At 46.4% G+C, this 60,948-nt stretch overlaps 2 protein-coding genes across 4 annotated transcripts; both read left to right on the forward strand.

Moving 5' to 3' along the window:
* Positions 1–31,811: 31,811 nt before the first annotated feature.
* fut9a (fucosyltransferase 9a) lies at positions 31,812–39,590 on the forward strand. Of its 3 annotated transcripts, XM_048986394.1 has the most exons (4): positions 31,812–32,307; positions 32,575–32,636; positions 36,006–36,277; positions 36,807–39,590. In XM_048986394.1, the coding sequence occupies exon 4, from the start codon at positions 36,815–36,817 to the stop codon at positions 37,889–37,891; it is 1,077 nt and encodes a 358-aa protein (XP_048842351.1). In that variant the 5' UTR covers positions 31,812–32,307; positions 32,575–32,636; positions 36,006–36,277; positions 36,807–36,814; the 3' UTR covers positions 37,892–39,590. The 3 variants fall into 3 exon arrangements, with proteins under 3 accessions (XP_048842351.1, XP_048842348.1, XP_048842349.1); XM_048986391.1 differs by lacking the exon at positions 32,575–32,636; XM_048986392.1 differs by lacking the exon at positions 31,812–32,307 and having other exon boundaries at positions 32,483–32,636.
* A 3,519-nt stretch (positions 39,591–43,109) lies between these two features.
* Positions 43,110–59,544, forward strand: ufl1 (UFM1-specific ligase 1). The gene is given in 20 exon segments (XM_048986379.1): positions 43,110–43,310; positions 46,380–46,525; positions 46,825–46,853; positions 47,146–47,243; positions 48,014–48,128; positions 48,990–49,120; positions 49,590–49,648; positions 51,707–51,853; positions 52,798–52,973; positions 53,119–53,298; positions 53,642–53,765; positions 54,081–54,203; positions 54,416–54,536; positions 54,645–54,678; positions 54,680–54,812; positions 55,617–55,747; positions 55,838–55,918; positions 56,706–56,791; positions 57,145–57,325; positions 57,579–59,544. Coding segments are annotated over 20 exon segments (2,385 nt in total). The 5' UTR covers positions 43,110–43,233; the 3' UTR covers positions 57,792–59,544.
* Positions 59,545–60,948: the final 1,404 nt, after the last annotated feature.

Consider the following 60,948-nt stretch of genomic DNA (forward strand, 5'->3'; position numbering starts at 1 on the left):
AAGCACTTCGATGACAAATGGAGAAGGATTGTTCCAGACTCCAGATGGAGCAGAAAATAGCAAATAATAAAAGTGAAGGCGGTCTACGTGTGACTGGCTCGACTCACTTTCTCAGCTAGGATGACTTATATAAGGACGAGGACCTTATACATCCATATGAGGTTTTCACTGGGTCAAGAGAAATACGTTTTTTGTTTTTTTTTTCCTGGGGGTCTGAAGCTGAAATGTATGCTGATTACATTTCCAGGGCACAGCACTCTGGTGTGTTGAAAAATGTAATTTAGTGCTGAATATTGTTATATTAAGTCCGTAGTTTAATAATAGTAAGGGGTGGGGGATTTATAATCGAAGCCCCCCCCCCCCTGAATATTAATCTCCCCTGATCCCACATAAAAGCCTGTGACAAATGACATAAGCCAGTGATGTGCAAGGACGCTCCTGGTCTGTTTATCACTCTGCTCATGTCGTGACATCACAGCTGGTAGGTGTGAGCAGGGCTGATGGGAACTGAGGGAGGGGTCACACGGGGCAGCCGTAAGGGGCGCGTCTTAACGGGGCAGACACCACCGGCAGCGGCGCTAATGCAGGAAGTGTGTTAGTGAGAAGGCCTGGTGGTCACACTGGGAAGGAGGGTTCCCACTCCCCCGCCTTCATCATGCGGACAGCACAGCTCACACAAGAGGCCGCTCAGTATTGTGTGTACACCAAGCTAACACAGTTACATGCAGTGGGGAAATAATCATAAAGCGACTGATTTTCCTCATTCTGGTAAGTGAAACTTCTCCATTTGGAACAGCTTACGACACGATTTTCAACGTCGGTAAATGTGCAAAATAGAAAAAATTTATATTTATCAAACATTAAATATCACTCGCGCTCTTTACCACAGTATTCGTAAAAGTTCTGAAATGCACGTAGCGGTTGTCGGCAAAACTAGGCCGTAGGATTGCATTACTGCAAAATAAACAAAGACAAAGTGTTCGCATGCGAACTTACCTGGCTACAGACAGTCTCAAGTGGAAATATGCTGTATCCACTCCTATACATATACATCATCTCCCTCCTGATGGTCCTTCACAAATCCCCCTGGAGGCCTTCCAGAAGGCTGCATCGACATGGAGACGACAGGCCTCAGTGGCTCTCCAACCTCTGACAGTTACACCACCCACAGTGGCAACAAGTCTACCTTCAGGCGATGATGCAGGGGAAAATGTTGCCTGGCACTTTCACATCAAGAAAGGGCAACACATTTCTACGTGGATAATTATGATCTCAGTGGGCAACTTTTTCAGATCTTCCAATCAGAATGCTAGCAGCCGATCATGTGACCGACTTGAAGCTTCAGCGTCCATGTTGATTTGCTCTTCTCTGATTGGTTGTTGCCAACTGTCCATTGCCTTGATTAGCTGCCTTGTGTCTCGCCTGGTTGCCCGTTGCCTGCAACCGAAAAAGTTGCCCTATGTATCACCTTTATTCCCCAATTAGGCCCTGCTGACTGCAAGGCCCCGATTCTGTTCATTTGCTGCCGAAAGGCATTTTCCAGGATGGGAGTAAGCAAGTAGGACAATGGACTTGCCGTCTCCGGAAGGACTGAAGAGTGCAGGGCTCTTTGAACGTGAACTTTTGACTGGAAGAGGGGATTGGCATTTCATGAGATGTTAAATATTTCAATTTCAAATGTGCTTCTCTGCCAAGCCGGTCTTCAGGCCTCCCACGAATACCTTTTATGTTTATCGCTGGCTGATAGTTTTCAAAGTGCTCCCAGGACACACGCAGGGTAGGCTAGAGAAGGGGCATCACTCGTTTTTTTCTCTCTCTACACCACCCTCTCCCTATTTTTTGAAATACTCCCTCATTTCTTCCACTTTCACAGGCAATCCGAGGTGGGGCAGGGGGGGGGGGGGGGGGGGCTGCCTTGTGGAGGGAAAAAAATAAGAACTCTGACGGAAAATAAAACGGGTCTATCTGATGGCCCGGTGTACTGGAAACCCAGCAGGATCTGCGGAGTAATCACAGAGAGGAGGAGCGAAGATCTGTCATAGCGGGCATGAGAAGAGGCGGGTGGGGGCGGGTTGGGGGTTGGGGCCGTGCGTCCCAATCTTTGGTGGAGTGGAGCTGCTCAGGAGCTGAGTGGAAGCCTTTCGACCGAGAAGGGACACCCAGGCCCCCCAGAAAGGAGCGATGGAAGTGAAACTATTTACCTCCCAAAGAGAGAGAAATAAACCCTGAAATACACCTTTCACAGCCTCTCGCTTCCTCATTTAGCGTGATTTACATTTCAGCGCTAAGGCATGACCAAATAAGAACTGAAATAATGTGCTTTATTGCAACTGAATTTAATCTCAAATTATCGAAATGACATTTTCTTCTTATTTGGGGAAATGAGAGGAGACAATATATGAAACACTGGAGAAGTGTAGAAATATATAACTTGTTTTATTCGTTGTGGTTTTGAAGAAACAACAGTTCAGATGTTATTATAAGAATGTTTCCCAAGCCGGTCCTCGGGGACCCGCAGCGGTCCACGTTTTTGCTCCCTCCCAAACACTCCACATTTTTTGCTCCTCCTGGGAGCTGAGAGGGAGCAAATACATGGACTGTATGCAGGTCCCTGAGGACCAGATTGGGACACACTTTATTATAACATCATGGTTATTTCAATTTTAAATGTTAATGTACAATTAGTCTCCAGCCTCCAATGTCTTTTCGCTTCCTCTGGGGTGCCTGAGCCACCACATTGTTAGTTTGACACACAAAGTGTCCTAAATATCTACTGCTTTATTTGCCCCTCAATTGAGGCGACATATCTACATAATAGTGGCCACACAGCATACTGTACAAAGCTACTGATTAATACGTATTCAGCCAGCTTGGTTATACATGATTTGGGTCATTCGAAAGATGTGCTCTTCAAAACACCTAGGCTGTGTGATTTTTTTCCCCCTCGTTGACATGGGGGTCAGATAAGAAAATATTCCCTGCCCACTGCATAACTGAAATGTGTCACGAGAGCAGCTGATCGATACTGTTTGTTTCTGTTTCCTGCATGTCAAGCTCATAGAGGCCTGCGAAGTTCATTCCGGTTTTGTCGTTAGAATTCGGACATTCCTTTCTGCCTGCCTTATGTTCATTAGACCCCAGCTTTCAAAGTGAAGAGCGGGGAGTGTTTCTCAGCTGGGACGTGCTTGATTAGTCCTGTCCCAGGTACAAAAGAAAAGGCAGGTGCTGTTCAGCGATTATTATAATGGCCCATGTCAGATGTGCCAAGAAAAGTTCAGCTTGTCTCCTTCAAAATGATGTCTTCATGCCGTTTTCGCATATCAGCAGAAATATATGCACGGTCGCTTTTAAGATTTTCATATAGCTGGCAAATAGTGTGTGCGTGTTTGCAGGGATAGCCAAGATACATGTCAGGCAGTTTCTCCCCTATAATGAGGCTGCGTCAGTGGCAATCTGCGCGTCCTGTCACAAAGGAATGTGTCTACCGAGCACTTTTTTCACTAGAAATGTTGCTGTCAAAAGTACTTGTCTGACAAAAATGTATTTATTTACAAGATTTCAAGATTTATCTTCATTATTATTTAGACTAGCATTTGTAGGTTCATTTGTTATATTAAAAATATAAATCCTTTTCCCACCCCCTGTATCGCATGCCACATCTATTTAGGTGACATTACCTTGATAAATTCCTAGCTATATTTCTTAGATATTCATGTCACATTCCATAAACAAACAAACAGTGAACAATGTAATGCCAAGTATTTCGGTACTCATGGTGTCTTTTTATAAAGATAAACTGCCCTGAACTTTTTTCTTTTTTCCCCCATACTGAACTGGAGAACGTTTCAAACATTTAAAATGACCGAAAGAACTATACTATGTCACACTTTTGCAGAATGGAAACATAGAATTAAATACATAATTGTTACAAAGAGACGCTTCTAATATCCCATCCAAATGATGGGAAGGTCTGGTGTATTTGCTGCGATTTCCACGCAGCGTTCATTTCACCTCAGCCGTGTTTTCGTGGTCGTTCTGCGGTGCAGGCACCTGTTACCTTTGCCGCTTGGCAGCCAGGACGGAGCAGACCCTAGTGCTTGGCAGCCGGCATCATTCCGGATAAACGGGGCCACAGGCTCATACACTGGGCATTTTCACGCCGATGTGGGAGATTCAACGGGAGGACAAGACAATCCGCTTCAGCAGCGCTGACGATGGCTGTGCCGGCGTAGTTAATATATATTTTGACCATGATCGAAGGACAGAGACAGGGTGGGTAGAGCACAAACATGTAAAATATTACTGCCGTAGCGTTGTGGTCATCAGCAGTGCTGTAATGTGCCGCTGATTTGCCAGATGCAAGCTTCCCCAGTGATAAAAAGCTGTGCTATATTTAACATGTAGATCTAATTTAATATAAAAGTACAGCCAAATGCACAATCAAAGGATGCTGCAGCTATTCATATTCCCCTGGTGAAGCTGACAAAAAAATCACTGTATATGTTAAAAACGTAACTTTTGTATTGTCCTTTTCCCAGGTATACATTTTTCCTGACAAAAAACTATATACATCGAATCGTGAGTTTTACACACACATATATATATATATACACACACACACACAGAAATGGACTAAGGCACCAGCCACACGTTTGATGTGTGTATCGCGTCTCTTACCCCCATTAAGGCTGAGCTCCCTGCTTGTAGACCCAAGTAGCTTCCATGTTTTTGATAACAAATTAATAGCCACAGTCAGTACTCTTGCCATTGCAAGTGATCTTTCTGTTTGTAAAATGACCCACATAAAATACATGCCAGTAACCTCCTTCGCAAATATTAAAAATTATAAGATATCTATAACTAAAAAGTTACATAGTTTTTACATAGATTTTATTCATTTACTTTCACATTTATGACATATTTATGCAACATAAGTGGGCATTTAATGTAACCTTTGTGAGAGACTGTTGAGCATAAATCTTGTGTCATTGCTCCCCCTGCTGCTCATTCTACGCAACGTACATCATCGTTAAAGAACGATTTCTTTTATCTTACTGCCCTCTACTGAAAGCAAGCTGCAAATAAATGCTATGGAAATATTTTAGGGTTTTTTTTTGACAGTTGCTTGGGGTGTTTACTAAATTGTGAACTAATAACACAAAAATCCACAGCACTTGAATTTGTGTGAAATCCTGTGGAATGTGCAAAATTGAGTGCCTTACAGCCAAATCGTGTAAAGAAATCACACAAACGGCAAGATGAAAAAGTCAAATAGCATTACTATTGTATTACTAATAACACCTCAAGATATATAGGAATTACACTGAATCTGAATCTAAAATAATAAACATGTTTTGCTGTAAACTTTAAAAAAAAACATTGAGTAAATGTAATAAATGTATTTTAGCCTCTTCTACACAAGGCCACAGGTTTTAGTTTATAGCTAAATACTACACAAGAAGGACATCAATTAAGAACGATATATTGTGACAGCCTGCAATGTGGACGTCACGCGGTTTGGGACGGTCTGTGTCTATCTTAGTCTGTCTGGGGAAGATCAGATATGCACCATACTGTATGTTGTCATGTGGCACTGGTCAAGTCAGGCAGTTATCAGAATGGCTTTCTGTCACCTCCCAGCTCCGGAGCGGACCTGTCTGCGTGGCCTGAGCCTTAGGCAGCAGTTCCTGCAGGACACAGCCTCACTGGCAGTGCTGACTTGGCGAGCATCATTACCCAGCCATCAGCCTGGCTGCAGGGAAAACGATGCAGTGGGTAAGAAAAAGAAAGAAAGAAAGATTTCATGAAAACAGCACCTAAAAAAAAAGGTGGGGATTTAAACTATCTGTGGTGAGGGTGGCTGATGACTCAGGTCCCCATTTTCCTTGGGGGGGGGGGGGGGGGGGGGGGGTTAGCGAGCTTGAGACACTTATGATTACCGTGACCAGAGTCTGGAAAGACGTGCAAGTTCTACCCAAATAATAATCTCACGATTCACTGACTGTGCCACTGAGCACGAGAAGATAAGCCTGCTCAAACGAACCTTTTTACACATGTTGTTCTTCATACCACTGTGTAACTTACAAGGAGGTTGCTTAACCTTGGTCCTTAGGCATCTAAAGGCATGCAAATGCTCTATCCAAGCATCTTTTTGTGTAGCATATAGCAGGGTGACGACGCCCTTTAACCGGAAGCTTCCAGAATGAAAGCAGGGAGTTCTTGACATACTGTAGGTACTAGAAATGCTACAAAGAGTCTGACACACAGCTTGCATGGCCTCCCAGTAACAGTACATGTAATGATATGCATATATATGTGATTCTGGTGTTGATAATAATGAAGTCCATCTCGGGGGGGGGAGTTGTTGATATGATATTCATTTCTGTTCCACAACCCCTCCCCCCCACCGTCTGCAGTTACCCATGCCACACAGTTTGCGAGCCGCTGATTAGCAATAGCGTTGCCATACAATTATTGCATATCTCATTCCTGATGATTCCCCTGACTAGCCGCAATGGCACTGCGTGCCACTGTACACTGCACAGCAGACAGACGCTCGTCTGCAGACCTGCACTGGAATCTGCTAGGTGAGTCATCTGCAAGAGTCAGCACACCTGTGCATGCATATAGATACAACATTCAATCTAGAATCTCTTGTTTTTTCTATAGAGGATGTAACTGGAAAGGTCATATGTGGGCCTCTTAGGCTGCACATAAAATCACAATATAGAAATGATTTAAACAGCAGAAGTGCAACATGGTTATATCGGAACTTTTTTTGAGATTAATGTTTAGTTGTAGTGCAACTAAATATCAACAGGGCAGCAAGATTCACACGCCTTAGTCCTTTAAATAATCAGATTAATCATGTTTTGCAATTAATGGTCCAAATATCTTTGAAAATGCTTACAATTAAAATGAGTAGATTACCTCTCCCACTTAAATTGGAACAGTTTGTTATCTTAAATTTATTAGCTCATTAGTTTACAAAGCATTTGACAGTAATATCTATAAAAGTGGTATTTTGCCTTGTAATCCACCTGTTTTAACTTCACACAATGGGATCTTCCTGTGTTTAAATGTAACAAAAGCCCTTCTTCTAATTCCTGGTCAGCCTTGTGCAACATAATGGAAAAATTGTGACCCATTTCCTGATACAGAATCGCTTCAGTGCACTTGGTTCGTCTCAGGCTGTGTCAGAGCACAGCAGAGGAATTTAAGTGGAGACTTGTGGCCAGTCTACGTTTCTTTTATCGGTGCGTTTCAGGTCGCCGCCTTGCCGCACGACCCAGATATGCAGATGGACGGCCCAATTTTCGAAGCGGAATCCATCCTTGTCCTGGTGCAGTGACGTGGCCCTGAATCCTGAACCCTAACCCCACTCTCGACCATTTTTGCAGAATGTGCCCAGGTGGTTTTCCATCAATATGGACGGGGCTCCCACCTTCTACTCATCTTTCTCTTTAAGAGGTAATTGTTGACTTTTTATTTTTTTCAGATATTGTGGGTCCCACCTCGCCGCCCCACCACTTCGTCACCTCGCCGTCCCGCCGCCTCACTGTCTTGCCACCTCGCCGTCCTGCCGCCCCGCCACCTCGCCGTCCCGCCGTCCCGCTGCCTCTCCGTCTTGCCACCCCGCCGCCTCGCCATCCCGCCGCCTCGCCGTCCAGCCGCCTCACCACCTCGCCGTCCCGCTGCCTCGCCACCTCGCCGTCCAGCCGCCTCACCACCTCGCCGTCCCGCCACCCCGCTGTCCTGCCGCCCCGCCACCTCGCCGTCCCGCTGCCTCTCCGTCTTGCCACCCCGCCGCCTCGCCGTCCCGCCGCCTCGCCGCCTCGCCGCCCCGCCGCCTCGCCGTCCCGCCGCCCCGCCGCCTCGCCGTCCAGCCGCCTCACCACCTCGCCATCCCGCTGCCTCACCACCTCGCCGTCCAGCCGCCTCACCACCTCGCCGTCCCGCCACCTCTCCGTCTTGCCATCCCGCCGCCTCGCCGTCCCGCCGCCTCGCCGTCCCGCTGCCTCGCCACCTCGCCGTCTTGCCGCCCCGCCACCTCGCCGCCTCTCCGTCTTGCCACCTCGCCGTCCAGCCGCCTCACCACCTCGCCACCTCGCCGTCTTGCCGCCTCGCCGCCTCGCCGCCCCGCCATCCCGCCGTCCCGCTGCCCCGCCACCTCGCCGCCCCGCCGTCCCGCTGCCCCGCCACCTCGCCGTCCCGCTGCCTCGCCACCTCGCCGTCCCGCCGCCTCGCCGTCCCGCCGCCTCGCCGTCCCGCTGCCCCGCCACCTCGCCGTCCCGCCGCCTCGCCACCTCGCCGCCCCCGCCGTCCCGCCGCCCCGCCACCTCGCCGTCCCGCTGCCTCGCCACCTCGCCGTCCCGCCGCCTCGCCGTCCCGCCGCCCCGCCACCTCGCCGTCCCGCCGCCCCGCCACCTCGCCGTCCCGCCGCCTCGCCACCTCGCCGTCCCGCCGCCTCGCCACCTCGCCGTCCCGCCGCCTCGCCGTCCCGCCGCCCCGCCGTCCCGCTGCCCCGCCACCTCGCCGTCCCGCTGCCTCGCCACCTCGCCGTCCCGCCGCCTCGCCGTCCCGCCGCCCCGCCGTCCCGCTGCCCCGCCACCTCGCCACCCCCGCCGTTTTACCTCAGCACAGAAAATATTGTATGTGCACAAACATTTTATTCAGCATCTCACTGAGCAACTTCTTCCAGAGCAAATAATCGGATTAGGCCACAGTTGACATGTTTGTTTCTCTGCTCCCAATCACCCGTATCGGTTCATTTTTCCACAAAGGCGTCAAAAAGGAAATCAATACATATTGCTGCTGCAGAAAAAGATGCAGGGTTGGGCTATTCAGGCTAGTCTCATATTGGATGCAGTGCTGCAGTATATTCAACTCCTCTCATTCTTCCAACCTCAATAGTTTTGATTGCATTTGATTATACTTTTTCCAATTTGATGTATAACCACAAATAACTACAAGCTGCAGTGCAGTAAGTGGTGCTTGTGTACCTCAGTAGAGCTACAGAGGACAAGGACAGGGTGTTTTCTTCTATCACTATTGACAAAAATGGAATGATTTGAAATGGGGGGGGGGGGGCGTTTGCACAAGCAGAATTAGACTCAGAGCCACGAGCAGAGAACTTTCATTAGAATATTTTTGCATGTTAAATCAATCGGAAACCATTTTCTGGTGGACAAAAAAATAAAATAAAAATCCTACACATAGACAATGGAGATGTCCATTCATCCAGTTCAGGGGTGCAGAGAGGCTGAAGGGTGTCCAGGAAGCCCAGGCCACGAAGTGGGGGGCACCCCGAGCAGTGGCAAGTCTTTGGACTGTGGGAGGAACCCAGAGTACTTCTAGGAAACCCAAAAAAGTCATTTTACTTAGAAAAAGCAAACGGGCGTAGATCTAATTGAGCAGAATCCTGGCCACCAGTCATTTCGAATGGGGTTTTGTTCATACGCCACTTTCATACAGGTTTAACGGCCTGTTATTCGCAGTCAATGTAGGCAAGTTATTGGTTCACTGAATAATTAATGTACATGTTACATTTTTACGAAATATCGAGTAGGCATGTGCTGACCTAAAGTGATTGGCACAAGTCTTCTGTAGGTACAGTAACTGAGAATTCCTTAAACTGTTTAACACTGGATTTGCAATACAAAACTCCCTCTAAGTGTGACCCTACTGTGAACTGAATTTCATTAGTATAGGCTACATGTGGTACAGGAGGCGCAATGGTGCAAATAATGAAAATAGAGCTTAAATAAGCATTTTTTAAATGCTTAACGTCAAACGTGACCTTTGACTTGTAGTCCAGTTCAGCCATGCCGCATGTGAACTGCTTCACTGGAGCTTTCAGTGTGTTCTCTGTGTGCTCAGATCCTGCTCCTGACAACACAACACAATTCCAGTGCCACCACAATAAATCTGTTTACAGATTGCAAACTCTGCCAAAAAATAAATAAAAAAAAAATGAATGAAAGAGTGCTCACCTATACAAAGCTGTCACATTTATAAAATACGCAAAAATCACAAAGAGGATGAGGTGTTACTATAGGGAAATGGAAATGGCAAAGTTATTAGCATTATTAAGTGCTGCGGCAACATGCAAACATGAATCAGACACATGGGACTGAGCTCTGTCCATTCTAATCAACACACTGCGTCAGCAAGCATTGCTAAAGATGCTCTCCTTCCCCAGCAATCTTAAACCTTTCCGGCCAGTCAATTCACACATCGAGACCTTTGAGGAGCGGATCCTGAAACACGCGGGACAGCCCTGGTCACAGCCCACCTGGACCCCGTGCAGGTTTTTTATCAGTCTGACATAGGTGCTGGCAGTGTTGGGGAGTAACTAGTTACATGTAACCGCATTACACAATTAAATTACAAAAGAAATGTTATTTAAATCCATTACAGTTATCAAGATAAAATATGCAATTAAATTTCAGTTACAAGGGGGTTACATTCAAATATTATCTTTTAGTTATATGTAGAATATAACATTCATTTTGTTGCTTTGCATCTTTTCGCCATGCATAAATTCCTTCTTTCCGCATATTTCCAGATGATGCAGGTAAAAAAATTTGTTAGAAAAGTAATTAAATAGTAATCAACTGTAATAAGTTACGTTACTTTGATGAAGTAATCAAAACAGTTGCATTACTTATTATATTTTTAACAGAGTAATTAGTAATCTGTAACCTAAAAGTTACTTTTCCAACACTGGGTGTTGATGGTGTTTTAATCTACGTGCTCCACATAAATGTCTCTCATTGGCCAAAGCTGGCAGTGCAGTCAGGATCATGTTCTTTGACTTTGCCGGTGCTTTTAACACTGTCCAGCCTCTCTAATGGGGGACCAAGCCCAGGGTGATGCAGCTTAATACCCTAACAGTCTCCTCCATGTGAACTATGTAGCAGAGGTGGTGGTGAGCAACACTGCAGTGTCTCAGGGACCATCTTCTCTCCTGTTCTGCTCGAGCACCAGCTGAAGTTCTCCTTTGCAGGGCAATGAGTCATAGTATAACAGGCCAGTGGAGGCTTTTGTCTTGTGGTGTAGGGAGAACAATGGAGTTAGTGGTGGAGGAAGTGGAGGTGGTGCGGCTACCTGGGGTCCACTTGAACACGGTGGAGCTGTGTAAGAAAAGCCAGAGCAGACCCTATTTTCTGAAAAGGCTATTTGAGGTGTGTAGGAAGACATGTCAGGATTGGTCCCTGTCTTGTCCAGTTCAATCTGTCATCTCTCCATTTGGCCAGCAGGTGTCGCTGGTCATCCTGTTTTCTCAATGTTTACCTGGTTTGTTCTGTTCCTAGTGTGTTCCCTAGCTCGCTGGGTTGCTGTGTGGCTAAATGAGTTAAGTGAATGGCTCTGACCCAAGCAGCTCCTTCATCATAGGTATAAGGCTGGCTATAGAAATTTGCCTTAGCTGGTTGGATATTTTGTGCTCTGGTTTTTGCTCTGCATATTAATTGTTTTCTTGCATCTCAATTTACTCCCTTGTTTTGTACCTTAGTTATCCCTGATTGGTGTATCTAGTCTTGTAGTATGTTCTGTTCCCACATTTTTGTATTTCTTAATTTTTATGCCTTTATTACACTTATCTGTTTCTCATTGCCCCTAGTCTCTTGTGTTTGTGGTTGGTTAGTACCGCTCACATCTGTCCCTTGTTTAAGCCCTCATTACCTGCTTATATGATTGCTTCCCCTGTGCTTCATTGTGTTTGTTCCCTTATTTTGTCCCTGCTTGGTTGATCTATGTCTTACTTGCCTGTGTTTCCTCCAAACATGTTTAGTGTTAGTTTTCCCTTGGATTAGTCATAGTCTAGTTCATGGGTGGCCGATCTTACCCAGAAAGGGCCACTGTGTGTCCAGGTTTTCACTGTGACTCCCTAATTAGAGAACTGATTGGCTGAAGAGTTCTCACACCTAGCTGACCTAAAGGTTATCCCAAAAACCCGCACACACACTGGCTCTTTGCGGATAAGATTGGCCACCCCTGGCCCAGTTAGTTCTTGTTCTATACTTGCCTTGGTTTGACCCCTTGTAATATTTCTTGTTTCTCGTAAGCCGTAATATAGATTGTTTGTCCCTCCATCATGCCTCACCCTAATGTGACACTGAAGATCTACTACCAGTCCATAGCGATTGTTGTACTTTTTGATTTGTCGCAGAAGGAGAATTAACTTTGAAATCCTCATGAAGAGATTTCAGTCATAAGAAAAGCTGGCGTCTTCGTGGAACTAAACCCGGACCTCCTGAAGGCACCGCCGAGGAAGAGAACGCTGGCAAAACAGTCTGTCTGTCTGTCTATCTATCTATCTGAACTGGTTCTCACTTATGATCAGTAAGGCTCTCCGCAGATGATTTCACACAGAAATCAGGAACATTAAGCAAAGACAAATAAAACAATATCAAACGCTAAGATAAACTAAAATAAAATCAGCACGAATTAACCAAGAGGTGAGATTGGCCTCTGGCCAGCCTCAAACTCATGACCAGAGGGATGATAGTCGGAACCACACACTGAGCTATGAGGTGGTTTGGGTCACAGGGAAACACAACATGGATTAGGCACCCTGAGGCTGAAGAACAAGAGACAGGGAGGAGGGTAAGGTCCTAGGACTAAGGGTAAGGTCAGACGGGCGCTGACCCTGACATCCATCCATCCATTTTCCAAACCGCTTATCCTACTGGGTTGCGGGGGGTCCAGAGCCTATCCCAGAAGCAATGGGCACAAGGCAGGGAACAACCCAGGATGGGGGGCCAGCCCATCGCAGGGCACACTCACACACCATGCACTCACACATGCACACCTACGGGCAATTTAGCAACTCCAGTTAGCCTCTGCATGTTTTTGGACTGCGGGGGGAAACCGGAGTACCCGGAGGAAACCCCACGACGACATGGGGAGAACATGCAAACTCCACACACATGTGACCCAGGCGGAGACTCGAACCCGGGTCCCAGAGGTGTGAGGCAACAGTACTAAGCACTGCACCACCATGCCGCCCCTCCTGACGGACAAGTCATAATTCAACGCTAGCCTTTCTGCTTGAAAAAAGATCAATCAGTGATTATGCAAAGTGAAGTTGTTTTTTGATGTACCTTTCTGCAAACTGATGCTGCCTTGACTGAAATGCTGTACAAAGCTGCGAATGAAAGACGGCAGGGAGGACTTCAGCTACGAGAGCTAGTGACAGATTTAGGTCTCTGAGTCAATGGGCTTCAGACAAAACCCTAGTCTAACACAGGGCTTCCCAATTCTGCTCCCAGAGGGCAGGAACCCAATAATGTTTGCAGATTTCCTTGCTTACACACACCTACTAGACCTGGTAATTAGCTGATTAAGATCTGTTCAAACTGTGTTGGATTCTGGACAACCAGAATTGGGCAACCCTGGTATAGCAAACCAAGTACCAATGCTGCTGAAGTCATTTGGCGACAAAGAAAATACCTAGTAATACTAGAGATGTCAGCCCAAGTATTCAGCAGATGCTGGCAGCTCACAGCAGCAGGCCTTAGTGTTGTATTAAAACTGGTGTTGTTGGTAGCCGTTGAAGCTGGTAGATAGAACATGAGCAAAGAGGCCTGCAGACGTATCACGCTGACCGAAGTGAAACTCGTTAGCACTCCTAGCGGTGGGAACACGCTGGGTGTATATCTTAAGGGCTCTGAAAGGAGGTGGGAACATCACTCTCCCTCCGCAAACAAGGAGTTACTCTATTAGCTGCTGTAGCATTTATATGTGTAATTACTGTTCACCTTACTGTTACGCTGATCACAGACCTGAGCCCTCTGACCTTTGAAAGGTAACAGTGACAAAACATAGCGTAAGATTATGAACCGGGGTGAACAGCCACTATGAGCACGCTATTTCCTTGTTACCTTAAAGCTGAGAGCATAATCTGTATTTTATTGCAGAGCTAGTACTCTAGTAACTCTGTGTGCACTTGATCTTGGGCGTCCACTGGAAGCTCAGCCTAGCTCAGCACGTCGACTCCTTCGAAAGCTGTACGTTGGCAACGTGCTATTTGTGTCACTTGTATGTCAGTTTGGTCAAACGCGTCTGCTAATTAAATTAATGTCAAGGTAATGAGAACAAAGAGCAAGTAAGCAGGTTACAGCTGATCATATTCGTGAACCTCTGAGCCCTCAATACCAATACTTTCCATACTGAAATACTGTCACCAGGTGAAATGGGGAATTTGAAAAGTGTTTTTCAATGTCTCCGGGACAGCATGAAATCATGTTCCCCTTCATGAGTACTCCAGTTAATCCAGCCATCCAATCAGACCGTCAATGAGATAAATAAAACTCCACATAATTTATTCACTGTTTTTAATTATACTGACAATCTAGCCTGACAATGCCTTTGTCTGCTTCCCTTTTTATCAGCACGCTGTTAGTGAAACTCTGGCACTGATTACAAAAAAGCGTTTTCTTCTGCCTGCCTAATTGCTTCATATGGAAGGGCTACAGCCAAAGTCAGTATGTTTTATTTTGAGCTTGAGAAAACCACAACTACACCCCAAAACCCTTGTTTGTGCCACCCTCCCTTGGCAGTTTTTCAGAATTCCAGATGTTGAGATGTTGTCGTTCAGATCACTCCTTCGCCAGGGCGTTTGGATGTCTAGTCCAGAGTATGTTTTGTGGAAGAGAAATTCACCTTTGGTGACACCCATGCATGATGTGTCATAAAAGCTTCAGTTTCAGTGATGACATAATGCTGCAGGTGGAGTACGGTAAGTCAACGGGGATGCAGGTGTGTCCCAATACCACTTTTTGTTCACACTACCTTACGCTTTCCTTCCCTCATCTGCTTCATAGACGTTCAACTTTAGACAGCGAGTCATTGAGGGAGGGAGGGAGGGAGCCATCAAAAAAACAGTTTTGGGATGTAGCCCAGGGTTAGGGTCATGAAGGTGTCATGCCCGGCTCATCCGCTCCTCGTGTGTGCCACGCCCCCTGCCTTCCCACGTGTATCTCCCTGATTGTACCCCGCTGTATCTGATTACTTTGATTAGTCTTGTCTGGTTTTAAGTCCTGGTCTTACCTGTTAGCATTGTCTGTCATTGATGTTAGTCGGCGTGCCATGTTCCCGAGTCCTCGTCCTTCCAATAAATCCCCGTTTGCCCTAAGTCTGCCTGCTTGCTTGCCTCTCCGCTCATCACCTTACCCGTGCGCCTCTACCGCCGACGTATATCGTGACAGAATGACAGACCTCGCAAAGAAGCGGAGCAAGCAAATTCCGGAAGAACCGGTACTCCGTCTGGGAGCCTGCGCGTTGGCCAGGCTTTGGCCCTTGAGCGAGGAGGAGGTGGATGAATCCCTGCTACTGTGGCCATCCGAACCGGACGCCACGGAGTTGCCACCGCCGCTCGAGCGGAATTGCTTCCGGCCTGAGCGGGTGGCGAACAAAGGGGCCGCCACTGTAAGAGATGCCATCCCGCGAATCCCGCGGCGTCTTAAAGGGACCAAGCCCGTCTCATCTGTGCCGGCTCAGCTCGTCCCACCGCTTACGGCAGAGACACTCCGGCCAGAGGTAATCGCTCCAACCCCGACTCACATTACCCAGTTCTTCACCCTCCAGGGGTTATACTGGAGGGTGAGGGATGAACTGGCCGGGCAGATGTCGCCCGAAGCGGACCAGCTCGTGATGCAGCTAGAGGAGGGGTTCGCTGCGTTCACTCCTGCTTCCCCCCCGGAAGTCCTGGAGCAGCTCGCAGCGGATCTCCGAGGGCTGCTACTGCTCCGGAGAGCGGTGGATCCCGCTCCAGAACGGCCGTCGCTGTCCTCGAACCCTGCTCCAGAGCAGCCGCTCGCGCGGCCGCCGCTGCCCGCGGACCCCGCTCCAGTACAGCCGCCTTCGCTGCCGCCGCCGCCTGTGCAGCCGCCATTGCCGGCGGACCCCGCTCCCGTGCAGCCGCCATTGCCGGCGGACCCCGCTCCCGTGCAGCCGCCTGCGCAGCCGCCTTCGCTGCCTGCTGCAGCTCCCGGGCAGGCGCCCCCACTGCAGCAACCTGCAGCTCCCGGGCAGGCGCCCCCACTGCAGCAACCTGCAGCTCCCGGGCAGGCGCCCCCACTGCAGCAACCTGCAGCTCCCGGGCAGGCGCCCCCACTGCAGCAACCTGCAGCTCCCGGGCAGGTGCCCCCTCTGCAGCAACCTGCAGCTTCCGGGCAGGCGCCCCCACTGCAGCCAGCTCCAGTTCCTGACCGCGCTCCAGTTCCTGACCGCGCTCCAGTTCCTGCAAAGGCGCCCCCTCTGCAGCCGCCTGCTGCAGCTCCCGGGCAGGCGCCCCCTCTGCAGCCGCCTGCTGCAGCTCCCGGGCAGGCGCCCCCTCTGCAGCCGCCTGCTGCAGCTCCCGGGCAGGCGCCCCCTCTGCAGCCGCCTGCTGCAGCTCCCGGGCAGGCGCCCCCACTGCAGCAACCTGCAGCTCCCGGGCAGGCGCCCCCACTGCAGCAACCTGCAGCTCCCGGGCAGGCGCCCCCACTGCAGCAACCTGCAGCTCCCGGGCAGGTGCCCCCTCTGCAGCAACCTGCAGCTTCCGGGCAGGCGCCCCCACTGCAGCCAGCTCCAGTTCCTGACCGCGCTCCAGTTCCTGACCGCGCTCCAGTTCCTGACCGCGCTCCAGTTCCTGCAAAGGCGCCCCCTCTGCAGCCGCCTGCTGCAGCTCCCGGGCAGGCGCCCCCTCTGCAGCCGCCTGCTGCAGCTCCCGGGCAGGCGCCCCCTCTGCAGCCGCCTGCTGCAGCTCCCGGGCAGGCGCCCCCTCTGCAGCCGCCTGCTGCAGCTCCCGTCCCTGACTGCGCTCCCGTCCCTGACTGCGCTCCCGTCCCTGACCGCCCTGCTGCAGCCGCTCCTGAGGTGCCCCCGCTGCAGTCCCCTGCAGTTCCCGGGCAAGCGCCCCCACAGCAATTGCCTGCAGCCCCAGTTCCTGATCTCGCCCCAGTTCCTGATCTCGCCCCAGTTCCTGATCTCGCCCCAGTTCCTGATCTCGCTACAGCCGCTTCCGAGGCGCCCCCACTGCAGTCACCTGCAGTTCCAGGGCGAGCGCCCCCACGACGGCGGCTTGCAGCACCTGGGCCGGCGCCCCCACTGCAGTGTCGTGCAGTTCCAGGGCGAGCGCCCCCACGACGGCGGCTTGCAGCGCCTGGGCCGGCGCCCCCACTGCAGTGTCCTGCAGTTCCAGGGCGAGCGCCCCCACGACGGTGGCTTGTAGCGCCTGGGCCGGCGCCCCCACTGCAGCGTCCTGCAGTTCCCGGGCGGGCGCCCCACGATGGCGGCTTGCAGCACCTGGGCCGAGGTCCCCACTGCAGCATCCTGCAGTTTCCGGGCTGATGCCCCCGCAGCCTGACCGTGTTCCTGTCCCGGCGCCCCCGCAGCCTGACCGTGTTCCTGTCCCGGCGCCCCGGCAGCCTGACCGTGTTCCTGTCCCGGCGCCCCGGCAGCCTGACCGTGTTCCTGTCCCGGCGCCCCCTCCGCCTGCCGCAGCTCCAGAGGCGCCCCCTCCGCCTGCAGCAGCTCCAGAGGCGCCCCCTCCGCCTGCAGCAGCTCCAGAGGCGCCCCCTCCGCCTGCAGCAGCTCCAGTCCCTGTCCTAGTCCCCGAGGTGGTCCTGGACAACTCCATCTTGGCTCCTCCCTCTTCGGAGGTGGAGGAGCTGGAATGGGACCCCTCGGGGACAGAACTTGTAACCCCTTGTCCCTCGCCCCGGCGACATCGACCCCGACCTAGGGTCAGCCTGTCTGTGTCCCGCAGGGGAAGGGGACACAGACGCAGGGCTGGGGTCCCGCCCGCCCTGCCCCCTGGCTCGCCCTCCCTCGCCTGCGCTCTGGCTCGGTTGGCGCCTGCGGGTCCTGGCCCTCCGGGTCGGGCGTCACCTGCGGGTCCCCCTCCGAGGCCTCGTCGCCCCGCCTTGCTCCCCTCTCCAGAGCCTGGTCGGTCGCCTGCGGGCTCCCCGACGGCGGCTCCTCGGTTGCCTGCGGGGCCCCTACCTCCGGCCCTCCCCCGGACGTCGTCGCCTGCTGCAGCTCCCCCCTCCTCCGGGCCTTCGCCGTGGGCCCCTCCTGCTCCCTCGTCCCCTTCCCCGGTGCTCCCTCCTGCTCCCTCCCTGGCCCCTCCGCAGGTCCCTCGCCCTGCCTCCTCGGCCCCTCCGAGGTCCCCTCCGGCTCCGGCCTCCCGGCCGCCTGCGGCCCCTCCGGCTGCCGCCCGTCGCCCGCTGGGTCTCCCTCGGGCTCCCCTTTGTTCCCCCTCCTTGTCTCCCTGTGCCCCTGCCTTTGTCCCGCCTGTCTCTGTCCCTTTGTTTTCTGCTCGTCCCTTCGTTCCGCCCGTCTCTGCTCCTCGTGTTCCTCCTGTCTTTGCTGCCCGTCCTCCTCTGTGCCCTCTGTTCACTCCTGGCCCTTGTGTCCCGCCGGTTCCTTCTGTGTCCCCTCTCTTTCTCTGTTGGTCCGTGTTCCCCGTCCTCTGTCAGGTTTTGTCCCTGGTCCTGTCTTTGTGCCTGTTCTGTCTCTCTGTTTAATTCCCGGTCTCTTGTTCTTGGTTTTGGGTTTTGTTTTTCAGGTCTTGGTCCCCTCGTCCCGTTCGTCGCCTCCTCCTGGGCGCGCCCGGTGAAGCGCGCCTTTGGGGGGGGGGCTCTGTCATGCCCGGCTCATCCGCTCCTCGTGTGTGCCACGCCCCCTGCCTTCCCACGTGTATCTCCCTGATTGTACCCCGCTGTATCTGATTACTTTGATTAGTCTTGTCTGGTTTTAAGTCCTGGTCTTACCTGTTAGCATTGTCTGTCATTGATGTTAGTCGGCGTGCCATGTTCCCGAGTCCTCGTCCTTCCAATAAATCCCCGTTTGCCCTAAGTCTGCCTGCTTGCTTGCCTCTCCGCTCATCACCTTACCCGTGCGCCTCTACCGCCGACATATATCGTGACAGAAGGTCATGATCCTCACCATTGCACTTCAACGAAACAATTAAATGCAATCAGCTGAAGATGAACAGGAATAATGTTTTTTATTACTTTTGCTGAAATGTAGCTAAACATTTCTATCCTTGATTTATCTGTGGACTCACCGAAACATCCAGATATTCATTCAGACCTAGCTGTTCTGCAGATATATCAATGATTTCCTAGGAGGTGTGCTTTTCTTACGTACGTGACATAACAGTGTCTCTATTTTTTCATGAAAAAAAAAAAGTTTCATCCAACTGGACTCATCGTAGATGTACTTCTTCTTCTCTTTGGAATTCTCCTTCAGGCAAAATACACACACCATGCAACAACTGCTCAGATTATACAGTTGGAACATAATCAGCCTAATTCCCCAATTATTATTGTAGATGACTTCACACATTAACACCGATCTTCAGTGTGACCCTTATCGGCTTCATCACAGATGGTAATGAGACGATGTACCAAAGGGCTTCTTCTGCAGAAATTATAATTGACTCCCACATTTTCTACACTCTTTCAAACCCCTCAGCGATTCAGCCATGAAGCTAGTTGCTTTTGTTCAGATTCTTTCGGACAGTTACCTCAAGAACAAGCGACTGGGATGAGACCATTACAGCCATACAGTAAGGAATCTCATCAGCTGATCAAACTATTACTCTGGGCAGTTTTCACATTTCTTTGTACACATTTTTATATTCCTAGTTTACCATTTTGTTTTTTTCTGTTTATATATTTACCTTTCACTTACAACTAATTTTTATTTCTTTCCTATAGGGAGCCACCTATAGGAAACTCATTTCACTGCCTGCCTCTAGTGCTGCATGCTGTACTGTTGTGCATCCACTAAATGAACTTGGACTTAATTTGTCCTGATTTGCATTGCGTCATGCAGAACAGCATTAAATGCAGTAAACTAATTCCATGTACACTAATTCCGGGTATTTTTTTAAGTGAATGGAGCATCACAACTCAATGGAATTCCAATATCGGAAACCAAACAACAGTGATGCAACCAGTTATATTCCAATTGCCAGAAAGAATGGAGTGGACCCCCCCCACCCCCACATAATGTGATTGCAGAAGAGAGTTACAGGGAAGGATGGGATACCATGTTACCTGTTTAATGACAGACATTAGTAGCATCCTGTCTCTCAGCTCACCAGCAGGCTGCACAGCAGTGGTCCAGGGAAAAACACTGTAATAATTGTTTGAATAAGCAGGTGAAATAACAGACGTAGGAGAGAAAGCAGTTTGCTGAACACAGAGTGGTTCACAAGATCCAGGTCATCATAATACCTCTCCTGTCATCGTAATAAAAATGACTGCAGTCTGCAGCTCTCTTACGTTCACAGAAAACTGAGTAATACATTATTAGCAGGGTTCTCCAAGGACACGGAATAGTGAGAAGCTGTAGTGATGAAGGGAGCCCTTCCCGAGGACTGTGTCGGTGCGTCCGGCCTATAGTAGGTGCATTTCCTCCTTCTGAGTGTCTGGCTTGAGGAATGAGATTCGTAAACCTGTACATTTGATGATGTGTCAGAGTCATGCTAAGTCAAGGAAAATATACTGCAGTTAATCTGCTGGTAGGGCTCCATGTTGCCTAAAATTCTGATGTAATTCCATATGGATTTTCCATTGATTTCCATTGAACAGAGGCAAACAGAACATACGTGACTCACGAAAACTGAAGGTCGTTCCATAATAAAAATGAACATAACAAAAATGAACGCGGAAGCTGGGTGCAACCAAAGCCAAAGGGGAAATCCAAAAGGGTAGTCGGGTCGACCGAGGGAGGTCCAAAGCCAGATTTATTTTAAATTAAATTACAGTATAATGGCGGAGCGCTTCTTCCAGCGACCAGGCGCGGAGAAGCAGGTAGGTGGAAGCACTTCCTTAGTCTGAGGTGGATCAAACTGTCGAGAGAGTGGATCAGCTTTTACATTTTTCGTCCCTGGATGATAGGTCACTTTAAAACTGAACCTAACAAAGACCATATAGCCCACCGGGCTTGACGGGAGTTCAGCCTTTTGGCTTTCTGCAGATACTCAAGATTCCTGTGATCCATAAATACTTGGAAGGGGTGAAGGGCTCCCTCAAGTCAGTGCCGCCACTCCTCCAATGCTAACTTAATAGTGAGTAGCTCCCGGTCTCCAACATCATAATTTCATTCAGCTGGAGTAAGTTTCTTTGACAGGAAAGCACACGGATGTCGGTGGCCCGTTACCGGATTCCGTTGAATGAGGACAGCGCCAACCTCGGTGTCTGATGCGTTGACCTCAACTTCATGAAAGCCTGAAAGATGAACGGGCCGTTAGCTAATCCATAAGGCATCACCCAATACTCGTACTGTTCAGGTTTTCCATTCATCCCCCCTTCGGATTCTGATGAGATTGTAGGCACTGCAGAGATCCAGCTTGGTAAAAACAGTTGCTCTCTGGAGTTGTTCCAACACGGAAGGGATTAAAGGCAGGGGTTCTCTCCACTTCACGGTGATGGTGTCGAGTGAACGATAATCAATATAAGGACGGAGACCCCCATCCTTCTTCTTGATGAAGAAGAACCCAGCAGTAACTGGAGATGTGGACGGATGGATAATACCTTGTTTGAGGCCCTCACGTACGTAAGTCTCCTTGACTTCCTTCTCCGTTATAGACAGGGGGTACAGGTGGCCCTTAGGCAGAGGTGCCCCCTTGAGGAGGTCAATGGAGCAGTCGCACTCACGATGAGGGGGTAGCTTGAAGGAAATCTCCTTGCTAAAAACATCTTGGTAATCAGAGTAGTCTGCTGGGATCTGAGAGAGATCTTCAGGTTCGGGGTTCTCAATCAAGGAGGCACGACAAGGTATGGCTAAACATTGATGAAAACAATTAGATGACCAGGCGGTAAGCTCACCCATCCTCCAGTCGATGATAGGGTTGTGTTTCCATAACCAAGAATGGCCGAGGATGATGGAGTCCTTTGCTTTAGGTAAGACCAGGAAGTCAAGGGTCTCAATGTGAAACACAACAACTTAGAGTGAAATGGGATCAGTGCGGTAACTCACCCGTCCACCTTGAAAGGCTTCACCACCAAGCCCCAGCAACACGATGGGGTTGGAGAGAGCCTGTAGAGGGACCTTAATCTCACAGGCTAGTGAGGGGCTCAGAAAATTCCCATGAATCGATTAATGCACGCATGAGTTGCCCCTCACCGGAACCACTAACCACCACAGGAACAGTAACCTGAATTAGCGAAACCCCAAAAAACGTGGAGGCGTCTACCTTTGTATGGGTACCTGGACATGGCAGAGCACGGCACATGTCCAGCCTCTCCACAACACATGCACAGCCCTTGGGCTTTACATTGGTGTCACTTCGTGGTGGATGATGGAGCGCGACCAAGCTGCATGGGCTCCACAGGTTCCTCTGAAGAGACCGACTGGGTAGTAGCGTTTGGCTGGTGCAGGCATTGGTGTTCTCTGATACTGTTTTCTACGGTCACTGAGAGCTCGATGAAAACTTCAAAAGATAGGGTGGAGCCGCGGGATGTCAGCTCATCCTGTATTTCCGGGTTAAGTGCGTGACGTACAGGATCTGCATGATGTCTTCTGGCCAGGAGCCTGGCTGCGATGGTCTGGAATTCCAGAGCGAACTCCTCAAGCCACGGTACGTACTCCCTGTTTAAGGTCAAACAAAGTTTCCTCCAGGCTGCATCCAACAGCGGGGTGATTGAATATCACCTTAAATGCCTGCTGGAAATCGCACACCGAGTCTAGGAGAGGACCGTCGTCCATCCACAGCGCAGTCGCCCACTCTTGTGCTCATCCAATGAGGAGTGAAATCACGAAATCAATGCGCGCGGTCTCTTACATAAAACGATCCGGATGCTCCTCCACGTACAACCCGCACTGCATCAAAAACACCTGGCAGTGATTTGGGTTGCCGTCGTACTTTTCCGGCATGGTGACTGGAACTGGGGCGGATGCTCTGGGAGGTGAATCAGGTAAGCCCTTCAGGGGTATGGAGCTCGAGCCTCCATAAGCTGAGAGACAAGAGACGTCAGGTGGTCAACCTGCTGCTGCAGTCTCTGATTCTCCGTCAGGCAAAGTATTCTGTATTGACGTGGAACCAGGGAAGAGCCAGACCCTGTAATGCAGGAGAAGGATTTATTGAAGGTAAAGGCCTGTCTCTATTGTAGACCTCTACTCCTGTCTTATCCGTCCATCCCGTTCAACATCACACGTACAGGTAGGAACCTCAGCCTTTTTTGGGGTGTTACTTAAGCAATTTTACCATGCCAGTGGTTTTGACCAGTGCAGGAGAGTTGCAGTGTACCAGGGCTTTAATTGACTCAGGGACAGTAGGGAATTTTATGGATGTCATACTCACCCGGAAGTTACAGATCCCTCAGTAAAATCTCTCCACACCTATTGCTGTCTAGGGGGTTAGTGGGGAGCCTCTACCTGGAGGACAAGTCACTTTTTGAACCGGACGAGTTACTTTACGAGTGGGGGCTGTTCACATGGAATCGATAGACTTCTTAGTGCTCCCCGCAACAAAGGATGCAGTGATTACTTACAATTTGGTTCAGATCCGACGGGGGAATGAAGGGAAAAATTGGTTTATCACCAACACCAAACATTATGAGTACTGGGTGATGCCGTATGGATTAGCTAACAGCCCCTCTATCTTTCAAGCCTTTATGTATGCGATGTTCTGTGACATGATAAACCGGTTCGTCATTGTCTACACTGATGATATCTTGATCCACTCACCTTCCCTTTCTCTGCATGTAGACCATGTTCGCCGAGTGCTCCAAAGGCTATGTGAATGCCATCTGTTTGCGAAAGGGGAAAAGTGTGAGTTTCACCAAACCAAGTCCAGTTCCTGGGTTACGTCATCCAACCCGGTGTGGTAGTGATGGCTTCATCCCCGCACCACCAATGAACTGCAGTGCTTTTTGGGGTTTGCTAATTACTACCGCCGCTTCGTTCGGAATTTTAGTCAGGTGTCTGCATCCTTGACTTCCCTTACGCAGGAATCAGGATCCCAATTATGTTGGACCCCAGAGGCAGAGGAAGCATTTCCACGTGTAAAACAAGCCTTCTGCACGGCTCTCATTCTTCAACAACAACGCCCTAAAAACCCATTCGAGGTAGAGGTCGATGCCTTGGAAGCAGGTCTTGGAGCTATCCCCATTCAGAGGGATCAGGTAACCGGATGTCGACATCCGTGTGCCTATTTCTCAAAGAAGCTTACATCCGCAGAACGGAATTACGACGTCGGGGATCAGGAGCTCTTGGCCATTAAACTAGCCTTGGAAGAGTGGAGACACCAACCCTCACCGATCCGCCATAATCTGATGGGTACATACATCCTATGGCATGGGACACCCGGGGGGCTCCGTGACCCAGCGGTTGGTATCACAGAGATACTGGTGGCCAGGCTGGAGAGCAGAATTTGAACAATATGTCGCCTCTTGTCCTGAGTGCTCGCAGCTAAAGTCGTCCCATCAACCTGCAGCCGGGCTACTCCAACCCTTGCCAGTCCCATCTCGTCCCTGGTCCGACTTGACGCTGGATTTTATCACCGTTGTGCTGACATGACTCCCTTCCAGTGTGTTCTAATGATTCCAGCCCCGACTTTTCCCATGGGATTCAGCGTGATTGAAGTGGCTTCCCATTGGTTCTGTGTAGCACTTTGGGTGTCTTGAAAAGTGCTATATAAATGTAAGGTTTGTTTGTTCATTCATTCATTCAAGCCCACTCAATAATGCAGGATGCAGGCCACTCAAAAGCTGCATGGGTTGTGTGAAGGAACAGGCAGAACCCAGGAGAGAGGTGGCTGTTCTAACCTTGGAGAAAGGGAGCCAGTCATTGCGAGTGGCACCTACGCCGACGAGGCCTGTAAAGACGGCAGAAGCTAGTGTAAGCTCTCTGGAGCCAGCAGTATGTGTAACACGAGCCAATACGTGTACAACCCAGACGCGATATAGCACTCACGTGTCAAAGGGAGGCCAGCCAGGTGGAGCTGCAGAAACTTCTGGCTAATGGAGGTTTGCGGTGAGCAGCTGTCAAAGGTTTTCATTCAGTCGCAGGTGACTGCACCTGAGCGATGGCTCATTAGCCGAGGAAGGCCTCAGGTGTGCCCTGCTAAAGACATGGGAATGAGGTCTGCTGATCTGCGCAGAGAGAGGATGCACAGGGAAGCAGGGGGTTGTGTGCGTGTTTCCATTTGTGCCAGTTCTGTTTTTCAAAGCATTCGCCAAAACACAGAGTAAGCCACTTGGTCGGGTTTTACAGCTGTTTAGTTGCATAAAACACTACATTTACCCAGAATGCAAACCTTATTTTGAACATTTATTTTTATTTTTGGCATCATTAATACCTTACAAATGCTGTTTTCCGGTACTTTATGGTTTTCACATATTTTATGGATGAATCATCGTTCCGAAAGCCCGCTATGAGGCACAAAGCCCATTTGTCCGTGATAGGACCTCGGTCGTCGCTCATACGGTTGCCTTGTTGTTTTTCATGCTGTGCTCTGGGGAGTCCATTTTCCTCAAGGGGTTGTCATGGATACACTGAAAGCTTCTTCTGTGCCATGTTTTGTAAGGTTAAATATGTATAATCCAGAGCCATTTCAACAGCACAGAGCTACTAAATTGTGTCTGAAATTCATTTTCTTTGATAGTCATACACCGACTTTCTTGTATATTTGCTGCAATAAACAATGTTAAGGTATATACAGCGCTCTTTCGCTATATATATACACACACACACACACACACACACACATAGTATGCAAGCGTGTGTGTAGATTATGTTACATTGTGGGGACCTGATATTTTAACATTGTGGGGACTTTTTTCAGTTCCCCACAAAGAACTGTGAATGTAATAAAAATCTAAAAATGCTTTGTCACATATGCCTTGGTGCTGAGCATCTTTTCCGGTAATGCCCTGCACGGCGGGGCTCTTCTGCAGCCGTCTTCAACTCCTGCTTGTTTCGGAGGTGTGACCTCTTATGTTTTTTACTCTTCGTATGAAAGGCATATTCAGTTAGATCGAGATCATGTGAGTAACTTCGGGGTTTTTAGCTCTGAAAACCACCTTTGTTACTTTAGCAGTATGTTTGGCATCTTTGTCTTGCTGTAGGGATGAAGCACCAGCCAATGAGACTGAAGAAATGTGCTTGCACGTTTAGGTAAGATGTTCCTATCGAGACGGACTCGAGAGTCTCTGACATGGGGGTGAGGCATGGTGCAGGCAGGAAAGAAGGTGGACAATCCACTGGCGCTTCCACAGGAACAAAATGGTTTACTACAGGAACAGAAAACACTGGGAATACTACAAAACAGAATGGACCACAAGGAATCAAAACTAAAAAGGGGTATGAAGTAAACTAACAAAACCAGAATGACATACGAGGGGGAAACTGGTAACAGAAAACAGGCAGGGAAGCAAAAATGGCAAACAGAAGAATCAGGGAACTACAATCAACAGGAATATCTGCAGCAACAACAATGTCTCCACAAGGAACAGAACAGGAACTTAAATGCAGGGCTAACAAGAATAGCGCAGGACAAGTGAAAACAATTAAGAAGGGCAGGTAAATCAGGCAACAGGAGAAAACTAAACCATGAAATTCAAACTAGGAAACAGAATCTAACACCAGGGGAATAAGAGGCAAGTAAAACACAACCAAGCACAAAGCATGAAACCAAAACCGAATACAAATCACAAAACACAGGAACTAGAAAAACTGATACAAATGAAACACTTGGGAACAAAAACTACAAAATACAAAAATAGAGGAAACAGGATTTGAACACATGACTGGGGGGTTTACAGGGAGCTACATGCTCAGCTCATTCAGCTACACGACCATCGGGGGAGTGGATGAAACACACTCAAGACTGACAACGGGGAGAACAGGATGGCCAGCGACATCTGCTGGCTAAATGGGGAGAAGACACGAAAGACTCAGACAAGTGCTGACCCTGACACCTATATACTTCAGATTTCATATTGCTGCTTCCACCAGCAGTGAAGATATATGAGCCAGTACCTGTGACACCCATACAAGAGCGCTTTCAGTATCTAATCTTTACTATAAGTTTCTGATAACTTTCAGAATCTGTTATTGCCGTTTGTCAAGAAAAGTAAGAAAATTATGTTAGAAACATGTTCATGTACGTGTAAGACTATGATATTATATTTAACAAAGTGTGTGAGCTTAGCAATTGAAAAATCTCTCCTGTTCTTACCCAAGTTTGTGTAGTAGCCATCCAGTCCACCCATCTATTCGTTGACTCGACCCCTAGCAATCCATGTTTGCTTAATCAATAGCTCCTCAAGTTATTTACCTAATTAAGTTAAGGAACTGGGTGACCTGGTGGTGAAATTTAAGAAATACATGGAATGGCTGAGGTGCATTCTTCTAGTCATCCACTAAGATATGAGTAACTTTTTTGGACAGTAGAAAAAAAATTTGTATTACTTTTTATTGTCTTAATGTTCATTTGCATATACAGTATTCTAATTTTAACTTGTGTGTTTTTGTTGGAGCAAATATAATTACTACCCAGATAGACAACTTTAAACATTTTTTGGACTGACTAAGACAATTGAATAGTACTGTACGGAGGACATTACGGGGGACACTAAGTCACTTCAGCATGACAGTATCCTTAGCAGGACAGATCAGGACATCCCTTATCCAGGCCACAGACTGTAGCTCCATCTAGGGGGTCCACAGACATCGCCAAGACCTCTGGGAGATGCAGTCCTGCGCCTGCCCTGCAGCCTCCCCGTGGGAGCAGTACCCTCACGACCCACAGAGTTCTGTTACCTGGAGTTTAGTTTCCTGGCAGTGCCTCATCTGGCAAACAGGTCTGTGAGGAAGAATCCAGGCCACCCATCTCCCATCTCCAGGCCAGCTACGACCCGAAAAATACGCAACTCTGGAGCCAGGATGTAGGTGCAGTTTGCAGCTCCCAGCGAGCGGGGGCCCGTCCTTCCACCATCCACGTTTGCGGACGTAGCTCCACCTCCCGCCGCTACCAAGAGCCAGAGGAGGAGAAGGAGGGGACCAACGATCGCCCCGACGATCGCCTTGCGGGCATGTGCCCTCATCCCGGCGGCCCTCCCGGAGGAGGATCGGGAGAGCTCCCCGATCACCCGGATGACCCCCAGCTCTGCTAAGCTGCCTCCCCAAGCAGCCTCTCCTGTCCGGAGAGCACCGGTCCCGGCTACGCCATCGGAGCCGCCGCTGCCGCTGTCCGAGGATCCCGGTCCCGGCTACGCCATCGGAGCCGCCGCCGGCGCTGCCCGCGGATCCCGCTCCCGTGCGACCGCCACTGCCCGCGGCCGCCGCTGCCCGCGGATCCCTCTCCGGTGCGGCCGCCACTGCCCCCGGCCGCCGCTGCCTGCGGATCCCTCTCCCGTGCGGCCGCCGCTGCCCGCGGATCCCTCTCCCGTGCGGCCGCCGCTGCCCGCGGATCCCGCTCCCGTGCGCCCGCCGCTGCCCGCGGATCCCGCTCCCGTGCGGCCGCCGTTGCCCGCGGATCCCTCTCCCGTGCGGCCGCCTCTGCCTGCGCAGCTGCCTTCGCTGCCGTCGCTGTCTGCGCAGCCGCCTTCGCTGCCGTCACTGCCTGCGCAGCTACTTCTTCCCGCAGCAGCCCCAGAGGCGCCCCCTCCGCCTGCAGCAGCCCCAGAGGCACCCCCTCCGCCTGCAGCAGCCCCAGAAGCGCCCCCTCCGCCTGCTGCCCTAGTTCCTTTCACCCTAGTCCCCGAAGTGGTCCCGAAAGACTCCATCTTGGCTCCTCTCTCTTCGGAGGTGGAGGAGCTTGAATGGGACCCCTCGGGGACCGCACTTGTGGCGTCTTCGCCCTCGCCCCGGCGAACTCGACCCTGACCTGGGGGACCCCGTAAGGGGAGGGGACACAGACGTAGGACCGGGGTCCCTCCCGCCCGGCCCCCTGGCTCGTCCTCGCTCGCCGGCGCTACGGCTGGGTCGGCGCCTGCGGGCCATGGTCCGCCTGGTCGGCGTCCGCCTGCTGGTCCCCCTCCGACGCCTCGTCCCCCTGCCTCTGTCCCTCGTCCGGCGTCTCATCGGGTCCCTGCGGGCCCCCCGAAGGCGGCTCCTCGGTTGCCTGCGGGGCCTCTACCTCTGGCCCGTCCCTGGATGTCACCGCCTGCGGCGGCTCCCCCCTCCTCCGGGCCTTCGCCGAGGGCCCCTCCTGCTTCCTTGTCCCCTTCCCCGGTGGCCCCTCCTGCTCCCTCCTCGGCCCCTGCCTCGGTCCCTCGCCCGGTCTCCTCGGCCCCTCCAGGGTCCCCTCCGGCTCCGGCCGCCTGTGGCCCCTCCGGCTGCCTCCCGTCGCCCGCTGGGCCTCCCTCGGGCTCCCCTCTATTCCCCCTCCTTATCTCCCTTCGCTCTTGCCTTTGTCCCTACGTTCCCCTTTCTTTGTTCCTCGTCCTGTCGCTCCTTGTGTTCCTCCTTCTCTCCCTGGGTTCCCTCTGTTCACTCCCGGTCCTTTTGTCCCGCCTGTTCCCTCTGTGTCCCCGTTTCTGGTCTATCTGTCCGCCTTTCCTGTCCTCTGTGGTGTCCTGTCTTGGCTCCTGCCCCTTTGTCGGTTTTGCCTGTCTGTCTTGTTCCCTGTTAATTTTTTTGCTCTTGTCTTTCAGGTCTTGCTTCCCCGGTCTCGTCCCGTCCGTCGCCTCCTCCGGGGTACGCCCGGTGCAGCGCGCCATTGGGGGGGAGGGTTCTGTGACGCCCACTCCGTCCGCTCCTCGTGTGTGCCACGCCCCCTAATTACCCACATGTGATTCCCTGATTGTGCCCAGTCACGTCATGTTCTTTTCTGATTAGTTCCCTGTATTTAAGTCTCTGTTGTACACTAACCCGTTGTCTGTCATTGATGTTACCCGGTGTTTGTCGACCTGTCCGGAATAAACCCCTGTCTGCCCCAATTTCTGCCTCCTGCCTGTTCCTGATCGCTCTCGCTGCTGAGCGATCTCCCGTCCGGCACGTAGCGTGACAGTTTGCTTCCAGCTATTCAATTAAATTCAGTTTATTTTTATATAGTGCCTTTCACGACAAAATCTTCCAAGTCGCCTTACATGGGTATGTTGTGATACTGTACAACATCATTAAGCTATGTGGAGCCATCAAGTGAGATCATTACCTGCAAGGTGACAGGTTGGGATCAGCTGCAGAGTGCTTTAGGTAAGAAGCAGAGCTTTGCAGTGGACACTGGCTTCGTATGTATGATCTGTTTACTTCAGCCATAAACTTAAGCATGAGAACCTCTCATTCTTGTACTTTCTTTTACATTTATTTATTATTAGTATTAATTTGTATAGTTATGGCTATACGAGGCACCCAAGAAAGATTTGGCTGAATAAAAATCTTCCAATATACTGAAAATATTACTTCAATAAGGCAGAAGTTAACTCGACACACTGATCCCACCTTTCCAACTAAAAGTCCAACTGTACTTAAATTCCCCCACAATTAATTTCACCAAGTTCCCCACAATAAGTATCATCAAATGGCTACTGCACTGCTACTGGTAAAGTTGAGTAGGGGAGCTAACGACAAAAAATATATACGCATAAACTTTATTTGAGAATATTTATAAAATCATGTCCGGTACAATGTTTCTAGGAAGTTTGAAGAATTTCCATGCAATGCATTTAGATGCCTTAGATGGCTTTGTTACAAGATGGCGACTGCAGCCACATACTCTTTGCGCTCTGCTGCTGTCTGTCACTCCAGTTTCACTTTTGGGGTTATTTTTCATCAGGTCTACCAGGTGTAGAATTTCAGCTGTATATTTGCATCCATATCATGTTTTGTGTAAAGTACTAATGAGATTCAGTACAGATTGATAAGATCATAAGTTCATATGATCAAGTATCAGTCTCTTTTCACTCTGGCAGCGTTGTTGCAATTTTGGTGCAATTTACCTCAAAATTTGAACAGATCCAGATCTTCACCCATAACATGCATGCACAAAGGTTGAAAAAGATCTGTCAAATACTCTTTGAGTTATCATGCTATAACTATCAAGTGCCACAACTGCCTGTGTCTTTGACGTCACTATGAACTGTGCTACTTCAATTTTGGTGCAATTTGCCTCAAAATTTGAATAGGTTAAGATCTTCACCCTTATAATATGTCTACAAAGGTTGTCAAAGATCTGTCAAATACTTTTTGAGTTGTTGCAATAACAAGATCAAGTGTCTGAGGCTGTCCATTTGTGGGCACACGTCCACAAGTAATTTTATTTTTAAAATAAGAATGTAGAAACGTTTAGCTTTTTTCAGGTAGTTGAACGGAAATGCAAAGCAAACGCTATCTGATCCGTATCACAAGGCATTTGCCCCGTGCTTTGTCATTCCCGCACTTTGCACGAAAGTTATGCATGTTTTTTTTTTTACATAAAATCATATATAAAGGGAGCCTAACAAAAAAGTTATGTCAACCGAATGCAGCAAACAAACAAAATAATCAACCATAAATTTAATTAAACGGAAACAACAATAGCAAAGCAATAAAATACAGAGATATCCCGCAGTAAAGTATCACGTGTTCATCACCAGTATATCCCATTGCAGCCATCGTCGGTCCACAAAAAAAAAAAAATTATGTCCGTAAGCAAATCATGTACATTTCCTATGAAAACGAGAATTTCCAAATTCACGTGACCCTCCTCTCTTGTGATCAGACGAGCTTTTTTCCATTCAATTCCAGCAACAGCTCCAGTTAACAGCCGAGCACCCGGTGCAGAATGGCTGGGCTTTCGGCTTCTCATGGAAACCGGCGCATCCTTATATGTTATTGGATCTGCGCGCCCCATATACCATCACACATATTCCTATAGTGACCCTAAAATCGCATGCTTATGAAGAACTACCAGCAAAAGTGTTACGATCCGAATAAACGGCTCCCATACAAATGAACAAGATTCGTCATTAAATATCCTAAGACTAAACCAGCACCCAGAACCGCTCCCGTTACAGCCCACGGTTCCGACAGTGACTGTCACTATGCATGTAAAAAAAGATGCATTTTCATCCTCCCATCTCAAACGGTGTTGACTAACCATCCCCAATTCATTTTGCCAATCCCCGCGATTGCGGCGTGATTTAAAGACATTTGACAAGACGCCACTCCCTGCCAGACCAAGACGGCGGCGATACTATGAGATCGGGGTCGCTTGTTGTTGACTACGGCTGCGGCAAGGAAATATATCACATCCCCCGAAAAGAAGGCAGATCTGCGCGCAGCTCGAAGCCTGTCTGCCCGACACCGCGGGGCGGCTGCTGCAGCAAACAGCGGCGATGCGGCTTTTATTTTAACGGGAATCGGTCCTAACGGAGGACGGTGAGTATCGGGACGCGCATCCGGGGAGGAACCTTATTAATCTCGCAGTCTATTACCCAGATTTCTTTAGCTAATTTAAAATGCGCATTGTTGGATTTGTGCTCGTGTCTTGTGGATGGAGATTGGGGGGCGGGGGGTGGGGGGGGGGTTGGACGGGGTAATGATGTATTCTGTATTCCTGCATTAGTATCTTTTTCTTACTGCTGCCTTGCATTTCTTCATTTTACGCGACTGCTTTATTTTTTTTTTTACTGATTCCCCGCATAGCTGGAAACGGGATCACCGACGTCCTTACGGGTTATAGCCGATCGTATTAACGGGGGCTGCAGGTAAATTACTGTATTAGTATTCGTTGTTGCGCCGAGAATGTTTCAGCTGGCATTACCGTTACCGTTCAGGATGTTAAGGTAAAATGTAGTGATCAAAGGTGAAGAAATGACATTTCATAAAACGTTACCCTTCAAAAATTCGTACAGCATAAAAAATGACCTTCATTACTCGCGGAAATGTGTCTATTTTTCAATTGCGCGATTCATAACACTATTTCACACACACACACACATACATGTATATATATATATATATATATATGTGTGTGTGTGTGTGTGTATATATATATATATATATATGTGTGTGTGTGTGTGTGTATATATATATATATATATATATATATGTGTGTGTGTGTGTGTGTGTGTATATATATATATATATATATATATATATATATATATATATACACGGCAGTAACGTTAGCGTTCATTTATATCATGAATAACTCATATGTAACGTGTTGTGTTTTTTCTGAATAGAATAGCAGCAGTAACATTGAAATTGAAATTGTGTACATTTACTGGGTGATGGGCGTTGTGTTACAGGGGCCTTACACATCATGATTCCTTGATAGGTGTCAAGAGAATTTTTTTGTGGACACCCCCCCCCCCACACACACACACACAAACACACACACCAATCCATCTATCTTTACCTTCCTTATTTTGTAGTATGGAAGTCAAAATGGTGTGTATTAGGTCATCAGGATCCCTCCTCCTAGCTGCCGGTAAATCTGTAAATGTCCTCTTAGGAACAAGGCAGTTTCCTTGTCATTTCCCCACTGCTTGATGTGTTTTAATGAAATTGTATTTCCCAATGGAATGAAATAGGATTCAGTATAAATGTAACAATCACACAAGGTCGCTTGCTTTTCTGCATTGTGTTTTGGTGAAATGCTGGTGGTTATTATTAACCAGCTAATAAACTGTGAACTGGTGTTATAATTTGCATGCATTTGTGAATGTAATTCATGTTTGCCACCTTAAATGGAAAGACGATGCCAGTCAAAAGTTTGGACACACTTGCTGAAAGTATTGTTTTGTGAACAATGAAAGCGGTGGAGTTCTGTGAGAGATGACCAGTCCCCCACAACCCCTCCCCCCCCCCCCCCCCCCCACCAGAACCCTGTACAGCTGGCTTTGGATGAGTTGGATTGAAGAGTAAGAGCAGGGTAGCCAACATTTACCCCGAACTTGTGGAAACTCCTTCAGGACGTTAGAGAAGCGTCTCAGGTGGCTACATGTGGGAGCTGGTTGAAGGAACGACAAGAGTCTGCAATGCTGCCATCGAAGCCAAAGGGGGTGGTCTTTCATTTCAGAAAATTTTGAGATGTTGAGCCACTTTTCTTGGTCGTTGTAATGTATTACTTCATTACCTTATGGCCTTTTACTATAATGTGAACAACATTGGCTAAAATAGAGAAAAATGCAGTTATAAGCAGGAGTGTCCAGGCTAGTGACTGGTGCTGAATAATACGTATGTTTTACATTGTGAACTTGTAAGATGTGTATTCTGTTTGGTTTATGAATCCACATATACCCAGGTACCATAAATCTTTGTCGGGAAAGAGCAGAAAAATCCTGTATTCAAATCCTGTATTCAGCACACTGTCTCCTGTTTCACCTTGTAGAGTTTCTATATATGGAAGCGCACTTGTAATTGAAAGATTGCAGGTTCGAATCCCCGACCACCATTGACATACCCTGAGCAAGGTACCGCCCCCCCAAGCACGGCTCCCCAGGAGCTGAATTAGCTGCCCCCTGCTATGTCACGATGTCACATATGGGTTAGATGCAGAGGACACATTTTGTTGTTGTGTGCTGTGGCGTGTCAGCAATGACCACTGGTCACCAAATTCGATATATTTGTTTAAGCACTAAGTTATCACTGGGCTCCTTCATGTCTGAGTAGAACACAGGAGTGACACTTTCCCTCGGACTTTTGCTTCTACGAAACGCGTTAAATTGTACGGACCACAGAACAAGGGTGGCGGGATTTCAGGGCAGGATTGGGGGAGTCCTAATCTTTTGACAAAAAAATGCTATTTAGTCTTATTTTAGTTATTGTTTTTTTTAGCTTCTGGCTCCATCTATGTATCCATCCATCCAACCATCAGTCATACTCAGTACTGTGCACAGACCTTTTTGTGTGATCATTGAAAAGTGGCACTAAGATTCGAGAGCTGGGAGGGACCAAAAATGTGGACCATTGTGGTTCCCCGAGGACCGGATTGAGAAATGCTGTCTTAGGACTGTGAAAGGAACCCGGATCAGCCGGAGGAATCTACACGACTTGAGGAGGTCATGCAAAGTCTGCCTGCAGAGAGCAGCCCAGAGGTGTCGCTCAATGGGCCAGTGTGACCTCCACGCCTGTGCATGCCCACATTAGCGTGTGGATCTGGGTCCATTTGATAGGACCGGGCATCGTGGACCAGATCATGACGTGTGAAAATTTTACATGCCTCAAAAATGCGTGGGGGTGAGTGATAATATTTGCCGAAGGGGGAATACGACGTGTGTATGCAAATACTGGACAAACCATGTATTTTCAGGATAGTTGGCAGCTCGACCTCCAGCGTTCTGTGGCCTGCTTGGCAAACCCGACCTCAGAGGGTGAGATCAACTCATTTCCTTTCTGCTCTACAGAGCTAGGAGATACTGGGGGGGGGGGGGGGTGTGACTGACCCAGATCCAGACACCCTTTGGTCGGAGAAAGGGTGCAGGAGCACTACAGTCGAGGTTAAAATGTAACGATGTAAGTAAGAAGCTCTGAATCACGCAGTGCACAGGCTGCAGTGCACGTGCTGCAGTACACGGGCTGCAGTGCAGTTCTCTCAGGGACTTTGGAAGAAGTGGTTCATTTTTACAGGGTAGCTAGCAGCTTTCGGAGCTGTTCACACCTGTCGGTTGCAGCCTCCATCTGGACACTGGAAACAGGGTAAAGATGGAGGAGGAGGGCTGGCTCTGTGTACCTTTCTGTTCTGCTCCCGTTGTTTAACTATTTTTTTGGTTTTTTGTCCTTTGGAAAAATGTTCACTTCTAGGTTACAGTTTAGATAAATGCACGTGTTTGTCCAGCTCCAGGGTGCTGAGCAGAATGCAGTGTACAAGGGTGCTGAGCAGAATGCAGTGTACAAGAGTGCTGAGCAGAATGCAGTGTACAAGAGTGCTGAGCAGAATGCAGTGTACAAGTGTGCTGAGCAGAATGCCGTGTACAAGTTCCCATCCATCTATTTTCTGTAACTGCTTGTCCTGTTCAAGATCACAGGGGGTCCTGAGCCTGTGGGCACAAAGCAGGGAACAACCCAGGGTGGGGGGCCACCGCTTGTGCCTCCTGTCCCCCTAAATGTTCTTCTGTTTTCTGTTAAAGGGAAGAGGATGAGCCTGGACTCCCGCTGGAGACCCAGTGAGGTGACTTGTGACATCAGGGTGAAGGCTTTGCGATGACACTGCTCTGAACTGGGTGACTGAGCTCAGCAGCACAGCTCTTAATGTGGCCGGTGGCCCCATCGTTTTGCATTGATGTCAGATAATTACTGTCACCCAGGAGAACCCTCGGATTAAATTAATTTGCATCACTTCAAGAGGCATAGAATTCGTCTGCTTTTTTGCTATCTGGATTTTTGCAGTCTCAAGTTTCAGGTAAGTACTTCTTATATAGCTGGATCCATATCTGCTTAATACTTGTTAGCTTCATGTTAATTGTAAGCCAGATGTGACAGGAATCAAATCAGTGGTTATTTGGGAAAAAAAAGCTAATTCTGAAAATGACACAGGGTTGTCAGGGAGGGCTGTTTCTCTCTCTTCTCCAGTTTCTCTAGTGCGGGTCTCACACCTAAGACGTACTGCTGAATTACTTAATTGTGAATTTTTGTTTGTCGGTGTGGCTATCCTGCTGCTTAATCCCATAGCTTGGTATAATACCATATAATCCGCCTCGTATTTCAAATACAAAGAGAGGTGCTGAATCACGGAGGCCTGAACAGTTATGTGGCTGACAGCACCGTGACGTTTAACGTACTTACACCTGTGGCCGGTGGCTCGAAGTCATTAAAGTTACAACAAAATATTTGAGTGATACGGATGACACCCTTTGCTAGAATTAAATTTGATATAAACGTTCACAGGAAAAGCTTTATTCATTGAAAAAGGTTTCTTTCTGCTTTCGTAGGACAAAGTATGTCATCTGCATCCTTCCACGGAATTCTACGCCCGCTTGTGATCGCCATCTTTGTTTTGGGTTCTTTCGTCACTTTGTTTTTTATGTATTTCAAACCGTCGACCAACTGGCTCTCAGGCCCAATTGAATCCGCGACATCAGCTCTTAAGGTGAAGAATCTCTTTTCTGCAAAGAAGGAGCTGAATCGCACCATTATTTTGATCTGGCTGTGGCCATTTGGTCAGACCTACGATTTAAGTTCTTGCACTTTATTCAACATTGAGGGATGTTACTTAACGGCCGATAGGAACTTGTACAACAAGTCCGATGGGGTCATCATCCACCACCGAGACATAAGCAGTGATTTTTCAAACCTGCCATTAACACAGCGTCCATCTTTCCAGAAGTGGGTGTGGATGAATCTTGAGTCACCATCACACTCACCAAAAATCCCTGGAATTGAGAACCTGTTCAATTTAACTTTGAACTACAGGCGAGATGCCGATATTGAGGTTCCGTATGGGTCTGTTGTGTCAACGCCGGAAGATGAAACCTTTGTACTACCAAACAAGAATAAGTTAGTTTGTTGGATTGTAAGCAATTGGAATCCGGAACATACCAGAGTGAAGTACTACAATGAGCTGTACCAGCATATTGAGATACACACATATGGACAAGCCTTTGGGGAATATATTGGTGAGAAAGACTTTTTCCCCACAATTGCCAGTTGCAAATTCTATCTGTCATTTGAGAATTCAATACACAAAGACTATATCACTGAAAAACTGTACAACCCACTCTCTGTGGGCTCGGTGCCAATCGTTCTTGGACCGTCAAGGCAAAATTATGAAAACTTTGTTCCTGGAAGTGCCTTTATACACGTGGATGATTTTCTTTCCCCAAAAGAGTTGGCGGACCATATCTTACTGCTGGACAAGAACGAAGACATGTACCTACAGTTCTTTGAGTGGCGTAAGCACTTTAAGGTAAAGATGTCATACTTCTGGGCAGAGCACACGTGTCGTGCCTGTGATTACATCAGCAAACACAAGGAATACAAGGCATGCAATAACCTTGACACCTGGTACTGGGGGTGAATTCTCAGATTTGAAACAAGAAGGTTCTATTGTTGGGATCAAAGTTATGCTGGTTTATGGTGCGACTGCTGGAGAGAAGAACATTAGAAGCAAGATATAAAATGGAAGAAATGCATTATGGGAAAAAAGTGGCTTATGGGGGGTCTGCTTTTGTAAAAAACAAAAGATATATATATATATATACATGGACAAGTTAAATTCCCTTGAATATCACACCATAAAGAAGGTTTGACTCCAACAACATGAACATTTGCCACCTTTCTCCATTTCAGGATGCCAACAAGCTCTTCATTTTAGGGCTACGGACCACAAACTAACATAAACACAGATATTTACCCACTGAATAGACGTCATTGTATTACCCTGAAATGTGCAAATTCCAGCAAACATTTAGTGAATTCATTTACTGTAAGAGACATTTCAATTTAAACATTTTCAAGAAAACCCTATCCTTGGTCTAAATCAAAAGCATTTGTTTACGTCGTGACAAAACTCATGAGCAATCGGTTTAGTGTCACTTGTGTCGTACTGTATCATGTCTCATTGTATAAAGATGTGTAACCAACACAGAGATGCAACTGGTACCTTGTTTGATATTGTATCTTCAGATATTTCAAGGTTTAAAATGGAAAAACCATATTGTTTTGACAAATTATGACTATTTTTCACGGGAGATTAGTTATTTTACAAAGAATATATATGGTAAATGTGAAGTGAGAAAACACAAAAATAGTGATTTAGGTGAAAAACCGCAAAGGATATTTAATGGCGAAGATGCAAATTATATCATATACTGTGAATTGTATTGCACTGTGGGAGAACGTTCAAGCTGAAGTAATGTGAAACGTATGAGTCTTTGAATGTTCAGACGGTCAAACAAAGCAGAAGAACCTGCATGTGTCACATGATAGCGGATAACTAGAGGTGAGAAATGCCTTTATTTAGCTTATATTTGTTCATTCTGTTGCCTCTGAAGACATTATGACACTGGTTAGGTTGCACTTGCATTTTCTCAAAGCCTGATCCATAATGATCTATTTCTATGGTTGTCTAGATAGTTTACTTCATACTGCTGTGTAAAGCAATTTCATTTTCATGTTGAGAGATTCCTATAATATTGAGAAACTTAATTATATAGGCTGTGGACACTCTTCCACACCTACCTCCATGAAAAACCTACATGCATAGCTTAGAGTAGGGGACCTTTACTGTGTTATTGGATTTGAAATAGTCCCAAATTTACTCAAATCAATGACATAGTTCGCTGTTAACTAATAAGAAATTTCTCAAGAGCTACTTTGTACTACTGTAGAAACACTGTAAATTTGGTGGTCATTAAAATTCACATTTTGCATGCTAAATGAAATTCTGCATTTTAGTAAAAGATAAAGTGAAGATTGTGAAGGTTTGGGTACAAGTCTGTATGTCACTGGGGATGAAAGTCACATAGCATTACATTTGTAGAGCCTGTTGCAATAAGATACCTGACATCAGTCATTCTATGCAGAGACATTTTGTTTTCAAAATATATAAACATGTTTTTTCCACTTAGTGTCGAACACAATGATGTTTAGCTACATTTGTAAGAAGGTTACTTGTTGTTATTTTCATGACATCACTAGCATGGTGGTCCTTCATATAACAGATGTTCATTAATGTTCATTATTAAAAAAATAAACTTATTCATCAGGATAACTAGCATGAGAATCTGACTGAAATCATTAGTTTTAAATATCTGATTGTGAGAAGTAACAAAACATACATTAGACATGCGTATAGACTTTGGTGGAACTTACTGAAAATAGAACGATTTTTATTAAATCTATTCACCACAGTTTCACAAGCAGCAGTTCAATGTTGGGCAAAACATGGTAAACATGCATCACAAAGTATTTCTTAGACAGTTTCTGGTTTCATCTTGAGCTGGTAAATAATAAATAATTCTGAATAAACATCTGTGCACTTTTATACTACAAGCAATTATTGAAGATAATATGACACCCAGACTCGAAAATACCCAGAAATGAAATCGTTTTACTCTCTTAACACGTGCATTCGGATTAATCCGAGGATTCTCCTGGGTGACAGTCTCTTAACATGTAAAGCAGAAATAAATACACAAATAAATGATTAAATAAACAATAAAAAATTAGCTACTCTCCATGATTGTGGTTTCTAATCCAAATACAAGGATTTGGATTAGATTTCAACTTCAACATGAAATTTCTGCTGAAGCACATTTGTCCTATTATAATTAATATAAATGTATAGTTTTCTATTGTTATAGCACAATAAAATCAGGACAGTCTTCGTAACCAATATTTCATGTGGAAAAGGAGAGCTCTAAAATGTCGCTTTTCTTTAAATAAGCAAGCCAAACTAAATTATAGGTGAAATATAAAATACAGAAAATGATCCCTTCTATAAATATATCGGCCTCTCACTTCTCTTATGAAACTGCCAGCGATTGGATGTTTTTTTTTTTGTCTGTTTATTCTCTGTAAGTCATGGGCACTTCAGGTCAATGTGTGAAAATGATGCTGAAACCACTAACAGTTACACCACATCCATGGCCATTTTAACACAGCAGCTCTGTGCGCTGCTTTCTGTGTATGCAGCTACAGCTACAGGAGCGGACGGTTAACGTTTAAATGGCCCCCTCCCGCCCCTCCCCCCCCAGGGGCAAATTCCCAGGCTACTTTCTGTTGCCAGTCTGCCCCTGGATCCATTGGGTAGTAATGTTGTCATCTACAGTGCCTGCACTGGGAACAATGGAATCATCTCCTCAGTTACTGTTATTATTGCTTACAGTCCTACACCAAGAATCTCACATGATGATTTAGTCTGTTTCAAAATCTTTAATCATTTTGTGGGCAAAGTCATGTAGCCATCCGCCTGCTGGGGGGCAACAAGCAAACCCAAAATACTGGAGGTATGACACCCCCCACTGAATCACTGTGCCAGACAATCATTCTATGGAACATCCGTGCACCAGGAACAGGCCAGAAGTCTACGTGTAGCAGGTTTGCCATCCTAAAGAGTTCACAATGTTTTGTGATGTTATCCAAGGAGCACACTTTGTTGGTGGGACCGTAATACGTGTGTGAATGTCAGAATCATGTAAAGTCGGGTCGTATTAAATTTTATTAGTGTAAATTTGTCCGACAATATTGTAAATACAACAGCCAATACGCTTTCTTTTTTTTTTTTTTTTTTTTTTTTTACAGTATTTAAGTTTGGAGTATCGTTTGTCCCTCTTAGTCTTTGGTCACGGTTCAAACCAAAATAAAGCCATTTGTAAATGACATCCTATTGATATAAAATACATTTGTGGATATGGAGCAGAAATTTGTAAAGCGGACAAACTCCATGTACAGTATATCAAGTGTAAAATGGGTAAATATGCATCATCTTAAATCCAGATGCGTTGCTTTTTTTAAAAAAAATATTTAGTGCTGTAATTTGCAGCAGGCGTCACGCTTTACCGTTGTGAAAATGGTTTCACCAGCAGTTTTTATTTAATTGAAATTAATAATAGTTATAACTGGAGGTGACAAGAAGGAAACCATGTTTGAAGTATAAACAGAATATTATCCAAATAGGGCAATATTTCTGTGATAAAAATAAATAATTGTAATTTAATGCTTTAGTTTTCAGTTTGAACTCATCTTCAAATATTAATAAAATGGATATATGCAATTAATTTCTGTTGGTGCCTGTATTCTTAGTTGAATTTGTATGAATTGAATGATTCAGTTCATAATTAACAAAAGTAAAAGTAGTCATGCACAACATTAGGGAAAAAAAATATTTTCAAATGTCATCACCCTGTGAAACCAACTATACAAAAAGAATGTGTTTTTGTAACCCATGAGCAGAGTGTGCAAGGGTTTCAATTGAGAACTTTTTCTTATTTCGTATTATACATGAACATCTGAGCAAAAAATTACAATGTAAGGTTATTGTTTACAATAGCTTAATTTCTGTAGTTAGCTTGTTGTGGTACTTTGCAGGAATTCATGTGTTATTTCCTACAGGTTGGAAATTGTAGCACAGTGTTCGCCCAATCATTTTGCTCTGTCAAAAATATTGTAATTGTTTATCAATAAAATGGACTAACCGAAGTGTGGTCTTGTTGTATAAATAGCGTAAAACCTCAAACCCTGTGCAATGAGTAAACAATAATGGCCTGATGAGTCAGCTATCACCCATTGTCATCCATCTGACTGGATTTACGTTCGTACAAAGCCAAAGGGGACTGTTAGCCTACACTGACTAATGTATTGGACAGCCATCTCATAGGCATCATTAGGGCTAATGATTGCTCTGAATGCTTCAATAATAGCCGAAGAATATGCAGATGATTTACAGGATAAGACACACTCTATTGTGGATGCAACGTTCCCCCATGATATTCCTCTAGTCTGAGATAACGGTGTCCCCCACCATAGACACTGCTAAACAAATTCACGAGTGATTTCACTAACACAAGGATGAGGTCAAGTACCATCCATGGTCTCACCAACCACCAGGCTGAATCTTTCATGGGAGGTTCTGGAGAGCATTTTTAGTAGATTTCCGCATCCTTCACCCCTCAAAAGACGGTAAGCTTTTCTTTCTGAAGAATGGTACAATATCCTATTACACACATTGCAGGGCTTGTGAGACAACGTCCACAGAGGGATGAAAGCAGCTTTGAAGGAATGGGGAGGCCATATTCTTTATTAGATAACAAATAATGAAAGTGCCTGTTCGTGCATTTCTAAGGCTGTCCTTAAAGAGAAGCAGTGGCATTATTCAGCGTCGTTTACAGCACAGGTTCCCAAACACAAATAAAAAGAGTTTAGAGGCTCTAAGTATCTTCTCAAATGGTATGATACCATTGGTATGGTACGAATGGTATGAACATCTTCAATTTTAGGTTATAAAGCAAGCTACTGAACCAAGAACAATCCAAATACCCATAGATGAAGATTCCGGTCATGAAGATTTAAGAACTGAATCTACAGCCTGTATTAAGCTGACTTGCTTATTCGTTTATTGATGAAGAATGCTAGAAACATGTCAAGAAATTGTCAGATACGGCGCAAATGGGGTTAGCAGTCACCGAAGCCCCAGGCAGATCTTAATACCACCTGCCTCGGTGCATACATCGTTGAGTTGGATATCTGGTAATGCGGGTGTTTTTCCAAACGCGTTTTTCATAAGTTAGTTCCATCCTGCGACCCGTACAACGCTGGGTTTTTGTTGACGTGTGTCTTTTGGCTACGCAGTTAGGCGGCTACCTACGTAAAATAGTAAAGTGTAAAGTGAATATTATTGCATTATTATTCTTAACTGCAATGGCAGCCGACTGGGAAGAAATAAGACGTTTAGCAGCAGACTTTCAGAGAGCGCAGTTTGCAGATACGATTCAGAGGTAACTGCACTGAGATATGGCTAGTTGGCTAACTGGGAACACTAAATGGATTTGACTAAATTTCAGTTTGACTGTACTTATATCATGTGATGTTGTAATTTTCTCCAAGATCCCGTTTGTTCCGTTACATTGTCTCTCTAATAAGATCTATTATGTGCGTGATTTATATTTTATTTTAACTTGAAACATGCCGGGATGTAGCTAATTGACCTGCTTCCTGGGGCGCTCGCTTGCATATTTGACGTGTAAATAAATTAACGACGCCACATAGGTGCTCAGATATTAGTTATGTAATCAACATGACTATCTGCTTGCACGCAGTGCGTCGTTCTATGTCCTGACATACTCGCGGTTCGTAGTATCAGGCTAAATTGTAGGCTAAGGCAAGAGGCTCCTTTAAGGACATTGCGTATTGTGTTACTTCATATGTATAACTAATGATGGCCCAGGTGTGGTACAAATGATCACAAAGTACAGAGGCGGAACACAACTGGTACTTTCACCAAGTGCTGTTGCTGTTAAAACAAGAAAGTCTCGTGCATGCGGCAGAGAGGTACATAAAGAGCGAAATGTGTAGTTAAGAAAATAAATATAAGTCCGTTTAATGGTGGCGTTTATGCATTTTACGTAGTAGTTAGTGCCTCTAATATCCATACTTTACTAGTATCATAAGCAGCACCTGCAGGGTTGCCGACTTTGGTCAGCTGAGATTTTCAAATCAAGACAAGTGTATTCACACATGTAACAGTCTATTTAACATGCAAATAGTCTGTAGCGTTAACAGTGCTTTTGATGTAGCTGATTTCAGGTTTATAATGGAATAATATAGATTTTCCATAAGATTTCCTATGTGAGTGAGAGAGTCTGAAGGAGTGAGCACCTCACTTGCTCGCACCTGTCTCTGTGTCACGTGAAGAGCAAGATGGCATAGGTGAAAAGAGAATTTCCACACGGGGATTAATAAACTATCACTCGTTTGTTCCATAATATTGTGAAATAGTTGCTGATTTTAACAACACCATACATATAGTGTGCAAAGAAGTGAAATAACTTTATTTTTAAGTGATTTGTGTTTGTGTAAAACCCTGATGATATGTCTGTCAAAGTGTATTAGTTTTTTGAAAGCTTTTCTAAAGGCACTCCAATATGTGCATTTAATTGCTGACTTGACTACTAGCAAACCATATTCGACTAATCAGTATTTAATCAAATTATTTAAACGACTTACTTCGTGACTATCGCTGATGATTATATTATTAAAGTTTTAATATGTTAGTAATCTACTGGTTAGTTTGATTAGTCAAGTAATTGCTTGTATATAATTCAATATATAATATAATATATTGCCATTGGTGAGAGGTGGAAACAAACCCTGGATGGGGTGCTCGCCCATCGCACATGTGCTCTTCCAGTGAACTTTTGCTGTATTCTTGTGGACAGTGGCAGGAAACCAGAGGATCCTGCATCAACCCATGCATGCATGCAAACCAGCAGTGTGCAATAGCTGGGCTACTCGCTGAGATGCCTGCAACATGAGGCTTGCGCGCATGCAACCGACGCATCACAAAGACTGTGATAGTCTGCTGGGTGGAAACTGTAAATCAATTGTGCCTAAAACATTTTTTCTATCATTGCAAACAAAACTGAGCAGGCTTTACAATTTTGATGATGGATCCTTTTCGATAAACATGATCTAATACATGTTAAAATATCTGAAGTTTCACACCTTTGCCTGTGCATGAGCTCCACTGGGGCTCTCTGAGCCAACAGAAGCATTCGTGTCCTTTTTGTTCGACTCACTCATAGACAGTGTAGTGCGTTCCTGAAAAATTTAACTCGAATGACGGAGGAGGAGAAAAGCAAACAAGAGCTGGTTGCAAAAAGGCATTTATGTTCAGCTGTATGAAATATTTTGGATTCTGTTAGTGATGATATTGAACAAAAGCAAGTAATTTGTTAACACTGCTTTGTATCTTGGCATAACTCAGTAACACCACCGACTTATGTGACAGATAGATAAAACAAGTTCCATTTGGCTATAGTTAATTTTCAACTCCTAAATATCACAAAAACTAAAAGTGTGTCAAATGTTAACTTTTTCCAGTATTTTTCCAGTAACTTTTTCCAGTCCTACTCAAAACACGCAATACGCTCGCAAAAAAATAGTGATGTATGGTAATTATGTACCATATGTAAGATGAACCAGCTAAGTGATGTGGCTAACCTTCACTTTAGCAGCAATTATTTTGAGTTGCAGAAATCGTACAAAGTAATTTAAACAGAATAATTTAAGTCAAATTGATGACAAAGGTAAGCCAGAATACTCCGAGAGGCTATGTGACATACGTCTGTGGCAACCTCGCATTATTCGGTGAGGCTGTAAACTTTTAAGATCTGTTCGCATTGTAGTTGTGCTGTTATATTTAAGTTATGCTTTGCAATACTGACAGACGACTGCATTTTCATTAACCGTTAAGTGAAGTAATTCCACACAAATGATCCTTCCGCTTTTTATTTGGATCCTCTTGTGCCATGTGTGATCTTCCTTCCATCATATTGCTGAGTAGTGAAGAAGGCAGATTTTGATTTATGTTTTAAAAAAAATCAAGCAAATACGTTTAATCAAATGAGCTGATGGTGAAATTTAGCAGATAAATTGAATGCCTGCGGTGTCCCTAAGAAGAGGTTCTGGAAGCAAGGTTGTACTGCAGTCATCCAAAAAGACTGTAACTTTTCCAAGGCCAGAAGAAATATACACTGTGCAGATAAATATTGGCCATTCTTGCAGCATCACAGAACGACTCTGTAATTATTATATATTATTATACTTGATTCTTGGGTTTGAAGTATTTAATGAAGTATTTTTGAAGTATTTAATGTATCTGTAAAAACCCGTTGTATATGAATTGCAACAAAGTTTCAGAAAAATTTTTATTTAAGTGACTTTGCAGGTTTGGTCATAATTCAGACTGGTAAATCCTAACCAAGATTTTGTATTTTTTTACAGTTTATATTGAACTAAATACTGCAGTCTGTTACTCCCCATCCTTTCCTGTCATTTTTCTCCAGGTTATCAGAGCGGAATTGCATTGAGATCGTTGCCAAGCTAATTGAGGATAAGCAGCTGGATGTTGTACACACGCTGGATGGGAAGGAGTACATCACCCCTGCTCAGATCAGTAGGGAGATTCGCGATGAACTCTACGTCCGTGGAGGTTCGTCTCTGTCATGGACACCTCGCGAACTGAGATCGCGTTACACGGGTTTCATATTGAAAACTTGCACTGAGAAACCAGTGACAGACCATCTTCACTGCGCTCGCAGTCAGTTTGGAGGTGTTCAGACACCCCCAAAACTGGTGACTTCGGTACACTGACACTGTCTGCTGGTGCTAATTGAGCTTCTAAAATGTCATGATATAAATTGCTTGCTTTCTCGATAAATGTTCCTGCAGTTGATGTCATTCTTTTTTTCTTTTCTTTTAATTTTACATATTTTTTTTTTTTAAACCAAGGTCGGGTGAACATTGTAGACCTACAACAGGTCAGTAGCCCCCCCAGCACAGATAATTTCTTCATTTGCTATTTTACACAAAATAGATGCTTTATCGGTATTTTATTTGGTAAAGCTAAACATGACTCTGGTTTAATATGTTTTGGTGACATATCTTAGCTTTTGTCAGGCACTGTAGCTATGCCATAGTGTTTGGTAATTGTAAACTATTTGGGGGGAGGGGGGTGATACGTTTCTCTTATTTAAATGATCTAATTTTAAAACTAAGTTTCCTGCTTTGTTTGACCAGGGGGGGGCATTTACCACATGTTTCTCTTTGCAGGTTATTAATGTTGACTTGGTCCATGTTGAAAGCCGAGCCAATGATATAGCAAAGTCTGACAGAAACACTCAGTTGGTTCTGGGGCAGCTTATCGACGAGTAAGTACACAGTGTGGTCTATATAAGTGCCAAATACCAGTCCTTCCATGTATAGTTCAAGTTTGAAATTTGAGTGCATTGATTTAGTATCGGTAGGGGGATGGCGTCTGTGCCTGGCTTCAGAAGGTCGCTGTTTCGAATCCCAGGGCTGACAGAGCAGTCGCATCGCCCTTAACCGTGAAAGACGGTCCTGTCTCTCCAGATGAATGACTGGTCTCAGACTATTTTCTTTTGTCTCTTAGGAGAGCAAAAACAAACGAATTCCTGTGTACCTTAACTCGTAACTGTTCACTTCATATTGACAGTGATCTCGTGAAGGAAGGTCAAATATGTCAACAACAACAAATTTATTTTTATATAGCGCATTATCACAACATTACATCGTCTCAAAGCGCTTTACAGCATCCTCACCCAAAGCCCCCAGTGAGTAAGCCATAGGCGACAGTGGCAAGGAAAAACTCCCTAGAAGGAAGAAACCTTGAGAGGGACCAGACTCAAAGGGGAAGCCCATCCTCCAGGGGCCGGCAGGGATAGTCAAATAGAGAGATGGTTAAGTGCCAGAGATGGGCCAAGTCACATTGTCCCAATCATAAGATTTGGGAAATAACTCACTGGTTTCTATTTGGCTTGACATGAAGCTTCTTATTAAAGAGTAGATTCTTCAGCATGCGTTGTGTGTGTGTGTGTGTGTGTGTGGGGGGGGGGGGGGGTGCTCATTGCACGGCAGGTTGCGCAGACCGTCAGCGTCGCCTTATCTGTGTTCCCACCAGGACCTACCTGGACCGGCTGGCGGAGGAGGTTAATGATAAGCTGCAGGAGATCGGTCAGATCCATGTTGCCGAGCTCTGCAAAACGTATGACCTTCCTGGGGACTTCCTGACTGAGGTGCCTTGTGCGCAGATGACTCGCGTCTGACAGCATACAGTTCCTTAAAACACTTCCTCCCTTTGCTAACTCGCATCACAGATTGAACCGGATTTCTTAAAGTCTTTGTTCTATTAATATCATCACTTTTTTCATTGCTGTGCTCCGGGTCTAGTGGATGTTTGCCTGACATTTGTCTTAGTTTATATATTTGCATGATACTGACTGCGAAAATCCTTCAGGTAGATTTTTCATTCATATATAATTTATTTCGACCATTTGTTATATAAACTTATAGTATTGTAATTATTTGTAATATAAATGTTATATATTTTCAAATAAATACAGGAAAATATATATTTCTGACATTATTCAGGTTTCACATGAGATTATGATTTGATATTAAGAGAAGCCCCCCCCCCCCCCCCCCCCCCCCCCCCCGAAATGAGGGGCGCATAGGAGACAGAGGCTGTTTGGTCCTTTCAGAGTCACTGCAGGAGTGACCATCTGCCAGCCTGTACTCGCAGGCCGCACTGCAGCAGCAACTGTGACCAGCCGCACAGTCCCTTGTAAAAATGCCTCGCTGCTAGTGTTAGAGATGCCGTCTTACGTCCTGCCCAGAGTGCAAATAATGCAGCTGTACAGTTCTGACATCTGAGCGATAAGTCAAGCATCGAACACATTTCTGCGTTGTTTTATTAACGGGAAACAACTTTTGTTCACGTACATTTCATTGTTGTGCTGGAATGCCTAGGAAAAAATCTTATTTTTATGAAAAGGTTACATCTGCGCGTATTTTCCTCTTGTGTTGTAACATATCATACAGTATTCATCTCCCCCCCCCGCCCCGCAGCTCATCCTGCCTGATATTTTAATCCATAGGTGTTGTCCCAGCGTCTTGGCAGGATAATCCAAGGCCAGATGGACGAGTATAACCGTGGAGTGATATTCACACAGACATTCCTGGCTCGTCACAGAGCTCGGATATGTGGGCTTTTCAGTGCAATGACTCGGTAGGCCCCGGTCGTCGCTACCAGGCAGGCTCACTACAGTCACCCTAACACGGCTTGTCGAGTTTATCACTCTGTATTGTGCTTGTGATAATGATCCGTTTGGCCTTCAATTCTTAAGCTTTTTTTTATATCAGACACTTCAAGCAAATGCATTTCTCACTAAAACATATTAATATTTATAGGAAATATATTTTTGATTTCATGATATTTCTGTTTTTAAAATACCTCAGTTTGTGTTGGTTTTTTTTTTTTTTATCCAAGATTGGTCTGGGTTTTATTGCTTCCATAGCAACATTTTAATGATTGTGACCACATAGACGTATGCTGGTAGTTTTTGGTTACCTTTGATTAGCAGTTGTAAAACTCAAGAAGATTAATGTGCCCCTCCCTCCCACCTTCTGGTCCAACAATATACTTCTTTTCTTCCTTGGTCAGGCTTTTAGTATCCAATTACTGTGTGTTTCTGTAGGCCAACACAACTTAATCATCTGATTAACCTCTATGGGTTCCAGGAACACCTGCTCTATTGTAAGTAGATCTCTGTCACCCTTCCATTAAGTTCTCACTTTCTTTAAGTGTGTCCGTGGTCCTCACGGCAGGCTGTGTTCCACCGGCGAATCATTTTTAACATTTGCCAGAATAATGACGCTTTTCCACTGGTGGAGAGGAACTGTGCCGTACGGTGAAGAGGGACTAGTTATAGTGCGTTCCAGCCTGCTTTCTCGCTCCCACTGCAGAAGGATCGGCTTGGTAAAGCCTCAGGTTGTGAGAGCAACTGGCGTAAAACCGAAGACTCACTCATATACTGTTCACACAGATTTACCATGATTTACCATGTGCATTTTTATATGTTTAAAATGTTATTTCATTTATGAAATAACTGCCTGCTAATTTCCGCTACCGCGTCTGTGAGAATTACCGTGTTGTACAAGCATCAAACACTAGCAGAATTAGCATTTGCTTCTGTAACTTTGCATTACGAATCCATTACGTTCAGCTTTTCCACAGTACTGATACTAAGTGTTCTAAGTAGGAGGTTGGAAATGTTCAAATTATCGGGAGCGTGCCGATACTCTTGCTCTTTGTAGAGGAAGCTGTCCGCGAAGGGCAGCCACCCGTAGCAGCACCTAGGTAGCTGGGGGCCTTGCTCAAGGAGCCACAGACATGCTGAGGCTGGGTTTGAACCCATGACCTTCTGAATACAAGCACACAGGCTTAGCCCACTGAGCCACTTGCTCAGTTGGTGATAATGGAACCTCAGTTGGTGTTAGTGAAGATGAGGTATAACTCAGCGCTGCAACTTAAGTTTGTGATACTTGACTGGACTGTCTGACAGTGAGCTGGGAGGGAGCAAAAACGTGGACCGGGGGGGGGCAGGGACCAGACCGGGTTGAGAAACACTGAGCTAAAGCATTTCATTTACAAAAAAGATTTGTTATGCAAAAACAACTAAAATGGAGGGTATGTTTTCTGTGCAGGTCTGATGCAGTTTGTTACTGGGAGGCTGCCATGCCCTCAAGAGCTGGGCATTTAGCCAGCCAGAGCAGGGGGCATTTAGGGTTAATCAGCTGCCAATGCTTAATACACCTGGCACTGAATTTATGTTCATAGGACTAATCTTTAAGTTAACAAGTAACAAACAGGCACAGTAACCTGCGTTTTTCCAATCAGTGGGCGACAGGTGAGGTGATTATTTTTATTTATTTTTGTGGCTGGGGGGTTGACAGCTGCGTCCCTTTTTCAGATTCCCATCACATGCTGTGTTCTAGGGCCAGATGCCAGCTTTCCAGAGTTGTGCTTCCCCGTCAGACTGAAATTTAGCCGGGTAGAATTGACGCTTTTTAAAAAAAACAGTCGCGTAATCATGCTGAGCGGGGGGCGGGCTACTTTCATAGTATTCTCGAAAACCTGCGATAGCCAGCCCATCTACACTCTGTGCAATTTCTAGGATGTGTGAATAAATGATGAAGAGATTGTTTTTACTGTTGTCTGTTTTTCTGCACCAGTCATCACTGTGTTTAAATGGGTCTGTGTGGAAACAGCACCTTATTTTACCCCATCACTGCACAAGCTCTGTACTTCAAACAGATATTTTGCTAACAGTATACTTAAAGCACCCATGTATAATCCATTATAGATACCTTCATAATGCATTATAATGGCTTATACTGACCATTATAATGGACTATATCTATGTATCTATAGTGCGTTATAGATGAGAGCTTCACAGAGCAGTCACAATGCATAATAAGCATGGCTATAATGTGTTATGCCTTTTTATAAACAGTTCTAGCCATATTTGTAATATTGTATGAATGCATTATATTGCATTATGAAGGTATCTATAGCATATAACACAAAGTCCTTTTAGGTCTTCAAGTCTTACTGATATTTTCAGTACGCGGTAGGTTTCGGTATCAGGTGCCTCAAGACTTTCTGCCTGGGATCAATGCAGTCGATGAAAATGTTGGTCTGTCTTCATATGTGTTCTGGGGGATGCTGTTAAGTGTTAACCACGCCATCACCCCGAAGCACCATACTGTCCTATCGAGCCTCCGGTGTGACACTCTGTCTCTCGTTTGTCAGCCGTCCTGGAAGAGCTGGTGAACAGCGGCCGCCTCAGAGGTTCTGTGGTCGGTGGCCGGCAAGATAAGGCCGTCTTCATCCCGGACATCTACTCCAAAACGCAGAGCAGCTGGGTGGATTCCTTCCTTGAGCAGAACAGATATTTGGGTACTAACTGGCGCGTTGACTGTGATGCTCAGAATGCTGACGCTCACTGCAGTACCCAGTGGTGGTGATTGTAGTGACATCGATAGTGAATTATAAATTACTCAAGACAGAGCCATATTGTGCAGTGAATCTCCATGCATCATGCTTATCGGTAGTGGGGACAGCATGCATGAATGCATGGGTGTAAATTTTGGGGGGGGGGGGGCGGATTGTAGCCCCAAAAATAATCAGTACCAGCCAATACAGCCTCCTGGACCCCCTTAAGTGGGTGGAGACCTCAACCCCCTACCCCAGTACCAAAATTGCGTGTATGTTTACGTTTGTCTTTGTGGGATATGTACGGATATACACACACCCACACTGTGTGTATCAGACTCTGTTGGTGAGAACGGTGCATCTGGTGACTGGTTTAGTTCCCACGGTCCGCTGAGTGATTTCACCATTGGGCTCCAGGAGTTCTGTCTGACTCGACTTCCAAAGCTGTACATCACTTTGGTTAACAGCATTCTCTAAATAACCGTACAATGTATTTGATTAAACTAAGTAATGCCAAGGACCTTTTGCCCCTGTACATCTTAATGCTCATTAAAGTGTCTACGAGAAGGTACTTTTCTCTACGATTCGATATCAGGGTTCCTCGCTGTGCCTGGAATCATCAGACTTTAACATCTATTTATTTAGCAAACACTTTTATCCAAAGCGATGTACAGTTGAGGCAGTGGGGCCCAGCAGTTCCTGGGGTTATGGCCCTTTCTCAAGTGCCTGGTGAAATCGCTCTGCTGACCCTGAGATCTGAACCAGCAACCTTCTGATTACAGATACAGAATCCTAACCCTCTGAGCTGCACACCCTTCTGTAGGCCTCTTACAAACAAATGCTGTACTGTAAGGCCAGTGCTGGCCCCTGTGCCTCTGAGATGTGGCTTATTCTGGGTCTGCGTGCAGAATTCGACGCGTTGAACCGCCTCGGCATCCCAGATCCTGTCAGCTACATTAGGAAACGCTTCCGGGGGAGGAAGCTGCTGTTCCTGCAGGCCTCCTGCGTGGACCAGGCCATCATCCAGCAAGTGGAGGCTTCTGTCGAAGAGGCTGTCAACTCTGGTACTTGGATTGACGTGCAGGTTTGTCTCTGAGACCAGACCAATTTGGACTGACAACATATCTGGGCTTTTTTCTCTGTGGATGCTCTTAAGTCCGTAGTGTAAATTAAGCCAGCTGTGGGCGCTAGTGTGTCTTTGATCTGCTGCCCGTACCACCCCCATCCAGCCCCTGCTGCCCAGCTGTCTGTCCTCGGAGGACGTCGCCATCTTGGTGAACGAAGTCATGAGGACGGCGAATGTGCAGTCGTCAGCCCGGCTCCTGTGCGGGACCGTGGTGGTCAGCGAGAAGTTCATCAGCAGCTGCCTGCCGCTCTTCCAGCAGTCCATGCAGCAGAAGGCTCAGACAGTAAGCCTGCTGCCCCCGTAACCATGCCAACCATACGAGGATGGGAAAAATGTCCGCTTCAACATCTGTACTAATAACCCCATTTTCCAGCTTCTCCGATGAGTATGAGAGCACTTCCCTGGTATTTTTCTTAAATGTTTACGTTACAAGTTGGTTACATTTGCCGGCTGTGTAAGTCTTCCTTCTTAGGAACCTGTTAGTGGAGTTTGTTTATTTTTATGTAATTAATGAGATTTCCGGTTCACCATTGCTTGTCAGTCTCCTTTGGGACCATGATCTGCCTCCTTCACCATCTAAAATATCTCATCTTAGATATGGTATTTTGCGTTGCCGTTCTTGCCAGGAAATCAAGAACAACCCAGTATTCCTGATATCCGAAGATGACCTGAAGCAGAACCCCACTCTGGCTGACGCGGCACCCCCCGGGAAGAAGGACAGGAAGGAGGATAGGAGGAAGAAAGCGGCAGGTCTGGTCCGTCGTGCCTCCTGTAGAAGAAGCGCGCAGCCTGGCTGTTTGGCGCCGTGTGCGGGGGAGGGCTGCCGGCGCCGGATGGGTCGCAGGAGACGCGTTTGCAAGTGGGCAGGGAATAATTGGAAGATTTTGGACAGGGATAAAGAAAAGTTTAAGGATGACGAGCAGAAAAACCCGCAGTGAATCTGGGCGGCGAGCTGCCTCAGCCGTCGGCTGTTTTTTTGTCATTTTGTTTTTTTTCTGGGCCGACTCTTATTAAGCTGTTTAGTGCTTCTTAGTGTGAAATCCCACCCCTTTCCTGTGCCAACAGAGGGCAGCGGGAGCACGAAAGCGGGAGGAGGCGGCAACGCCAGGGAGATCCGGATCCGGAAAACTAAGAAGAAAGGCAGGAGGGATGAGGACAGCGACGAGGAGGCAGCGACGGCCCCGCAGGGTAGGGTGAGACCTGCACAAGGTGGTGCTGGTGGGGGTTAGGATCCGGGCCCGAGCCCATTGCTCGGTTTTGCGTATGTCATTCTCGAACGCGATCCTGGGAGATGCATCTGATAACCTGCAATTACGTCTGTCTAAGAATGGTGTAATCCCCCTGAGCTTAATTACAGAGCTCAATTATATCCCCCCTTCCCCCTTCTCTCCCCCACAAAGGCCGAAACAAACAAGCCGAAGTCCCTTTCATGTCCCACGAGCAGGTGGAGGCCGTCCTACAGGAGCAAGTGTGTGACTGTCCTGAGGAAATGATCTCGGAGCTGGCGGAGCACATACTGAGGTCTGCGGTTTGTTTTCATTTACGTGCCCGTTTATCGGCATGGCGCTGACGCAGCCCTGCCTCCAGGGGGCGCCCAGCTCATAAGCTCCGTGTCGTCCCGTGCGGCAGGCCGCTCACCAGGCTGTATCAGGAAGTCGTGCTGGGCTGCCTGTTTGTCGTCGTCCGGCGCTGGCACTGGGGCTGGCCGGAAGCAGAACGTCAAGGAGCTGCAGGAGGAGATCAGCAACCTGTACAACAACATCAGGCTCTTCGAGAAGGGCGCCAAATCATTCCCAGGTACAAATGCTGCCTTCATCAGCGAGAACCTTTTACGTCTTCAGCATGCTGTTTGTATATCATTTTTAAGAAGGTTGCACGTTTTAGTGGCACTTTTAAAGTGAAAGCTAACTTCTTGACCCCCCCCATGCCAAACTGTCCCGTGAATTCTTGACTAATATGTGTCGAGGGTCAGTTTATAGACCAAATGTAATCCAGGGCTATTAATGTATTTCTGGGGTAGTAAGAGTATCATGAATATATACAGAATGGCGGGTTTTCTCTGGTGCCCAATTTTATAATAGTAATTGGCAAAAGGCATTTTTCTCCACATAATTAGCGCACATTTAATACAAATCAATAATTAATTTGAGATTATGCAGTCACAACGTAATGAAAAGCACATTCGCTAACTAGCGAGAGAGGCGTACAGGCACAAGCATCACCAGCAGGGAGAGATAGGGCCTTTGTAAGCTTGATAAAGCGAAATGTATGCAAAAAGAAAAATATTGCAATGTGTTTTGTCAACAGCCGAGAACATCCGTGCGGTTCCGCATCATTGCTGTTATGTCTATCTGTGTAACGTTAAAATCGGAATTTAGTAAATATGCATGCGTTAGTTTCATTTCTGATAAAAATGAGAGAGTGTTTGGGAAGCCGTGTCCCGGGTGTGATATACGTTTGCTAGCCCTTTGCTGTAGGTTCAGCCCCTCTGTGCTTTAAGATGTTTAAGATCATAGGCTTATAGTCTCTGCTTCATTAAGATCACATTTCTTTAATCGTGTAAAATCTGCACCCCCCCCCCCCCCCCCACCTCCCCTTCAGATGAAACCCAGACCAGTATCGCCAAACACGTCCTGAAGACCGTGTGCACAGACATGACCAACATCCTCCTGACCTTCGCCGCGGCCGAGTTCATGAGTGCGGTGGAGTCTCCAGGCTCCGTCACGAACGAAGTGAGCAAGCCCCCCCCATCCCCCCCCCCCCCCCGGTGTTTGACTTTGGCGCTTTTTTATTATCAGCAACATAATTATCGTGTCTTTCAGGTGAGGATGAAGATCTTGGGTAAGCTGCCAGAGGACACCAAGGCTCCACTGATGAAGCTGCATAACAGCCTGAACGGAAGAGTGAGTCTCCAGCCCAGTTGATGATAAACTGTCGGGACTGAAAGGGCAAAAGCCAAAGGCACCTGCCCATTTTCAGTCCCTGCAGATAATCACAGCGGCTGCTTTTTGGTGAAGCTTTAGATAGCCGTCGTGGTCACAGCAAATTCATTTATGAACATTAATGAATCTATTCGTTTACTCCTGCCAGGGTTTGTATGGCTATGACAATCCTGGAAAATTAAGAAATTCCATTTTCCAGACCAGGAAAAGTATGGAAAATAAAATATCAGAAAGTTTTGGGAACGTCATGGGATTTATGAGAACTACGTTATTTTTTAAAAAATTATCTTGTTATACTTTTTTTTTATTCACACATATGCCCATAAATACGTTTCTATCGCAGGTCTATTTCAGCCGCGAGTGTGAGTGAAACGCTCGCGCTTATCTTGTACCGGTTCCGCTCTGTGGACTGGATGCATAGACTGGCAACTTTTCTATTGCAACTTTTGTCTGCTTGTGATTCATGCTAAGCGCCGCAGTCGATGATGTTAGAGCAGGAACTGAAACTGATCAGTCAGTCCAGGGTTATGACTTTGCATCCTGCACTCTAGCTACTGCCCTGTGAATCTGTATGGCTATCCATGCTGGAATCGGTACCTTGATGCTTCTCAGTATGAATTAAGTAGTAAATATCAGACCCGTGTGAAGCCTCGAATGAATGCATTTCACAGGGACAATGGCGTTTTGACACACTGCACTAGGCTGGAGGTGAAATATTTGCCGTTTGTCTCTGTGTTTTTTGTTTAAGAACATTGAGGAGTTCCTGACCCACTTAGAGCCCTCTGTTGAGGTGTGTGGATTCATGCTCAAGAAAGGAGACAAAAAGCGAGAAAGGTGTGGAGAAAGTCCTTCAATGGCCATTGTGACCTCTTTAGCGTTTGATCATTGTTTACGTTAATTGCTCCTTTGTTCATTGTAATTTTTTTTGTTGGAATGCATTTGTTTTGTAGAGCCGCGTGCAATATACTTCCCCAGTATACCCTAATAATGTGATATTAAAGACCTCTTTAAAGTTAATTTAAATTAAATGCAGTTATCAGCGCTAGCGTATATTGAGTCCTTAATTGTTGGTTTAATGATGGTTTAATGCCATTTATTGGACCATTCTGGTAGCCATCATTTCCCAGGCTGTGAGGTGGGCGGATTGTGATTGCAGTGCTGACGTCCATGGTGTTCTGTTCACTCAGGCAGGCCTTGTTCCAACATCGGCAGGCTCTGACGGAGCAGCTGAAACAGACGGAGGAGCCAGCGCTGGTGCTTCACCTGACCAGCGTGCTGCTTTTCCAGCTCAGCAGCCAGTGTGCTCTTCACGTCCCCGGCCGCTGCGTGCCCCAGATCATTAGCGCACTGGCTGGCCGCATCCCCGAGGTCTGTGTGGAGGAGAGCCCATACGCAAAAATTAATAAATGAAACACAGAAATAGCTCCTGGATGTGGTTCCGGATCCCGCAGAGCTCTCGTCTATCAATAGTGCTGCCTAATTACGAGACCTTGATGTTGCTATAAATGTCGGCGTCTCGGTGCAGTTTTTGTTTTCCCGGTCTGTGATAGGTAGACGTGACTCCTGCTCTTTGAGGTTAAGCAGCCACGTCACGCTCTCATGGCATGTCGATGTCCTGCAGGATCAGCACAGGCTCCTGTCCCAGTACCAAGCCCTGGTGGTCAAACAGCTGGTCGGCCATAGCAGGAAGCTGCCCCAAGGTGAGATGGAGGGCGATTCCGGGAGCCCCCATGGCGATGACATGGATGCGGTACGCAAGGAGCTACTCTCTTTGACCAATGAGGTGAAGGACCTCGTGTTGTTGCCGAGGAAGACGTCCGTTACGGAGGACTGAAGTACTGTGCTGTGCAGTGAATGCGTTCCTGAATAAATTGTTTCTCCCAACAATGAAAGGATGGCTGTCGAATTATTAGGTTAAACCTTGCATGACTGGCTAAGACCGCTTGTGCTTAGAAAATGCTTAGCTGGGGGTTTATGGCGATTGCTTTTAAAATGGAAATGTGTCGGCCCGTTGTGAAATAGCTGGCTCAAGCTTCTGTTTAACCACCGAACTTATCACACGAATGCATGAGAAACTCTTTTCTTGGCTGTGATACTGACTGCCGCTCGTGAATATTGGGAGTCAGAAGTGCCTAAACCTGTCTTTATGTACTTCGTCTTGCATAAAAGTTAGGGAAATGAGATGTTTTCACCCTCTGTTTATGTAGTAAAAGTCCAAACAGTTGAATTCTCTTATTTCCCAAGTTTTTCCCCAATTTTAATTTCGTTTCCACGCCCATTTCAAATAACAGTGATGGCTTGTGATTTTATCTAACCATTGCAATCTAAACAATATTCAAGTTGTCATCGCACTCCACAGAGGACACTAAGATTATGTTCAATGGCACCAGGGATATTAAATCAGACTTGTTATGGTCACCCCAATGTTAACAAGTCTACGGACTTACTCCAGAGAACTGTCATCACAGGTAACAGTGACTGCCGGACTAACCCTATATTTATGGAATTGTGTCTGTCCTGCATAATATCCTGTTATACCTCGTGCATAATGCTTACACAATGTACCTGTATTGTTTTCATGGGCATTTTATAATTGAGAGGATGAATATCAATTGAAAGAGTGTTTGAGAATGATGGCGTCTCCGCTGGAAAGAAGGGAACGTTCTATTGACTGAATTTCTTCAATTCAATTTCATTTTCATTGTCCATTTTCGCATTACATTGTCTCAAAGCGCTTTCCATTACACCTCCCCAGAGCCCCCAATGAGCAAGCCAGGGGCAACAGTGGCATAGAAAAACTCTCTAGAAGGAGGAAACCTTGGGAGGAACCAAACTCAAAGGGGGAGCCCATCCTCCACGGGCTGGCAAAGGAAGTCAAATAAACAAGAGGGCCCCAGTTCATACTGTACAATTTAAATTTGAGTTTCGGGGGGGCAGGTGATGGGAGGTAGGGCTGTGTGCTGCTTCTGATGGCAGGAGAGACGTTACAAGCAGAAGGGTGAGCAGACTGGAACGACGCCAAAGGCAATGGCAACGTCGCAGGCAGCAGGGTAGCCAGAACATAAGTAGGAGGCATGTGGGAACGCAGGCATGGGGGGTCCCTTAAAACGTCAGCACTCTAATTCCACTAGGGGGCGTGAAGCTAGAGTGACAGCACTGACAGTTTTGTTCATCCAAAGCCAATGGCACTGATCCCCCCCCCAGCTCTACATCCCACACTGTAGGTCTTACTCTTATTTCTATTTCTGATAAGCAAATCAATTCACCTTCTGACATTTTCCTAATTTTATTTGCATTTTAAATGTAAACCCTGTTTAAAATTGGCAGCAGAAGAACCAAGTTACATAGAGTGGTTTAGTTAATATGTAGAAGTTGGACATCATGTCAGTGTTAAGCAGGCACCATACGATACCACAGTTGTGTAGACTTATTCATGCAAACTGTTTTGTTCAGGACTCATGTTGAGACCCCCAGACATTTTTCATCTAGAATTTACCATTTTTTTCTCCTCCATTTCCTCAGTGACTGTCGTCATTTTACTGAAATGGCAAAGGCCTTTACAATAAACTGGGATGGCAGGTAATTTATACGTGTGTGTGTTTTGAAATGTACTCCATCCTGTTGTCATGGCACCCGTAATAGCAGGTAGCGTTAGCGATCGCTAAGATCTTCTCGTTATTTGGAATCCCAGATACATATTTAGCTGTACTCTGAATGTGGACCTGAGCCGCTTCAGTAAAATGTCTGGCTTGGTTATAAACCGCAAGCGTTAGACATGCAGCTAAAGGAGTGTTTACGGGGCAATTTATTTCATATTCCATGATACAGTGCAAAAGAATAAAATTCTGCTGACTGACACTCAGTTTTGATGCCATGTCAAAGGCATTTTTTACACTCAAGCAAATGGGTTCAGTTCCAGATGCTTAGAAGTTAATGTGATGATTGTCTGCTAATCACACTGGATGCTGCAGGCAGCCTGGATGAGAGACGCGGTCTTTGCGGTTCTCCTGACACTGTGAGTAGGAGTCCTCTGGATCTTCGCCGTCTGCTAGGGTGTGGAACACCCCCATAGCTGAAGCGTGTCCTCCTTCCATGTTGGCATAACATTCATGTATGTTTTATGTGTCGTACAATGCGAACCTGAAACGTGAAAGCGATCGTGAAAAGTGCCTGGGCTCGGCACGTACACGAAAAAGTTGCCGTGTGCGCACTGATGTCTGTTTCCGAGCTCCAGTTAATCCGCCCTGCACCCCCCTACAAGCACTGACCTCCTGTGAAGCAGTGCAGGTGGCTGGTTACTGCTATTGGCCGGACTCCTACTCAGGGTAATGTTGGCACTTGCGCCTTTGGGATGCATGACCTTGAATGACCCCATGTCAGTTCAGCTGAATCTGGAGGTCGCCTGTCCTCTTTTAAACTCTGCAAAGCCCTTCCTTTGGTGAGAAAAGAGCTGGTGCATTCTGGTTCCTTATTGATAAAAAAAATTCTAATTCTAAAGCAAAGATCAAAATTAAGATGTCATGGCCCGGTGTATATAGTAAATAGATAAAGGAATGTGATTTTGCTGATATTGTTAATGTACCGATGTAAACTGTAATGACGCTTTTCAGTCTGTCATTTTTAAATACCGTTACCTCTATGTAGCAATAGATAAATCACTTTTAAAATGTTCAGCAAGCGTTATTTCATTATTACTGACAGCTGCCTGTAAGTGAGCGGCCGCAAACTCCAGTAAGACAGAGCAATGACACCCTCCAGAGGACAAAGCCGTCATGTCAGTCTGGCGTGAAGATGACGAATCGGTCCATAATTTGATCAAGTTATTTGACTTTTAAATACCAAGGAAAATGTGTGCATATAAATTAATATGCTAATAATCTATAAAACATTTTGAAGACTTTTAACATTTTGCCAAAATGTGTATTTAAATTTCCCTTTAATTTATTTAAATGTATGGTCATTTCGGTATAAATAGATTTGAAACCATAGTG

This window comes from Brienomyrus brachyistius, chromosome 19 (genome assembly GCF_023856365.1).
Source record: "Brienomyrus brachyistius isolate T26 chromosome 19, BBRACH_0.4, whole genome shotgun sequence".
Taxonomy (NCBI): domain Eukaryota; kingdom Metazoa; phylum Chordata; class Actinopteri; order Osteoglossiformes; family Mormyridae; genus Brienomyrus; species Brienomyrus brachyistius.

Excerpts from the sequence above, each read along its gene's own strand:
- fut9a (XM_048986394.1), top strand. The coding sequence starts at position 36,815 with ATGTCATCTGCATCCTTCCACGGAATTCTACGCCCGCTTGTGATCGCC.